The 71364-nt window shown below is 47.1% G+C and overlaps 3 protein-coding genes across 13 annotated transcripts; 2 read left to right on the forward strand and 1 right to left on the reverse strand.

Annotated features, from left to right (window-relative positions):
- Nucleotides 1-12986: 12986 nt before the first annotated feature.
- Nucleotides 12987-14456, reverse strand: LOC100193136 (uncharacterized). Its single transcript, NM_001138295.1, is given in 1 exon segment — nucleotides 12987-14456. A coding segment is annotated over 1 exon segment (552 nt). The 5' UTR covers nucleotides 14240-14456; the 3' UTR covers nucleotides 12987-13687.
- On the forward strand, nucleotides 14431-46916 carry LOC103639150 (uncharacterized). Of its 11 annotated transcripts, XR_004852794.1 has the most exons (29): nucleotides 14713-15072; nucleotides 15155-15317; nucleotides 15403-15590; nucleotides 16210-16326; nucleotides 16392-16523; nucleotides 16809-16992; nucleotides 17182-17356; nucleotides 18230-18351; nucleotides 18450-18541; nucleotides 18831-18867; nucleotides 19133-19181; nucleotides 20125-20273; nucleotides 20414-20484; nucleotides 20571-20741; nucleotides 20846-20914; nucleotides 22528-22629; nucleotides 22717-22806; nucleotides 23571-23646; nucleotides 23715-23817; nucleotides 23908-23983; nucleotides 24111-24290; nucleotides 24707-24829; nucleotides 24905-24988; nucleotides 39040-39199; nucleotides 44281-44465; nucleotides 44550-44688; nucleotides 44782-44841; nucleotides 45021-45125; nucleotides 45546-46916. XR_004852794.1 is itself a non-coding variant. In XM_008661941.2 (28 exons), the coding sequence occupies exons 1-28, from the start codon at nucleotides 14908-14910 to the stop codon at nucleotides 45657-45659; spliced, it is 3297 nt and encodes a 1098-aa protein (XP_008660163.1). In that variant the 5' UTR covers nucleotides 14431-14907; the 3' UTR covers nucleotides 45660-46916. The 11 variants fall into 11 exon arrangements, 7 of the variants coding, with proteins under 7 accessions (XP_008660163.1, XP_020399534.1, XP_020399535.1 ...); XM_008661941.2 differs by lacking the exon at nucleotides 39040-39199 and having other exon boundaries at nucleotides 14431-15072; nucleotides 16809-16968; XM_020543945.2 differs by lacking the exon at nucleotides 39040-39199 and having other exon boundaries at nucleotides 14568-15072.
- Nucleotides 46917-52385: 5469 nt separating this feature from the next.
- LOC100280087 (putative cytochrome P450 superfamily protein) lies at nucleotides 52386-55036 on the forward strand. The gene is made up of 3 exons (NM_001153025.1): nucleotides 52386-52947; nucleotides 53634-54080; nucleotides 54169-55036. Exons 1-3 carry the CDS (start codon nucleotides 52492-52494, stop codon nucleotides 54787-54789), a joined length of 1524 nt encoding a protein of 507 aa, NP_001146497.1. The 5' UTR covers nucleotides 52386-52491; the 3' UTR covers nucleotides 54790-55036.
- The last annotated feature ends 16328 nt before the right edge of the window (nucleotides 55037-71364 follow it).

Below are 71364 nucleotides of genomic sequence, written 5' to 3' on the forward strand. Positions count from 1 at the left end.
CTCATATGAGAAAAATGATGATCCCCAAAGAGTTATCACATTCGGGATGGAAATCAAGGTTTGGTCACAGGTTTGGGTAAAATTGCTATATCCCCTGACTATTCCGTTTCTAATGTTTTCTTGTAGATTCCTTAGACTACAATTTGATTTCTGTTTCTCAATTATGTAAAATGGGCTACAACTATCTTTTTACTGATATTGGTGTTACTGTCTTTAGAAGAAGTGATGATTCAATAGCATTTAAGGGAGTGTTAGATGGTCAACTATATTTAGTTGATTTTAATGATAACAAAGCTGAACTAGACACTTGCTTAATTGCTAATACTAATATGGGCTGGCTCTGGCATCGCCGACTTGCCCATGTTGGGATGAAGAATCTTCACAAGCTTCTAAAGGGAGAACACATTTTAGGACTAACAAATGTTCATTTTGAGAAAGACATGATTTGTAGCGCATGTCAAGCAGGGAAGCAAGTTGGAGTTCATCATCCACACAAGAACATCATGATGACCGACAGGCCGCTTGAGCTACTCCACATGGATCTATTCCACCTCGATCGCTTATATAAGCATCAACAGGAGTAAGTATTGTCTTGTGATTGTGGATGATCATTCTCGCTTAACTTGGGTATTCTTTTTGCAGGAAAAATCTCAAACCCAAAAGACCTTAAAGAGATTCTTAAGACGGGCTCAAAATGAGTTCGGATTGAGGATCAAAAAGATTAGAAGCGATAATGGAACGGAGTTCAAGAACTCTCAAATTGAAGGATTTCTTGAGGAGGAGGCATCAAGCATGAGTTCTCTTCTCCCTACACACCTCAACAAAATGGTGTAGTAGAGAGGAAGAATAGAACTCTTTTGGACATGGCAAGGACCATGCTTGATGAGCACAAGACACCGCACCGGTTTTGGGCGGAGGCGATTAACACCGCCTGCTACTCCATCAACCGGTTATATCTTCATCGAATCCTCAAGAAAACATCATATGAACTCCTCACTAGTAAAAAGCCTAATGTTTCTTATTTTAGAGTTTTTCGGAGCAAACGCTTTATTCTCATTAAAAGAGGTAGAAATTCTAATTTTGCTCCTAAAGCAGTAGAAGGCTTTTTACTTGGTTATGACTCAAACACAAGGGCATATATAGTCTTCAACAAGTCCACTATATTAGTTGAAGTTTCTTGTGGCATTGTGTTTGATGAGACGCTCCCAAGTGGAGCAAGTTGATCTTGATGAACTAGATGATGAAGAGGCTCCATGTGTCGTGCTAAGGAACATGTCGATTGGGGATGTGTGTCCAAAAGAATCCAAAGAGCCTCCACAAGCACAAGATCTACCATCATCTTCCATACAAGCATCTCTACCTACTCAAGATGAGGATAAGGCTCAAGAAGAAGAGGATGAAGACCAAGATGATGAGCCACCTCAAGAGGAGGACATTGATCAAGGGGGAGATGAAGATGATCAAGACAAGGAAGATGATCAAGAAATTTGGGATCAAAGACCGCCACGCCCAAGAGTCCACCAGGCAATTCAAAGAGATCACCCCGTCAGCTCTATACTTGGTGACATCCACAAGGGGGTAACCACTAGATCTCAAGTTACTCATTTTTGTGAACATTACTCTTTTGTGTCTTCTATTGAGCCATACAGGATAGAGGATGCACTTAGAGATCCGGATTGGGTGGTGGCAATGCAAGAGGAGCTCAACAACTTCACAAGGAATGAGGTATGACCTTTAGTTCCACACCCTAACCAAAATGGTGTAGGTACCAAGTGGGTATTCCGCAACAAACAAGATGAGCATGGTGTGGTGACAAGGAACAAAGCATGACATGTTGCAAAAGGTTATTCACAAGTCGAAGGTCTGGATTTCGATGAAACCTATGCACCCGTAGCTAGGCTCGAGTCGATTCGTATATTACTTGCCTATGCTACTTACCATGGCTTTAAGCTATATCAAATGGACGTGAAGAGTGCTTTCCTTAATGGCCCTATCAATGAAGAGGTCTATGTTGAGCAACCTCCTGGCTTTAAAAATAGTGAGTATCCTAACCATGTTTATAAGCTCTCAAAGGCGCTTTATGGGCTCAAGCAAGCCCCGAGAGCATGGTATGAATGCCTAAGAGACTTTCTTATCACTAATGGCTTCAAAGTTGGAAAAGTTGATCCTACCCTCTTCACTAAAACAATTGCTAAAGACTTGTTTATATGCCAAATTTATGTTGATGATATTATATTTGGGTATACTAACAAGTCAATTTGTTAAGAATTTAGTAGGATCATGATACAGAAATTCGAGATGTTTATGATGGGGGAGTTAAAGTATTTCCTTGGATTTCAAGTCAAGCAACTCCAAGATGGCACCTTCATCAGCCAAACTAAATACATTTAAGATATACTCAAGAAGTTTGGAATGAAGAATGCCAAACCCATCAAGACACCCGTGGGAACAAATGGGCATCTCGACCTCAACACGAGAGGTAAATCTGTAGATCAAAAAGTATATCGGTCGATGATAGGATCTTTACTCTATTTATGTGCTTCACGACCGGATATTATGCTTTCCGTATGCATGTGTTCAAGGTCCTAGACAAATCCTAAGGAAGTTCACCTTAGGGCCATGAAAAGAATCATGAGATATTTAGTTTACACTCCTAAGTTTGGGCTATGGTACCCCAAGGGATGTACCTTTGATTTAATTGGGTATTCCGATGCTGATTATGCTGGATGTAAAATTGACAGGAAGAGCACATTAGGGACTTGTCAGTTTCTGGGAAGATCCCTGGTGTCTTGGGCTTCAAAGAAACAAAACTCAGTAGCTCTTTCCACCACTGAAGCCGAGTACATTGCCACAAACCATTGCTGTCTGAGAGATCTGGTATGTTAATACCCACAACCAATTGGCATATCGAAATTGCTTATAGACATCCGGTATCACTTTCTGAGAGATCACCAACAAAAGGGGGATATCGAAATTGTTTATGTTAATACCCACAACCAATTGGTCGATATCTTTACCAAGCCTCTAGATGAAAAGACCTTTAGCAAACTTAGGAATGAGCTAAATATACTTGATTCTCGGAACTTCGATTGAAACATTGCACACATTGCTCATTTATATATACCTTTGACCACGTCTCTTTCATTTGGTACAAATGTATATTTCTTATTCTTATTGTGCCAAGGCTAAGACTAATGTGCTCTCAAGTTTATCTCTATGATTAGTCTTAGATTGAAAGGGAAATGGAGTATTCGACAAAGACAAGGCTTCCACTCCAACTCTGACGATATCATTTATCCTTTGCCGTTACTCAGAAAACTCTCATTTGGTATAAACCTTCACACATATTGTTTTTACAAAAAAGGGGAGAATTCTAAAAAGGGCTCTTAAGTTCTCCGTTTTTGGCGATTAATGCCAAAGGGGGACAAAGTATTAAGCCTAAAGCAAAAGGACCGCACCACCATTTTAATTTTTTCAAAAACTAAAGGAAGAAATTATTTCAATTGATATTTCAGTTAATCTCAAAATTTTCAATTTGTATCTCATTTGGTTTCAAATTTTCAAGTAGTATAAAAATTTCAATTGGTACAATTTCATTTGGTATATGTTTCAAAAAAATGAAAATCATTTCAAAAACCCTCTTGAAAGCTAAGGAGAGAATTTCTTCAGGGGGAGCTTTTATTTAGTCAAAGGAATAGCATTTGAAATAGGGGGAGGAATTTCAAATCTTAAAAATGCTTCTAGAAATCATATTCCTATACCTTTGGTTATTTGCAAAAGATTTTGAAAAGATTTTTCCAAAAGATTTGCAAAAACAAGCAAGTGGTGCAAATGTGGTCCAAAATGGTATTGGAAGAAAGCAATCATGTTTATTCTTAGACATATGTATAAACTCTTTCAATTGGTTTAAATCTAAGTAACCTATGCACATCAATCATAATTGCAAACTAGTGACATTTCTACACTTTATATTTGTTTTGTGTTGGCATCAATCACCAAAAAGGGGAGATTGAAAGGGAAATGGGCTTAATCATTTCCTATAATCGATTTTGGTGGTTGACGTCCATCACAAACCACGTGGACTAACTAGTTTGCTTAGATGTCATTTATCGCAGGTGCATAAGGTTCAAACACAAACTATGAAAGAAATTAAGTTGGGGGCTCAAATAAATTTGGAGCAAAGACTTGAGAGTGTGATGCAAGTGGCGCACCGGACAATGTCCGGTGCCCCAGGCCGAGCTCCACTCGAACTGACCACTCTCGGGTTTTCCCAGGGCGCGCTTCGCTATAATTCACCAGACTGTTCGGTGTGCATCGGACATGTCCGGTGAGCTAACAGAGCAACGGTAACCTAGCGCCAACGGTCAACTGCCAAAGTGAACAGTGCGCGACATAAGTCAGAATAGAAAAGTCAGAGCACACCAGACATGTCCGGTGTGGCACCAGACTGTTCGGTGCAACTACAGGACAAAGGACTCCAACGGTCAATCGCTCCAAACTCCAACGGCGTGCTGACGTGGCGCACACCGGACAATGAACAGTATATTGTCTGATGCACCACCGGACTGTCCAGTGTGCCCATCGACAACAAACTTAGCCAACGACTAGGAAGTGGTTGGAGGCTATAAATACCCCCAACCACCCCTATTCAATAGCATCCAAGTTTTCTGAAGTTCACATTCAATACAAGAGAAATAGCATTCACTTCAAGACACATTCCAAATATCAAATCCTCTCCAAGCCTCAAAATTAACTCAAGTGCTTAGTGACTTGTGAGAGGGTGTTTTGTGTTCTTTTGTTGCTCTTTTCGCTTGGATTGCTTTCTCCTTCTCTATTCTTATTCTTATAAGTGCTTTGTAAAGCTAGCAAGAGACACCTAAGTGTGTGGTGATCCTTGCGGGGTCTTAGTGACCCAAGTGATTAAGGAGAAGCCTCGACCGGTCCGTGTGACCGATTGAGAGAGGGAAAGGGTTGGAATAGACCCGGCCTTTGTGGCCTCCTCAACAGGGACTAGGTTCTTTGGAACCAAACCTCGGTAAACAAGTCACCATGTTCACTTGTTGATCTTCACTTGATTTGTTTCCCCTCTTTCCTCTCTCTAAAAGTTCACTTGCTCATATTAATTTGAGTTTACTCCCAAATGTTATCCGCATTGATTTAGCAACTCTAAGCAAGAAGAACAATCTTCTGAACTTCGATTTAATTCTAACGCTAATCCCAGCCTTAGTGTGTGTTTAAATATTGTAAATTTCAGGTTTCGCCTATTCACCCCCTTCTAGGCGACTTTGAGTGCCAGAATGGAATTCCAACATAGGTGTGCTACCAGGGAAAAAGGTCCCTAGGACTCAGCTACGCGGTTTTGAGTTGGATTTATGTGTGCTATGATGATGGTCTTTGGATTCTGTGTTGTGCTTGTGTGCTGCTATGTCACGACATTTAGCGAAGAAGCTCACTCTCCTCTTTTATTTTTATATCGCTATAGTTGTATTCGATGCATGATGAAATGACTTGGTTGTTTGCCATGATATTGTTGACGTCATGATTGGATAGTAGAAGTGTTGTTTGATGTGAAGTTTAGGTTTGAGTTGTTATTTATGCGTAAAGTGTTTGTAGAGACGCCTCATCTCAAGTAGTGTTATGTTGGGTGCTCAAATGTGAAGTCATCACATCATTGGTAATTAGAGTTGAGGTGTAGATTATGTGAGGAGTGCTTTGGACGAATATATAAGTTAAGTGTGATTGAATAGGTTCTATGTTTGCGGAGTATGATTCATTAGTGACACAATTTATGTTACTAGTATGGTCTTCTTAGTCCGCTTGCATTTAGCGTTTAGGCACTTTAAGTCTCTTGCTTCTAAAGTTGTAGTCGATTAGAGTTTTGTAATGTTTGATGATACTCTACTTACTAAATCAAGGAGTGTGATCTCCCATCTAGTTGGTGTGTTGCTAGACTTATGAGAGGTATGATTGAATTAGTAATGCCAATAATAGATTTAGTGTTCCACCCGTCTGACTGATAATATTGTCGTTGTTAATTGTGCAAGTGTGTTTTGTTTGATGAAGTTCATGCCCTGTCGTAATAGTCATTGCATTCTCTATGTTTATTAGTCAACTAAATGTCGTATACAAATAATTGTTGTTACCCAAGGTAAGTTGGTTTCAATAAAAAAATCAAGAACATTTAGACCTCATTTGGATTGAGGAAAATTTCCTGTTTCCTATGTTTTTCTTGTGAAAATGAACTGAATCCTGTGAAATTCCTGCGTTCCAAAGGAGGAATGCACATAAGTATTATAGGCATTAGTGGTTGTAAATGCAAGTTTGTGGAACTTCGTGCTATTTGATAAAGCTTTATCCATTAAATATAAGAAGATTATAGAGATTATGTTTGGTTTGTTGTTTTGATATTTGAGTTGGGTCCACTTCAGAAGAATTCTGAAAGTTGTATAGTGGGTATTGCACCTTAGTGTTTTAAGCCTTTAGGATTTAAATTATGATGTTGTGAAAACTCTATGTTGTTTGATAAGGCTCTACTTATTAGAACGAGTGGTGTGGTGCTTGATTTAGTTGATGTGCTATGCATAATAGTCTAAATTAGTAGCTCTCAAAGTTAGTTGAAGTACTTCTATTCATTATCCTAAGTTATAGGTATCCGAGGTTGGTGTGTCTAAGTATCATTAACCTTCGGTGTTATGCTTTAGCTAAGTAGAGCATAGAACATGTGATAGTTTATTGTTGCTTGATGTCTGAATTGGATCCAATTAAGCTAGAGGAACGTGAATGTTGTATTTAGTGCTATATCAACATCTACGGTTAGCTTATGAGTGTTGTAATGTGCCTCGCTCTTAAGTGTTAATTCTTTACATTGTAACATTATTTATTCTTGTGCTAGTTCTTCTTATGTTCATACAAGCGCAATATGCATTTCATTTAGGTACGTTAATTGATCGTGTAATGCAAAGGATAAGGACCGAGTTGACCCCAAGGTGATGCAAAATGGTGGTCTACTCCACAAGACGATGTCGGCAAGTGGACCAACATGAAAGTGGATGAATCAAGCGAGTGCCGGGATGGGAGATGCTCGCCAAGAGAGTACCATCTAACAACACTAACCTAATGTTTTATTCCAAGCAAGCTCTGATGCATTCACCCTTTTCCTTGTTGTTCACAAAATGTTTATCGCCTTATATGATGCACTAGGTGATATGAGTTGTGTGATGAAACAAATGATGCATTACCATCTTGTATTGTGCCTTTAGGCATGGTGCTAGTCTGTCACACAAACCATGACAGATACTGGTTGTGGCACATTGTATAAGGTTTAAATAGTTGTGTTAGAATAAGCCAAGAAAAGTTTTTTTGAATGAGCTAAAATCATCATCACTTGCGTTTTTGTAGTTTTTAGTGTCACTGTTCGATCATGTGTTGATAGACCCTTGTCAAATTATAGTAGAATCATTTTAGAATGTGCAAAGATTGGTGAAACAATAGGAATACACATATATGGTATATGATTATGAGCCCAACTATATCTGGAATACAATACCAAAAGTTTGTATCATCGCACAAGGAATAGATTTAGACCCTAAAAGTTGTTTATATCTACGAAAAAAGTTACACTGGTAGCATTGCAGCTCCAGATCACATGACCTCATCTTAAAGGTTTTACAATAGGCTTATGTGGCTCTATCAAACAATGGTTGGTCAATTTTTTATCCACTAGAAATGTTGAATTACCACATACTACCAGTACCAGTCATCAATGACAAAGATGTCCAATGAATAGCCATCACTCGTCGAATATGCATGTGCTTCTTGGATATTAAGACCAAGCTTCACAAAGAGAGAGGTAGTTGCCAATACCTCATTTTATCATCAACTTCTTCCTTACTGTTCTGCAGTAGGAAGTGATCAATCCATAGTGTTACAAGAATGTTCAGAACAGAGAAAACATAGAGCTAATTTACTTCTGGAAGAAAAAGAATCACCATCACTAGGAAGTACAAGCACAACAATTCATCAAATCATATAGAAAGCCCTATTCCTCTATTCAAATTCATTCAAAACATGGAAAAAATTCAAAGCTTTACATAAGAATAGAAAAATCTATACAAGTTTCTTACTTTAAATATCTGCAGCTCTGCCATAATCAAGAGCTATGTAACAATGCTCCTTCCGCACTTCAACCTTTTCTCATGTAATACTTGTCCTATTCAATATAAAACTGTATTGTTACATGGTAGGAGAAACAAACATAATGGAGTACGCTATCACCTACGTGTGATAGGGATATTTTAGAGAGATAAGTTGTCTCATGAGATCATTAATATGAAATCCACCAACATTGGTTCTGTAGCATGCCCCTGACACATGTTGCCATTCCAAAACTAAAAAATAGATCAAACGAGTTTTTTATTTCAGAAAACAACAATTTAATTAGAAGTACACAGGTGGAAAAAGGCAGTTTTGAGGAGATTTTATTGCACAAAATGCTTTAATGATTCTAGTAGAGTTATGGTGGATGGTGTCTGTACAACAGGACCCCTCCGTCGACGCCTTTTTTTGTTATTCATATGTTTATGTGGAACAATTTTTAGCAAAACTACAGTAGGCAATTGACGGCCTAAACTTTATATATAAATCATATGCCAAGGTCAGAGCATCTAAAATTTTGTGTTAGTCTGAATGTTACCTAAAAATTGCCGCTACTGCAGCACCGATATTGGCACTTTCGGAAGTCACTTCAAACTCAAGTTCTCTAAACTGGCAGGAGCAAAGGACGAGACTTAAACCATGTTCACAGTTCACATAAGGTTCATTAAAGTGTTTAGAAGCAATTACCTTAAGTCTCCTTTTTTCATTCATGGTCTGAACATCTGACTGAACCACCAAACATTTTGATAGTAGCTTACTATTCTTGATCATTGTTTCAGCAACCTACATATATATTACGATAGAAACCATACGAATTTCTTTTGACAATCATATCAAAGGATGTTGCCATTTAACTTGTCTCTTCTATCAAAATAGAAAGATTTATAAATTCTTGGCATATTTACTAAATCAAAGGATGTGCATTATCAAAATATAAGGGAGACAACAGATCACTCACTGGGCTTCTCCTGCTCGTCGTCCGCCCACTTGGAGATGGAGAAATGGACCTTCTCGCGGGATGCGGCCTTGGACTTGAAGGGCTCCTTGAGACAGTCAGGTTCCAACACAATGCAGACGTTGGAGTAGCCTATGTAGGTCATATTCGTCGCCCACTAGAAGGGCGTCCCAGCCGTGGTCGCCGACACCGAGTTGCGCCGCGAGGACTCCTCGCTCTATCGCGTCGAGGGGTTGCAGCTCTCGGAGCGAGGGCGGACTGTTGCAGCATGGATACGTTGAGGGAGAAATTTGGGCGGCGCGAGGGACATGGACAGGCCCGGCCCTGAGGGTAGGCAGGGTATGCCGCCGCTCAGGGCCCCCAAAGTCAGTAGGCTCCCGATCCGGCCCAAAAAGATATATACTCTTATATATATATATGATATACATTTATTCTATTCACAAAATCTCTAGCCGTTGCTCGCTGGTAACCATTGCTAAAGATATTGCAAATGATATTGGTGTAAATGCATCATTTCCAGTAAAGCGTAAAGCGGTGAGAAAAAAACAATTTGATGAAAGTAGTTGCCATAAAGAAATTCTAGAAAATGAGAGAGCTTTTGAAGTCAACTATTTTTTGGTATTAGTTGACATGGCGAGCACTTCTTTGAGGACCAGATATGAAGAACTCTCCATGTTTAAAGGTATATTCAGGTTTTTATTGAGCTCAAGCAAACTAAGGTCACTAAATGATAGAGAACTTAAAAGTGTTGCACTAAATTTGCAAACACTTTCTCTCATGATGGTTCATGTGATGTTGAGTTAAATGATTTGATTTCTGAATTGAATATTCTAAAGTTTACTTTGCCTAACAGTTCATTGTCTGCTATATATGGAGATTTTTGAGCATATCAGAGATGTGGATTGTTATCCTAATGCCTCTGTTGCTTATAGAATATTATTATTTTTTTGTTACTGTTGTATTTGTTGAAAGAAGCTTCTCAAAATTAAAGTTACTGAAGAATTATTTAAGATCATCAATGAGTCAAGAAAGGTTGAATGGTTTGATGACTTTATGCATCGAGAAGAAGCTATTGGATGACATCGATATCAATAGTATAATCGATGATTTTGTATCAAAAAAAGTTAGAAGAAATTTTATAAGATGAGAAGTGGCAAGTAAGTTTTTATTATTTCAGCCAATGTTATTTTATAAACAATAATGTGTAATATTCTATATTACAGGAAGTTATATGTAATTTCTGTACTGATATATGTTTAGTAGATATGTAGATTATATATATATATAGTTATACAGGGCCTCTATATATTTTTTTGCTTAGGGCCCCCGAAATGTCAGGACCGGCCTTGGACATGGATGGCGGGCGAGCGGTTGGACGAGTGAGAAGTCGTGCTCCCCGTGCGCGCGACATTCCAGCGTGGAGGAGCGACAGTGCCTCACCACCTATGCTACAGCCAACCGCGCGACCGAGGCCTGGCGTCGGTAGAGGTGAGGGATGGGAGGGATGAACTCGGGGCGACATGGTAAGGTTTGTAGGGCGGACCTAGGGTGGGGGAGATATGAGAAGATTGCCATGCAGTGTAAATAGATGGACGTAGGGTTGGGGAGATGATCATACAGTTAGAGGGAGCGAGGGGTGTAGTCGTGGTAGCGCTAGACGCCCACGGTACATTCTTAGGTTGTGTTTGGTTGGACGTACAAGAAACGATGGAAGTAGGCAGCCATATTATCTATAGTGTTTGGATGCGAGTCACACGAGGCGAGCCGAGCCGAGGTGAACACTGAATAATTTTTCATAACAAATATATTTTCATCTCATTCTACTTTAAGTTTAAAAGAACCTCCCAAGTTATTGGGCCCACATGCACCTGTCCTTGTCTCAAAGACCTCAGACAACTATACATGTGCACCAGATAACTTAACAGGATCCGTCCGAGTGTCCCAAGGACCTCGGATAAACCACTTACAACCAAGATCGCAAGATTAAGTAACACAAATCACACACTAACATTTTTTTGCAGCGGAAATCTTATTACCAAATTTTACAAGTTACATCAAGTTTACATTATATATGATCGGAGTGGTTACAAAAGTGGTTCAAAGTGATAACTTTGAAATGTTATAAATTATTTATAAGTTTGAAATATATGCTAGCTCAGGGACAATCCTCAATAAGAAGTTTAGAAGGGTTACTTAGACTTATAAGAAGGCCGAGCCCACCGACACTTAACACCATCATCAGCAGCACAAAACTACAACCTGAAAAACAACAGGGAATAAAACCCTGAGTACGGAATTACTCAGCAAGACTTACCCGACTAAGAAAAGACTCTCAAGGGTATGCTGGCTAGAGGGAGTCAAGGTATGACTTATCAATAATCAAAGACTCTGTTTTGCAGAACAACTTACTATAAGTGGATCCTTAAGCCAAAAATTTACATCACAAGTTAAGTACTTTTCCTGAATCTAGATTTGCCTAATGTAGAGCATTCACTTGTCCTACACTAGCTTTCTTTTAAAATCCAACTTTTGTTTTGCTTGTTATCTACGATGAGGGTCGAAGATCCAGTCTTCATATCCGAGAAGTTTGGCGATCCGAATCGATTAATACCCAGCTGGGGATCTCCAACCACACGACATATACTTCTCTTAACTCTTTTGCACATGTCTACTATTCCCACGGATCCTCCACCACATGAACAGGTCCACGCCACCCGAGAGCACACCACCCCTTTTAGGCGGTCCTTTGCCAGGAGGATACGTGCCACTCTCGCCATCTCTCAACTCCCAGTGCGCGATTGTCTCTTTATGTATGGAATAGCCGGGTTCAGACTTACCCATGACGAGGTATGTGGCCAGATAAAGGGTCCTAGATCAGCAGACCAACAATCGGTACGGTCCTTAATCGACACAGACGGGCAACCTTGTCTGCTCAGCGTTTGGTCTACATTTATTCAAACCATTTTCCCATTTTTGGTACCCGGCAGGGGTACTCTTTTCCGAATGATGAACCCACTCTGGCCGAAGTAGAATCATCACCATAAGTTTGCTTTGATTTTTGAAACGAAAGGCCCATAACCAATGTTCCACAATCATTCTTTTTGAAAACAAATGATTTTTGAGTTTCTAAGCAGGGCTACGCATTATCAGTTCTTTTTATAAAACCGGGATTAAGGAGTTTCCAAGGAATGGTAATGCATCAATTGTTTATCACGCAACTCCTATCACCTAATGCATCAGATAAGGTGAAAAAGCATTTAAAACACAAGGAAGGGACAAATGCACTGGGGCTTGTCTGGAGTAACACTAGGTTAGTGTTGTTAGACGATGTCCACTTGGCGATCATCTTCTGTCTTGACATTTGCCAGATTATCCATCTTCGGTTCCGTCCATCAACGTCATCCTACGGGTTAGCCCGCGCTTGGGGTCGACTTGGCTCGTCTTTCGCATCACGTGATTATTTATCGTACCTCATAAGATGCACGATGCACATATATGAACACAAGTATAACAAGTATAATATAGATAATCTACACTAAAAAAGGATGAAATACTTTAAAACCAATCATTAAGCACCATAGATATCATAGCTGAACATCGACTACATCCATTAACCAAATTGACATATTACACTAGAAAATCTATTTTTATTTCATAGCTTTTTATTAACTCTTTAACTATGTATCTCAATTACTTGATTTACCGATTTATCTAAATCGATCATCACAATATACGCAGGCTAAATTACTAACATTTATTGAGACCAATAATTCTATTTGATCTATCTTTCGCATTCCTAACTTCATCGTGCTTCACATATATTTAATCCTACCGCGACGCAACTGCTTCAAAATCATGAAAATAAGCATATCACATTCATCGAACTACTTTAATAATCAAGCTAACGGAAATTTTGAATCGGCTTACCATTCTAAATCTGACGCGCTATCCGCGAACACGGCAAGGATTCTGATTCAGCTCTGGTGTCGAGCACTTGGAGAATATCACGATATTGGACTCCGTCTTCACCCGACTCTTGGGATTCTTGATGACGCATGGATCAACGACAACCTTCGATTGAAGTCTCCGATCGAGCACTTGATAAGCGATGCACAGGGACCTCGCTTATTTTTGCCTAACGTCCGGGATTTGGGGTTCGACGAGATCGAGCAGGGAAGAACGAGGTTCGGCAAGCTCGACGACGATACGAGAGAGTAACATATATAAAGCTGTAGGTTTGGCGAGCTGACGCAAGTGACAGAGACAGCCGCGTATGGCAGCAGTACGTTGACAGTCTATAGATTTGAGTGTTTTATCGAATAAGCGGGATACGAGGAGCCAAACAATTACTTGAACATGGTCGATGACGAGGTCTGCCGGTAGAGAATATCGACAAAACCACACGAGCATGAGACCCAACTACTGTGCGATGCGCATTAGGAATAAGTGCACGCGGTAGCGAACACGGTCAACGAGCCTAACGACACAGGGCCAAACGACGAAAGCATTTGGCGAGGTCGACGACGCGACGGGAATTAAGACCAAGCGATAAAAATTCGCGCGCGCGACACAGGAAGGTCAGCTGGGCGCGCGCATCCAAAAGCTTCGACGACGGAACGAGCAGAGAGGATTGGGCGAGCTGCGCGCGGCAGAGAGAAACTCGACCGGCGCAGGGCACCATGGCCGGATGGGGAGCACGCCGGCGAGCTCACGCGGCGCGCAGGGAATCCGACCAGGGCGCGCGACCGGCCGGCGAGGGAATGGAGCAAGGTCTGAGCAGAACACAAAGAAACTCCAGGAGAGAGAAGCTGCTGGACAGAGGGAGCTACGGCGCTGGTGCAGGGATATGGCAGCACGCGCAGGAAGCTCAGCCATGGGGAGCGGATAGAGCTCGGCGAGCAGAGGGGCTGGGCGAACTGCGGCGCGCAGGGAAACTTGGCCGGGCGCAGGAGCTGTAGCCGCACGGCAGGGAGAGCTCCGGCGAGCACAGGAATTTGAGTGCGCCAGCAGGGAGAGAAGACGCGCAGAGGAACTCGGCAGCGAGAGCAGAGCAGGGGCTGAGCTCGCGGCCATGGAGGGATCTCGGCCGGTCGGACAGGGAGCCATGGGAGAGGGAACCGGACGCGCCATGACTGGAGCTGGGAGCTTCGGTCGGCTGGAAGGGGAAGCACGACGCGCGGTACTGGAAAAAAAAAACTGAGCCGGCTGACCGGACCTGAGACTAGGTGGCTTCGGCCAGGGAATAGGCGCGCCGGCAGGGGAAGGCCAGGAGCGAGCGAGCTGGGGAGATAAATACCACCGAACGACGGCGGGATATTTCTGAAGCTGAGCGGTGGCAACCGGCGAGCTGGGCCCATAGCAAATGTCCACGCGGGATGACGAGAGAAAAATCCTGAGCAGAGGAGCGGCGGGGATAAGGAAGAAGATGAGCTCAGGCGCCGCTCGAAGAACCTGCGTACGGCAAAAATATCGGATGGTAGCGATGAGTGGATGAGCACAAGCAAAAATATCTACCGCCGTCCGCCGTGCAAGGGAGAGTTTGATACGTGGAAAAGAAAAGGCTGAGAGAGAAACGGATTTTGTTTTCCCACAGAACATATTTTAGTATAGTTTACGACTGGACAACACAGTCTAACCTGTCGCGCCGCTGCCGTGCGATTGGCGGTCGCCTTATTCCGTCTCCCCTGCTAATGCATTACTAATCCAACGAATCCTTCGGTTTTGTATTCTTCGCTTCCTTTCGCCTTCCTCTTCGCCTCTCTCTCGTGTTCTGGCGTCGCCGTCGCCGCTGGCGCGAGATGGTGGAGACGCGGCGAAGCGCCGCGGCGAAGCGCTCGGCGGCGGTGGTGGAGGAGGAGAAGGGCTCGCTGGCATCGCCAGCGCTGGAGCCCGCGGAGGACGCGCCGGCGGGTCTTGGAGCGGGTGACGATGTCGCGTCGTCGCAGCCCCCGAAGCGCGCGAAGGTCCGGATCTTCTTCCATTCGCCATTCACGTGGGCACGTCGCGCTTTCATGTCTCTGGTTTTGATCTGGTTGCTGGTGGTAGGTTGGGTGCACGGAGTCGGATACCGCGAAGCCGTCGGTGGCGCCGGCTGCCGGCGCTGTTGCGGGTCCACTGCCCAACACGGCTGGGCTGCAGGCCAGGACCGGCGCCATGGACAAGCTGGAGGCCTTCTTGAAGTCCAAGGAGGCTCAGTCCAATCCGGCCGGTATGAGCCTTGTCCGATGTGCCTAAGGTGTTCTTTCGGTTTTGGTTGGGGCCTTAGGGTTTGATGAGTTCCCTTGTTGGTATAGGTCATAAGCAGGGGACTAATGATAAAGATTTATCGGCGAAGATGAAGAGAGTCATGGATTTGTCGGAGGATATATCGGAGAAGATAAAGAGAAGCAAGGATAGGTTGGCTGTGTTATTGAATAAGCCGGCTGCAGGCACCAGCAGGCGTCAGGAGCCCTGGTGCAGACTAATTTCACAACATTCCATGGTGGGACTTCTCTTATGTCCTTTAACTTCTCTTTCAATCAGTAGAACTCACCCATGATCTCTCGTGTTTTGGATGACACCTTAATCACCAAGAACTACATGGCACATGCTAATTGTTCTGTGTAATTACTATAGAAATACTATATAAAACGTCATATCATAAACCGGGAATATGCAATAGTACCTTGAACGTTACCTATTCTGTATCTGCCTGGACTCCTGTAACCATAAAGAAGAAAGCACCATCCGACCCCATTCCATTGCAATATAGCCTTTCTATTTACCTTCTATTCGTGGAAAAATAATTTATATATAGTTCCATCTCAATGCCAAGGTTATTAAGATGTGTTGTGTTTCATTTTTTCTTTATTTGATAGGCTGTATTTGATGCGACGTTTGGCTGCATTTGTTGGGACGTTTGGCTGCATTTGTTGGGAAACTTCAATGTTCCATACTTCCATTGTTATCGCTTTTATGCATATGCTACTGTATAAAAGTAGGATTTAAGGTGCCCTTCAGTGAGTTAACTAACTTCATTATTGCTCTTTGGAGCAACTAAAATGACTGGACATTTTATCATATACCAATGATTCATCATCTGCTGTACTGTTTTTCAACAGCACCCTACCCTTTCTATTTACGGTGCGATTTTCACAATTGGTCATGGAGCGCATCATGATTTCAGACTGGATGAATCATCCACTGCCTCATCTGTTTGTAGACTGAAGCAAGCTAAGGTACTTAAGTTATGTTTGCTTATTCCCTGCATTTGATCTTCTTTTATTCTTACGTTTTGTATTAGCGAGGTGCACTCCTTGAAATCTTTGAATCCAAAGTTGTTCGTGTAAACGGGAAATCTTTGGACAAGGCTGCCAAGGTTACCTTAAATGGAGGAGATGAAATTATCTTCTGTTCACCAGTGAGGCATGCTTATGTATCCTTTTCTATTGCCTATTGCTTTTATCTAATGATGAATACTCCCATGTTTTTGTTTTTAAATATATGACGTTATGACAGGTTAAATAATTAAAAAGGAACTAATTACCCTGTCCTAAACTTCATATTCTAAAATGAAGGGATCATCTTACTTTTATGTTTCGGCCTAACCGGCTAAACACAAATGAAACATGATTTTTATTAAATCTGTTTGTAATAAATATAATGTAACGATGGTCAGAGAAGTAACATTTGGCATTGAAGATCCTTAATGTGATTGTAGATATTTGAGCAACTTCATGAGGAGAAATCAAGCACTTCAGTGTTATCTTCCACTTGCACTTGCAGTAGTATCCAGCTGGGGCAACACTCACATTTCAATGATATTCAGGATCATGTGTCATCTAAAGGGCGCAAAGCCTCATCCTTTCTCTTTGGAAGAGGTCGGTGTTCATTGTTGTCTTGTGGTGAGACTTCATATTTGTCATCGTTGTTTCTTTGTAAACTATTGCTTCTTAGTTCCAGAGTTCTGAATTCACAGCTGTTTATATGATAGTACGGACATAACGTCTCCCCCCAAATATTCTTCAGTGCTTGATGCACAATATTTTTTGTTCGCAATTGGTTTACCATTTATTATGTACACACTGTTGCAGGTCTATCAGCAGACCCACTTAATATATGTAAAACGACGGAGGGCCGGAGCCAGTTTATCTCTGAAGATAATATATCATCTGGTCGGTGTCAGCTACTAAAGGAGGATTTGATTAATGCAACGGTTGATGTGAGTGACATCTCTGAGTCATTTGATAGTTGCCCATATTATCTAAGGTACACGTACATTCTGCTGTCTCATTAGATTATGTTATTTGTGATTTACTGAAACTTGTTTGGCCAGGAGACATGATACTATTTCTTCCACATAGGTGCATTAAGTTGAACCATGTGTCATCTATACACCATAATTTAAGCTCTTGACACAATGCTTGCTCATTCAGCACTCATGTTTTAATCTTGCATACATTTGTATGTCTGTACCTCAAGATTGCATGATCTATAAGATTTCTAAAAAAGTCTAATGATAATCTGTTTGGGACTATGAAATGCAGTGAGTAGATAGTAGTTTTTTTTGCTTTTCTCTTCAGGATATTGATCATTTGTTATTGGCTGTTGAACAAATATCTTACACAACTCATGGTTGGAGTCAATTTTACACAATTGGCTTTCCCTATCCTGTATTCCAATTCTTGAAACATTTTGTAAACTATTATTTCATTGTGCACAGAGCTTATTTGAATTCCTCTAGTCTTCAGAAAAATGCAAGTGTAATGCTCAAAATAATAGTTGTACTAAACAACATTCTGATACTGCTTAATTGCTTATCATTTAATCATTGCAGTAGACAAGTAGTCGTTTACTGTCTTTGGCCTGATTTACTTTGTTATTTAGGATTTAAGATGTAGACGAAGTCTTCTAGCACCTGCTAAATTACATATGATTGAAAATTGTCAAAATCACAGCAATGTCGAATTATTTTTATGATAAATCTATGATATTGTCCTTATGCTAGAAATCTAAATACTTTGGTATATGGTCGAAATTTTTAAACTTTACTGCTCACATTCTAGGACTGTTTTCCAGTATTTAAGTTCGATTGATGAATCTGCGCTTGTTAATAATTGTTTTCTATTATTATCCCTACAGTGAGCATACCAAACATGCTCTAATGTCAGCAGCATTTGTACATTTACATTGCAAGAACTACTTCAAGTTTACAAAAGATATATCTTCTCTTAGTCAACGAGTGCTGCTATCTGGCCCAACAGGTATACATGTGTAAACCTGTACTTTATTTAGCTTTATTTGAAACTCGCAATAATTGTTTCTGTTTTTTTATTAAGCGGTGGTAATTTATCTTTTCCAGGAACTGATATGTATCAAGAATATCTGGTGAAGGCCCTTGCAAAGTATTTTGGTGCTAGATTGCTCACTATAGATTCTTCCATGCTGTTTGGTGTAAGATCATGAGCTATTATGTTTATTCTTCTTCGTTCTAATTGTGACAATCATAACTACGATGTTTCCAAATCTATGGCTTAACATCATGAGTTCGTGACATGACTGTACTCTCTTTATCTTATCATTCTGTACCTGCTTTTCATCTTATTATTCTATCTATACTGATGGTCTTGTCATCTTACTCTGTACTATGTTGGAAAAGAAAAAACCCTGCTTTGACTGTGCACTTTATGAGTTCTCTGTTTATTTGCTGGTACTTGGTACTCATTTATATTTTGTTGTTCAGGGGCAAACTTCCAAGGAATCAGAATCATACAAAAAGGGTATGAATGTGGAAACTATGTGATTTTCATGTTTAGTTGAATTTTAGTTCAGAATTTTGGTCATCTTCTTTTCCGTTTTAATGCATTCCTAGTGGGCTTGCATTTATCCACAACACTGACCATTACCAGGGGCAAATGTAGGAAAGAGCAGATCAAACTCATTCATGTGTTTGCCCACAAACTAGCCTAGCAGGGCGCATGGATAAGGTTCTAATATTCTGTAATGTTGTCTAAATAAATTGTTTTATTGTTATTATCTATTCAGGTGATAGAGTGAGGTATATTGGCTCAGGCATTATCCTTGATGGACAGAGGTACAACTTGCATTTTAGACTGAATTTAATAAGTCATCTTTTTTAATGATATTGCCTGAATTTAAATTTTATTGTCAAGCAAAAGAAAAACGTTTGGCATTTTATCCGATTTAAGCCTTGTTTGGCACAGTTTTTTTCCTAGCAGCGTGGAGAAGCCGTTTTTAGAAAGTTGCTGCACAAAAAAACTAGGTTTTGGGGCTTCCACCTTTGTGCAATAGTTCTTTGTAAGTGGGCTCGTCTTGTCATCCCATCCATTCAGATTCCAGACCCATCTTCTACAACCACAAATCCCTGCAAGCTACTGTGCTTGCAGGGATATTTGACTCGTAGAGCCGGGCCTTGCGGAATGCAGCTTGGTGATTGGGGGAATCTTGGCGGGGCTCAACCGGCAGGGGGCTGGCCAGCTGGTGGCGAGGGAGTGGATGCCAATGGTGGTGTGCAACATGTGAGGAGGAGAGGCTTAGTGCGAAGGGACACATCTCCCTCGAGCATTGGAGCTCATTTTCTCTGGTGGTAGCCTAACAGTGAAGTGGGAGAGGAGGGAGAAGTGAGCTGGACAGATGAAGGAAAAGGCAACAGGAGGGTAGCACTTGTGGGCGAAGGGGAAAAGCCTTGTGAAGTTGTGTGTTGGGGGTGGGTGGGTGGGGTGGCTAGCTTCTCAGCTTAATCTGGTTTCACAATAAAACGAGAGAAGCGCTGGTTCTGAATGTGCTCGAGGAGTGTGGTGTTTGGGATGTCTTGCGGCTTTAAAAAAAGTAAAAGCTCAGAAGCCGGGCAGCCAAGCGGCCGAATAGAGCTGTAGTAGTCCGACCTATGACTTGTGTTTGTCTTGTTGGCAAAGATATGTGTTATTTTGTTACTGAAATCAAATAGAGATTGTTGTTCATCTTACAACTATGTTGATGTATTAATATCTGCTTTTGTTAAATTGTTCAACCTGCAGCCCTCCAGATTTTGGTTCACAGGGTGAAATATTTCTTCCTTTTGAAGAAAACAGATCATCAAAGGTTGGTGTAAGGTTTGATAAAAAAATTCTGGGAGGAAACAATCTTGGAGGCAATTGTGAAGTTGATCATGGTTTGTTCTGTTCTGGTTAGTACATTCTGATGTCTAGCAAGTTCTCATGAAAACAAATTACATGATGCTACTTATGATGCACTGCGCTCAATTATTTCATGGCGATGGTCACACTTCAATTGTTTGGGTAATGTTCCTACCTGTTGCTGTTTCAGTTGATTCTTTATGCCCCGACATTCCAGGATGGGAGGTTACGTTCAAACATCCATTTGATGTGATAGTTGAGGTAATTAACAGTTGTATTTTATTTTTTCTAGGATTTGGAAATATGCTATTTTGCTTTCCTTACACTTACTGTGCTGTGCTATACAGTTTATCTCTGAAGAAATTCGGCATGGCCCTTTAATCCTTTTTCTGAAGGACACAGAGAAAATTTGTGGGAATAATGATTCCTATCATGGTCTGAAGAGCAAGCTAAAACATTTTCCAGCTGGCGCTTTTATAATTGGATCTCAAATCCAGCCTGACAATCGCAAAGAGAAGGTACCGTTTTGCAAATTAGATGACACTAGACTAAAGATGTTCCATACAATATTGTCTTGTTTACTTATCACTTTTACCTAATAAAGTTTTATTTCTACGTGCAGGCAAATGTTAGTTCTCCTTTTCTTTCGAAGTTCCGGTACAGCCAAGCTATACTTGGCCTCACATTACAGGTATCCTTAATTATATTGAATATGAAGCTTATACATTGTATTCCCTTTGGTAAAAAAAATACTTGGATGTTTGGGACAGGGCATGTTGTTTCAAATATTTATAAAATCCAGCACGCCCCAATAAATTTGTGACATTATACAAGTATTTACAATTTTCATACTTACATGTCCAAAAAAGTTTAGATAGTCAAAATTTCAAAAACTTTGACCAGATTTTATTCAAAAATTAAATACTTGTTACCAGAGGAGTATTTCATTAGTTTTGTTATTATGCACCGTTTGATGTGGTTTCAAACGGCTGAGTCAGGCGCTGGTGGCTCCTTGCTGTAATGCACGGAGGAGCTGGAGCCGCTGAAGCAAAAAATAATTGGTTTGCCCGTTTGCCAGCTCTTTGTTCATTTTGAAAGATCATCTCTACAGTGTGCGAAGAAGCCAAAGCTGGAGCCAGCTGAAGCTCTAGCAAACAGAGCCTTATACTCCCTCCGTACCAATTTATATTTTGTTTGACTTTTTTCTACCAATTTCGACTGGCTCGTCTTATTCATTTTTTTGCGAGAAATGAAAAATTCAAAGTTATACTTAAAGTATATTATATGCTAAACAATATCACAGTAAAAATTGATAACAATTATGATTTTTTTTTTGAATAAGATGAGCCGGTCAAACCTGGGGTTAAAAAGTCAAACGAATTATAAATTAGAACGGAGGGAGTATTTTGCAAGGTTTCTGATGGACTGTGTACTCCTACCAATTTGGTTAATGATTTTGTTATGAGCGGCACTGCGGCAGATGGCTGCGAGGGCCGAGGGTTAGTGGGCGACAGCTAGGGTTATGGGCGCTGCCGCGCTGGGGAGGCCGGTCGCGCAGGACTTTGCCCACGGCCGACAAGAGAGAAGGGATTTCCTTCTAATCTCTTGCTTATCTTCAATTGATACAATCCCTCTCCTTATGTAGAGAGAGTTACTTGACCCCTAAGCACTAGATCTAATCTTATCTCTAATTCTAATCTTATCCCAAACTAGTCTATCCTTATCTAAACAACATGAGGGCGTGCTACAGTGCCACCGTTACAGATCTTATGAGCAATTATAGCTTGTATATGCAGTATTGTGTGGTCAAATTTTTTTCTCGAACGCGCAGGAGAGGTGCACATCATTATATTAAGAAGGTAAGAAAGTGTCCAAAATGGTCCAATACAAGAAAAACATGAGACCACCTTATGGTGGCCAAAAACGAAAGTAAAGAAAGGAGTCCAATACAACTCCAAAGAAACTACCACCAAAAAAGGGCCTACAGCCCAGGAATTGGTCGCTGGGGCTGAGATCGTTGCCTGGCCGGCAAGCTGGCTGCCAGGGAATGGTCCAAATGCCCCTAAGTGCTAGCTTATACACGCAGAAAACTACATACAATTTCTTTAATGTCATGCCCAGATATCTATTTTTGCATTCCTAGCTTAGGGTTTACATTCTTGTGTCTCAATTTGTCTTCCACTGTGACTTACATTATTATACTACTGAAGGTCGTGTGCAGTCTTGTTATTTGCACTAATATGTTGTCTAATTCCTACTTTATTGGTGCTTTTTCATGTTGTAACCTATTGCATGGAAATGCAGGACATTGATGGGGGAAATGATAATAATAAAGAAACATCAAAGGCAATAATGAAGCATTTGATCAAACTTTTCCCGAATAAAGTGACACTTGAGGCACCACAAGTATGTTGTTTGGAGTAGTTCCAAGATGATTATTTTAGAGTAGCTCCTCTGACATTCAATTTAATATACCTGGGACAAATGTTGCAGGCTGAAATGGAGCTTTCACGGTGGAACCAGATGTTAAACCGAGATATTGAAGTCCTTAAAGGAAATGCAAACATTTCAAAAATACGCTCTGTAAGTATTAGCGCGAAAAGCCTAAAACACACTGCTTATATTTACTATGTATGAATTATCTGTTATTATTAGTGAATTCGAGTAAGTACTTACATGACTGTTCTAGTCGATGCATAACTCTTTCTTCTAGTTAATATTGTGTACTGTGATATGGTGAATCTGTGAGCTTTACTCTCTTTGGTCACAAATACTTTGATTTTTTTCGGATAAGGTTGGGTCCAAACTTACTAAATTTGGACATTCAGTAACCTCCAAAATATTTTGTTGCAAACATGAATCATGTGTAGATCTGTTTTGAATAGTACTTCAATCACCTGATCAATTTATTATAGATATACTTCTGTAACCTCATCATTTTATTAGATTTTGCAGATATATTCTAAAAGTAAATAGTCAAAATCACACCCTGAAGACAGCAAATAACGATAGTCAAGTTTATTATTGACTGGAAGGAATACTTTGATTAGTTAAATGCATTACATTTATTTTTATTTCTTAATTTGTGAGTCATGCATAACGGTTATCTTCTTGTTTTGTGAGTCAAATGCATACAACTTTTTTATTGGTTGATTTGTTGTACTTCTACAAGCTTTAGAAATTCCATTTAGAACTAGAGGAATTTGACTTAATGATATCTGAACTGAGAAATTTGCTATTGGAAGTGCATAATTGAAGGGTATTGTTGCATCTTAGCTTGATTATGGTTGCATGTTGCATCTTGGTCTTGTGACTGCATAGGATTTACATCTTCATTGTTTTTTCAGTTTCTAACAAGGCTTGGATTGGAATGCACTGACCCTGAAGCGATATTGGTCACGGATCGCATTCTTACAAATGAGTGTGAGTGCCATTCATATTCATTTTTTGTAAGATATCCAGTGTCATTGATACCATTTGTCATTTTTCAGGTATTGATAAAATAATTGGTTTTGCTTTGAGCCATCAACTTAAGAACTGTACAAATCCAGACCCCCCTTTGGGTAGTGTGCAGTTTGCTCTATCCAGCGGAAGGTTTCAGATCTAGTCTAGTGCTTCATCAATTTTTTCTGTAAGATTACTTCTCAACAGAAATGCTTATTGTTCCACTATTTACCATTGCAGTCTTAAGCATGGCGTTGACATGTTGAAAAGTATCCAGTCTGGCTCGAAGAGCAGCACCAAAAGGAAATCACTTAAGGTACTCATTTTATTTTGTTATATAATGACTCAAGCCTGTTAATCCAGCTCAGTCTATATGTTGATATTTTGGAGTTTTGGAAATTGTTTTACTGCATAGAGCTTACTGTTTTCTCTAATAATGTCAGGATATTGCTACTGAAAACGAATTTGAAAAGAGCCTTCTTGCTGATGTCACCCCTCCACATGAAATTGGTGTTACCTTTGAGGACATTGGAGCTTTAGAAAGTGTCAAAGATACTCTGAAGGAGTTGGTGATGCTTCCTTTGCAAAGACCCGAACTTTTCAACCGAGGACAACTTATGAAGGTAGGCATTCTTTATATTTCAACTGAGGACAACTTATGAATGTGTTTTTCTAATAATGCTTCCATATACTTCACTACTTTTTCATCTTGTTGGATTGAATTGTCCAATTCATGCTAAATGAGGTGAAACTGACCATGGCACACACACACTATTGTAGTATCTTGTGGAGGACAACCATTTTAGTATGCATCAGATGAGCCTAATAAAGTCTGCCTTATATGAAATTTGACTGAAAAAATAGCAAATGCATTTTTTAGCATGTTACTTACCACTGATTCTTTTCTGTTTTTGGATTACGGGGGGAATGTTCTTATGATAGCAATATTTTTGTTGTTTAAATGCTAGGCCAGCAATGGAACACTACCTTTAGCTGATAGAAAGCTAACTTCTATTGTTTGTATTCTATTCTATACCAGCCATGTAAAGGAATTTTACTTTTTGGCCCACCTGGTACGGGGAAGACAATGCTGGCTAAGGCTGTGGCAACTGAGGCTGGTGCTAATTTCATAAACATATCGATGTCAAGCATCTCTTCAAAGGTACTTATCGATTGGATAAGCCTCTGTTTTTTAGGCAGTATCTGCATTATAGCATCTAAATAACCTATTTTCCAGTGGCTTGGTGAAGGAGAAAAATTTGTGAAAGCTGTGTTTTCACTGGCAAGTAAAATTGCTCCAAGTGTAATTTTTGTGGACGAGGTAAGTTTTTTTTCTCGAAATGCACAGGAGAATTGCGCCTCATTATATTAAGAAGAAATAAGAACCAAGGTCTAAAGAAAGTCGCGATACAGAGAAACCACTTACAGCTATGTTTGGATACTTTAGTATTTGACTTGCACATTTGACTTGCACGTGTGCAGCCACCTGGATCCCATGAACGCCATCTAGACGAAAGGGGAGCACATGGACGGGCACCTGGAATAGGTCGTAACAATAACCAGCGGAGGCGCCCTCGTGGCGGCCGGTAGCGGAATGTGGGCCCTTGCCGATGACGAGGGGAGTGCCTTCCTTACCGCCACTGTCGTAGAGTTGAAGTTCGTCACCCGCGGGACACGTACCTTGCTCGCACTTGGAGATAGCGGCCCGACGCCGCTGCTGATGGCCGTCCGACAGGGCGAGGTCGCGCCCCCGTGTGCCGAGGTCAACCGTCACCAAGGTTGCCTCGAGCATCTGCCGGTGCATCTCCCGCACTCTCCGTCGTGCAAGGAAGCCACGAGCAGCAACTTGTATGCCCACAACCGCCGACGTCTGGAGCCGTGCGGACAACACCAGCTGGTGTTGCTCATGTTGCACTGCTACCTTGATTTGCATCAGCCCTTGCTCAACCTTCTGGAGCGTGGCTTGCATCTTTGCGAGATCAACCCTTATGTTGGTCCACAAGTCCCCCATTGATGGAGCTCGTGATTGCTGAGCCGTGGCTGCCCCTAATGGCGTCGCCCATGGGGACGGAGACGCCGTCAACGAAGATGATGTGACGAAATTTGGCGTTGTCTCTGGAGATGGGCACGTCGGTGTCCTGGATGTGGTGACAAAATTGGCAGGCGATGCCCATGGAGATGGGGACGCCGGTTGCCAGGATGGCATGACGAAGGTGGCATACGGCGCAGCCCATGGAGATGGGGACGTCGGTTGCCAGGACGGCGTGACGAAGGTGACATGCGGCGCAGTCCATGGAGATGGGGACGCCGGTTGCCAGGATGACACCGCGAAATTGGCAGCAGAAGCCATGGGATCAGATTGAAACCCAAGCTAGCCGATACCAAATGTTATGGTCGCTAGATCGGTGAGGGATTAGAGAGGGGTATAGATGGGCAGGAACGTCGGCCGGGGGCCTCTGCCCACGGCCGAGCAAGAGGAGGGTTTCTCCCTTCTAATTCTTGCCTGCTTTATTTCTCATCCATTGATTACATAAATAGGCCGGATGACCGCCCTATCTAGCTAGAGATCCTTATCTCCTTAAAACTCTCCTAAAAACTCTCAACAAACTACTAACTGATAACCTTCCTAGATAATCTCAACTAATCTTCTAAATAATCTCAACTAATCATCTAATCTTATCTCTAACTATCCTTATTGTTAGACTACCCGTCTAGGGTTTGTGTTATTCCCCTTGTAATGACCGTTATACCCCTGTGTAATGGGCCTGGCCCAGTTACTCACTCTATTAATATCACTCCCAACCCCTGTTTAGGGTATGGGTTCCTATTCTAACATGGTATCTTCAGTCTAGGTTTAGTTCTCTGTTTCCTGCCAGCCGCCAGGGGCATCTTCTCCCCTGCGCAGCCGCCAGGGGGTTTTTCCCTCCACTGTAGCGCCGCCGGCCACCTCCCTCCCTTGGCCGCCGGCCCCTCCTCCCCGGCGCCCCTCCCGTCGCCCCTCTCCTGCGCGCCCGTCGCGCCCAGGGAGCGCCTCCCGTCGCCCCTCCCCTGCGCGCACGTCGCGCACTGGGCCTCTGCCCCTGCGCGGCCGCCGCCGCCGACCTCCAGCCCCCGCCGCCGGCGCCGCCGGCCTTCTCCCGGGGACCGGCGCCCGTCCTCACCGCACCTGGCACCGCCGCCAGGCCCTCAGGCCCGGCTGCGCCCCTCCTCCCTGCAACTCCCTCCTTCCGCCGCCGCCATGGACGCCAACACCACTGCCGCCACCGGCCCCATCGCCCCCGCTGCGATCGGCAGCGAGCCCGCCCATGGAGGGGCCCCTTACATCACCGGCCTCGGGCCGCTCCACGCCTCCTCCCCGCTGCCCCTGCGTCGCACCTCCCCGCCGGGCTTCCCCGCCTTCGCTTCACCCACCTGGAGCCATCGTGTCGCACCCTCCACACTCCCCACCACCGACCCCTCGCTCGTCGACACCCTCGCCACGATCCAGGCCGCTGTGACGGCCTCGCGGGAGCGCGAGCGCGCTGCCTCCCTCGCCCTGGAGCGTGAGCGTGCCCTGGGCGCTGCTCTGACCACCCAGATGGCCACCACGCAGCGTCTCCTCGGCCGCCCGAAACTCGCCGATGCGGAGCCCCCAGAGGACCCCCACACCTCTGACCTCGACGCCGACCTCATCGCCGCTCTCCACGCTCAAGCCGCCGGCCTGCACAACATCCGGGCCCTCGTGTCCGTGGTGTTGGATCCGGCGTCTCCCCACTACTCCCGGTGGCGAGGACAGGTTCTTCTCACGCTGCGGCGGTTCGTCCTCGACGATCATGTCCTCGTCGACCACGACGATCCACCGCCTCGCTCCTGGTGCCTCATGGACAGCGTTGTCCTCTCGTGGCTCCACGACACCATCACCGTTGAGCTGCAGGACATCATCCGCGATCAGGCGGACACTGCACGCCAGGCGTGGCTCGCTCTCGAGGACCAGTTCCTCGGGAATCGGGATGCACGGGCGCTCCACCTCGACGCCCAGTTCCACCTGTTCTCTCAGGGGGACCTCTCCGTGGGAGAATACTGCCGCTAGATGAAGGGCCTGGCTGACTCTCTCCGCGATCTCGGCGAGCCAGTTGCCGATCGTACCCTGGTGCTGAACCTCCTGCGTGGCCTCAGCCCCCGCTACGGCCACCTGAAGGCTCTCATTAAGAGGAGCGTGCCCTTCCCCACCTTCCACGCCGTGCGTAACGAGCTTCTCCTCGAGGAGCTCACCATGGCGAATGAGGCACCCACTCCTGGCTCGGCCCTCTACAGCGCTCCTACCAGTGGTCAGCCGCCTTCAGGGGGCCAGGACACCCGTCCTCCGTCGACTGGGGCTCCCACCCGCCCTCCACCTGCCGTCCCGGCGGCCCCTCGTCCGACTTCCACGACCGACGGGGGTCGTCGCTCCCGCAAGGGCGGCCGTGGGAGCGGCGGCTCCTCGTGGTGGTCCCTCCGGCCGGGGTGGCGGCCACGCGTGGCCGTCATTCTACAACCCCTGGACCGGGACCATCGCCATGTGGCCGGGCCAGGCACCGAGTACCCCTCGTCCTCCGGCGCCAGCCCTCCTGACTACACCTCACTACGGCGCACCTCCTTATGGTGTTCCCGTCGTGCCCCAGGCTCCGCCCGCGCTCCTGCCCCCGGGGACCCACACCTCGACGCCTTGGTCCCCGCCGGCCGGTGGTTGGGACAGCGCCTCCCTCGCTGCTGCATTCAGCACCATGGCGATGACCCCGCCCTCCTCCAACTGGGTGATCGACTCCGGTGCCTCGTACCACACCACTCCCACGGCAGGCACGCTCTCTCGCTCTCATCCCCCCCTCCCCTCACACCCATCCTCGATCGTCGTTGGAAACGGTTCCACTCTGCCAGTCACCTCAGTAGGTGCCTCGGTTCTCCCTGGGCCGTTTTACCTCAACGATGTTCTCGTAGCTCCCCACATCACTCACAACCTTCTTTCTGTTCGTCGATTCACCACTGACAACTCCTGTTCCATTGAGTTTGACCCCTCTGGTTTTTCTGTGAAGGATCTGGCCACCAGGACCCTTCTCGCCCGCTGTGACAGCTCGGGGCCACTCTACACGCTCCAGCCCTCCACCGCCGGCGTGTCTCCACCTCCTGCCCTGGTCTCCACCACCTCCTCCACCACATGGCATCGACGTCTCGGCCATCCTGGACCCGACGTCATGACCCAGATTACCAGCAGTCTAGATCTTTCATGTAGTAGGGGACATTTTGAGGGTCTCTGTCATGCTTGTCAGTTAGGCCGACATACTCGTCTCCCATTTACTACTTCTTCTTCTCGGGCTGAGCAGGCTTTTGACCTGGTTCATTGTGATCTTTGGACCTCCCCTGTACTCAGTCTTTCTAGCTATAAATATTATTTGGTGATTTTGGATGATTTTTCCCATTTTCTCTGGACCTTCCCGCTTCGATTGAAGTCGGACACATTCACCACCCTCACACACTTCTTCACCTGGGTATCCACTCAATTTCGTCGCCCGGTCCGTGCTCTGCAGTGTGACAATGGCCGCGAGTTTGATAACCACGCCTCTCGCTCCTTCTTCCTCACTCATGGCGTCCAGTTGCGTCTCTCGTGCCCCTACACTTCTGCACAGAACGGCCGAGCCGAACGCATGATCCGAACCACCACTAATATGCTCCGCTGCCTCCTCTTCCAGGCGTCTCTCCCTGCCAGCTACTGGGCAGAGGCCCTGCACACTGCCACCCACCTCCTCAACCGTCTTCCCTCGAAGGCGGTTCGCCACCCTACCCCCCACTTCGCCCTATACGGCACAACCCCTTCCTATGACCACCTTCGCGTGTTCGGCTGTGCCTGCTACCCTAACACTTCCGCTACCGCTCCACATAAGCTTTCTCCTCGCTCCACCCGCTGTCTATTCCTTGGCTACTCCCCTGACCACAAGGGATACCGGTGTCTGGACCTCACCTCCCACCGCATCATCATCTCTCGTCATGTCATCTTTGACGAAGATGTGTTTCCCCTTGCTGGCTCCACCCCACCCACCGACCTTGACTCCCTCCTCGAGTCCGATCCGATTCCTCCCCCACCTTCGGCTCCCCGTCTTGCGCCGTTACCTGCTCCTCGTGCGGCACCCACGACCTCTTCCGCGACATGCGCGACCCCGTCGACACCGCCTGCGCCACGCGCGGCCCCGTCGACCACGCCTGCGCCACGCGCGGCCCCGTCGGTCCTGCCTGCGCCACGCGCGGCCCCGTCGACCCCGCCTGCGCCACGCGCGGCCCCGACGATCCTGCCTGCGCCACGCGCGGCCCCGTCGACTCCGGCTCGATTCGCCAACCCCGCCCTCGTCTACCATCGCAGCGGCCACGCCACTACCTCGGCGCCCCCCCGACTCGGGCCCGTCGACGAGCGCGGCCCGATTCGCCGACCCCGCCGTCGTCTATCACCGCCGTGAGCCGGCCCCACCAGCCGCTCCCGACGTTCCGGCGGCTCACTCCGAGTCGTCCGTATACCACCCGGTCGCCATCCATCGCGACCCCGGGCACGTCCACCCGATGGTGACTCGGCGCGCTGCTGGCGTTCTCCGCCCCGTTGACCGGCTCATCCTGGCAGCCGCTACGACCAGCACTCCACCCGACGCTTCCCCGGTACCCTCCTCCGTTCGCACTGCCCTCGCCGACCCACATTGGCGTCGCGCTATGGAGGAGGAGTACGCGGCCCTCTTGGCCAACCACACCTGGGACCTGGTACCGCGTCCACCAGGCACCAACGTGGTCACCGGCAAGTGGCTATTTCGCCACAAGCTGACCTCGGACGGCTCCCTCGACCGCTACAAGGCCCGTTGGGTCCTTCGGGGCTTCACCCAGCGCCCCGGAGTGGACTACGACGAGATCTTCAGCCCTGTCGTCAAGTTCGCCACTGTTCGCGCCGTCCTCTCCCGCGACTGGGCGATCCATCAGCTCGATGTCAAGAATGCCTTCCTCCATGGCACTCTGACGGAGACTGTCTACTGCAGCCAGCCCACTGGCTTCGTCGACGCTGACCGTCCGGACCTGGTTTGCCGGCTGAACCGGTCCCTGTACGGCCTCAAGCAGGCGCCACGGGCTTGGTACAGTCGCTTCGCCTCCTACCTGGCCTCCGTCGGCTTCGTCGAGGCCAAGTCGGACACGTCCCTGTTCATCTACCGGCGCGGCGACGACACCGTCTACCTCCTGCTCTACGTCGACGACATTGTGCTCACGGCATCCACCGCCGACCTCCTTCACCGCACGATCGTCGCCCTTCAGCGGGAGTTCGCGATGATGGACCTGGGGCCCCTCCACCACTTCCTCGGCATCACCGCCGAACGTCGGCCTCAGGGTCTCTTCCTCCACCAGCGCCAGTACGCCATCGACATCCTGGAGCGGGCTGGCATGTCTGACTGCAAGCCCTGCTCCACGCCTGTCGACACTCAGGCGAAGCTCTCTGAGGACGACGGGCCTCCGGTCGCCGACGCGACGTCATACCGGAGCCTCACCGGCGCGCTCCAGTACCTCACGTTCTCCGGGCCCGACATCGCCTACGCCGTCCAGCAGGTGTGCCTGCATATGCACACTCCGCGGGAGCCCCATCTCACTGCGCTCAAGCGGATTCTACGCTACCTCCGCGGCTCCCTCGACTACGGCCTCCTACTCCGCCCATCCCCGACGTCGGAGCTCGTGGTCTACACCGACGCTGACTGGGCTGGCTGTCCCGACACGCGCCGGTCCACCTCCGGCTACGCCGTCTTCCTGGGCGCCAACCTCGTCTCTTGGGCCGCCAAGAGGCAGCCCGTCGTCTCTCGCTCCAGCGCTGAGGCCGAGTACCGTGCCGTGGCCAACGGCGTGGCCGAGGCCTCCTGGCTGCGCCAGCTCCTCCACGAGCTCCACAGTCCCCTCCAGCGCGCCACCCTCGTCTACTGCGACAACGTCAGCGCGGTCTACCTCTCCACCAACCCCGTGCAGCATCAACGCACGAAGCATGTGGAGATCGACCTGCACTTCGTCCGCGAGCGTGTCGCTGCCGGTGACGTCCGCGTTCTCAGCGTCCCCACCACGCTTCAGTTCGCCGACATCTTCACCAAGGGGTTACCGTCGAGTGTCTTTTTCGACTTCCGATCCAGTCTCAACATCTGTACAGGATAGAGTTGTGACTGCGGGGGGGTGTTAGACTACCCGTCTAGGGTTTGTGTTATTCCCCTTGTAATGACCGTTATACCCCTGTGTAATGGGCCTGGCCCAGTTACTCACTCTATTAATATCACTCCCAACCCCTGTTTAGGGTATGGGTTCCTATTCTAACACTTATCTAATCCCCCTTGGAGGGCCTATGACTGCTGCTACCACAGCCCCTCCGTGGGCCTCCTTAGGCCCTGACACACGCATACTACCAGGGAAAAAGGTCCCTAGGACTCAGCTAAGGGGGCTGCCAGATAAGAAAGGCCTTTTGCCCCCGCTATTTTCCACCGGTGCCTCTCCTCATTTGCCCAGCGAAGGGTTAAAGAAATATTGGAATTCCAACCATAAAAAACACATCTATTTCGGTGATTCCAAATCGCCCAAGCACCCAAAATGAGAGTTCATACCCTTTTTGATAGGTCCATTCACTGCTCCTGTAGCCTCTTCCCACCAGCCTAGGAAGGAGGAAGCAAGCCATCTGCGGGGCTAGAGAGTGTAACCCAAACTGTCTCAGCAAAAGATACCAGAATTCTCTTGCAAAGACACAGGTCACAAGGAGATGATCCATAGTTTCAGCCTCTTGGTCAGTGGTCACACAGAAGACATTTTTCTGGGTGATCCAACCCCCTTTTTGCAAGCCTATCCGCTGTCCAGCATCTTTTATGAGTAACTAGCCAAATGAAAAACCGACATTTGGGCGGGGCCCAAGATTTCCACACCTTATAATATGCAAAAGAGCTTGAGCCAAGGAAGAGGCCTCAGTAAGCAGATTTGGCCGAATATTTGCCATCTGAAGCTAGGCTGAAAAGATGTTTATCTTCAATGCTAGGCTGCAGTTCAAAACTTGATAGCAGCTCCCAGAGATGAAGATATTCCATGAGCACAGCAACTGAGAGAGCTCCCTTAATATCAGAGACCCATCTCCTACTTAGAATGACATCCTGAACCGTCCTGGTATTGACCAATCGCTTTGGGATTGCACCAAAAAGTCTAGGAACAAGATCTGCAATTTTTTCTCCATGCAACAATCTATCTTTCCAGAGATCAGAACTGCAAAAAAAAAGCTCGAGCCTTGCCTGGTACCTGGATTGGGAGATCTGCCCAAGGTCGTTTGAGTCAGTTTTTTTGTAGCCAAATCCATCGCATGCGGAGAGCCCAACAGAGCTCAGGGAGGCTAGAGATTCCCAAGCCACCCAGCTGCAGGGGACGGCAAACTTTGCCCCATGCCACCAGGCAGTGTCCACCTCTAGCATTTTTGCGACCTCTCCAAAGGAAACCTGATAGAAGTGAAACCCTAACCCTACACTAGGGTGGGCCTGTATATTAATAGACTGAGTTGGGCCTGGCCCATTACAGGCAGAAGGGTGAAACGGTAAATGTACCAGGGAGACCCCATAAACCCTAATACAGTTCTAACACCCCCCCGCAGTCGCAACTCTATCCTGTACAGATGTTGAGACTGGAGCGAAAGTCTAAAAATACACTCGACGGTAACCCCTTGGTGAAGATGTCGGCGAACTGCAGCGTGGTGGGGACGCTGAGAACCCGAACGTCACCGGCGGCGACACGCTCGCGGACGAAGTGCAGGTCGATCTCCACGTGCTTCGTGCGCTGATGCTGCACGGGATTGGTGGAGAGGTAGACTGCGCTGACGTTGTCGCAGTAGACGAGGGTGGCGCGCTGGAGGGGACTGTGGAGCTCGTGGAGGAGCTGTCGCAGCCAGGAGGCCTCTGCCACGCCGTTGGCCACGACGCGGTACTCTGCCTCAGCACTGGAGCGAGAGACGACGGGCTGCCGCTTAGCGGCCCAGGAGACGAGGTTGGCGCCCAGGAACACGGCGTAACCGGAGGTGGATCGGCGCGTGTCTGGACAGCCAGCCAGTCGGCATTGGTATAGACCACGAGTTCCGACGTCGGGGATGGTCGGAGTAGGAGGCCGTAGTCGAGGGAGCCGCGGAGGTAGCGCAGGATCCGCTTGAGAGCGGTGAGATGAGGCTCCCGCGGGGTGTGCATATGCAGGCACACCTGCTAGACGGCGTAGGCGATGTCAGGCCCGGAGAAGGTGAGGTACTGGAGCGCGCCGGTCAGGCTCCGGTAGGACGTCGCATCGGTGACCGGGGGCCCGTCGTCCTCTGAGAGCTTCGCCTGAGTGTCGACAGGCGTGGAGCAGGGCTTGCAGTCGGACACGCCAACCCGCTCCAGTGTGTCGATGGCGTACTGGCGCTGATGGAGGAAGAGACCCTGGGACCGGTGCTCGGCGGTGATGCCGAGGAAGTGGTGGAGGGGCCCCAGGTCCTTCATCGCGAACTTTCGCTGCAGGGCGAGGATCGTGCGTTGTAGGAGGTCGGTGGTGGATGCCATGAGCACAATGTCGTCGACGTAGAGCAGAAGGAAGACGGTGTTGTCGCCGCGGCGGTAGATGAAGAGGGACGTGTCCGACTTGGCCTCGACGAAGCCGATTGAGGCCAAGTAGGAAGCGAAGCGACTGTACCAGGCCTGCGGCGCCTGCTTGAGGCCGTAGAGGGAGCGGTTCAGCCGGCAGACCAGATCCGGACGGGCTTTGTCGACGAAGCCGGTGGGCTGGCTGCAGTAGACAGTCTCCGTCAGAGTGCCGTGGAGGAAGGCATTCTTGACGTCGAGCTGATGGATCACCCAGTCCCGAGAGAGGGCGAGTGAGAGGACGGTGCGAACAGTGGCGAACTTGACGACGGGGCTGAAGGTCTCGTCGTAGTCCACTCCGGGGCGTTGGGTGAAGCCCCGAAGGACCCAACGGGCCTTGTAGCGGTCGAGGGAGCCGTCCGAGGTGAGCTTGTGGCGAAATAGCCACTTGTCGGTGACCACGTTGGTGCCTGGTGGACACGGCACCAGGTCCCAGGTGTGATTGGCCAGGAGGGCCGCGTACTCCTCCTCCATAGCGCGTCGCCAGTGTGGGTCGGCGAGAGCGGTACGAACGGAGGAGGGGACCAGAGAGGCGTCCGGTGGAGTGGTAGTCATGTCAGCTGCCAAGATCAGTCGGTCGACAGGTCGAAGAACACCGGCGGCGCGCCGGGTCACCATCGGGTGGACGTGCCCGGGGTCGCGGTGGATGGCGACCGGGTGGTACACTGGTGGCTCGGGGCGGTCTGCCTGGACGTCGGAGGCCGCGGGCGTGGTCGACTCGCGGCGGTGATAGACGACGGCGGGGTCGGCGAAGCGCACCGGGCTCGTCGACGGGCCCGGGTCGGCAGGTGCCGAGGTAGTGACGTGGCGGCGGCGGCGGTAGACGAGCGCGGGGTCGGCGAAGCGAGCCGTGGGCGTCGACGGGGCCGCGCGTGGCGCAGGCGTGACCGACGGGGCCGCGCGTGGCGCGAGCCGCTGCGTCGAGGCCGCACGGGGTGCGGGTAACGGCGCCAAGCGGGGCGCCTGGGAGGAGGGGGAGACCGGATCAGACTCGAGGAGGAAGTCGAGATCGGTGGGTGGGGAGGTGCCAGCAAGGGGAAACACATCCTCGTCGAAGACGACGTGACGAGAGATGATGATGCGGTGGGAGGCGAGGTCCAGACACCGATACCCCTTGTGGTCAGAAGAGTAGCCAAGGAAGAAGCAGCGAGTGGAGCGAGGAGAAAGCTTATGAGGGGCAGTAGCAGAAGTGTTAGGGTAGCAGGCACAGCCGAACACGCGAAGGTGGTCGTAGGTGGGGGCTGTGCCGTAAAGTGCGAAGTAGGGAGTAGGGTGGCTCACCGCCTTGGAGGGAAGACGGTTGAGAAGGTGGGTGGCGGTGTGCAGGGCCTCTGCCCAGTAGCTGGCAGGGAGAGACGCCTGGAAGAGAAGACAACAGATCATATTGGTGGTGGTGCGAACCATGCGTTCGGCCCGACCGTTTTGGGCAGAGGTGTAAGGGAACGAGAGAGACAACTGGATGCCATGAGTGAGAAAGAAAGAGCGGGAGGCGTGATTGTCGAACTCGCGGCCGTTGTCACACTGCAGGGCACGGACTGGGCGGTGAAACTGGGTGGAGACCCAGGTGAAGAAGTGTGTGAGGGTAGTGAACGTGTCAGACTTCAATCTAAGAGGGAAAGTCCAAAGAAAATGAGAAAAATCATCCAAAATGACCAAATAGTATTTATAACCAGAAAGACTGAGTACAAGAGAGGTCCAGAGATCACAATGAACCAGGTCAAAAGCCTGCTCAGCCCAAGAATAGGAAGTGGTGAATGGGAGACGGGTATGCCGGCCTAACTGACAAGCATGACAGAGGCCCTCAAAATGTCCCCTACTACATGAAGAATCTAGGCTACTGGTAATCTTGGTCATGACGTCAGGTCCGGGATGTCCGAGACGACAATGCCAAGTGGTGGAGGAGGTGGTGGAGACCAGGGCAGAAGGCGAAGTCGCGCCGGAGGTGGATGGCCAGAGCGTGTAGAGGGGCCCCGAGCTGTCACAGCGGGCGAGGGGAGTCCTGGTGGCCAGATCCTTCACAGAGAAACCAGAGGGGTCAAATTCGATGGAACAAGAGTTGTCAGTGGTAAAACGACGAACATAAAGAAGATTATGAGTGATGTGGGGGGCTACGAGAACGTCGTTGAGGTAGAACGGTCCAGGGAGAACAGAGGTGACGGGCAGAGTGGAACCGTTCCCAACGACGATCGATGAAGGATGATAGGAATGAGGGGGATGGGAGCGGGAGAGCGTGCCTGTAGTGGGAGTGGTGTGGTAGGAGGCACCAGAATCGATCACCCAGTCGGAGGAAGGGGGGGGGTCATCTCCATGGTGCTGAAAGCGGCAGCGAGGGAGGCGTTGTCCCAGCCTCCAGACAGTGGGGACCAAGTCGTCGTGGGGGTCCCCGGGGGCAGGAGTAGGGGCGGAGCCGGATGCGATGCAGGCACGCCGTAGGGAGGCGTGGTCAGAAGGGCCGGCGCCGGGGGACGGGAGGCACGTGGGGCCTGACCCGGCCACATGGCGATGGTCCCGGTCCAGGGGTTATAGAGTGACGGCCACGCCTGGCCGCCACCCCGGCCGGGGGGCCACCACGAGAGGAGCCACCACCCCCACGGCCGCCCTTGCGGGAACGACGACTGCCGTCGGTGGCGGACGCCTGACGAGGGGCCGCAGGGACGGCAGGTGTGGGGCGGGTAGGGGCCCCGGTCGACGGAGGGCGAGGGACCTGGCCCCCTGAAGGTGCTTGACCACCGGGAGGAGCGCTGTAGAGCGCCGGAGCCGGAGCAGTGGCCTCAGACGCCATGGTGAGCTCCTCGAGGAGAAGCTCGTTCCTGACGGCATGGAATGTGGGAAAGGGAACGGTCCTCTTGATGAGAGCCTTCAGGTGGCCATAGCGGGGGCTGAGGCCACGCAGAAGGTTCAACACCAAGGTCCGGTCGGCGACAGGCTCGCCGAGGTCGTGGAGAGAGTCCGCCATGCCCTTCATCTGGCGGCAGTACTCATCCACAGAGAGGTCCCCCTGAGAGAACAGGTGGAACTGGGCGTCGAGGTGCAGGGCGCGAGCGTCCCGGTTCCCGAGGAACTGTTCTTCGAGGGCGAGCCACGCCTGACGACCCGTGTCCGCCTGGTCGCGGATGATGTCCTGGAGCTCGACGGTGATGGTTCCGTGGAGCCAGGAGAGGACCACGGAGTCCATCAGGGACCAGGCCCGGGACGGCGGGGTGGCGACGTCGTCGAGGACGTGGTCGTCAAGGGCGTAGCGCCGCAAGGTGAGAAGGACCTGCCCCCTCAAGCGAGGGTAGTGGGAGGACGCCGGGTCCAGAACGACGGACACGAGGGACCGGATGTTCTGTAGTCCGGTCGCCTGGGCGTGGAGAGCGACGATGTGGTCAGCATCGAGACCAGAGGCGGGGGGAGCCTCTGGGGTGGGCGAGGGTGTCTCCTGGTCGATCGGAGGAGGACCGATGACGAGACGCTACGTAGTGGCCATCTGAGTGGTCAGAGTGGCGGCCAGGGCGCGCTCCTGTTCCAGGGCGCGGGACGCGGCGCGCTCGCGCTCCTGCGAGGCGGCCAGGGCAGCCTGCATGGCGGCGATGGTGGATGCCAGCGTGGAGTCGGTGGAGGGTGGCGGGGAAGCCCAGGTGGCATCGGCGACGAGCGGCCGAGTGGTGGAGAACCCAGGGGGCCGGGAGTCTGGGGAGACGGGTCGGCGATAGGAGACCGGTGAGGACACCGGTGCACGCCGGGTAGCATGGTAGGCCCAGACCGGAGGTGATGAGGACGGCGGCGCGGGCGCTGGCTGCAGCAATGACGGCGGCGGCGCTGGGCGAGGAGAGGCTGGCGGTGTGGGGCGCAGCCAGGCGCGCGTCGGCGCCGGCGGCGGCCAGGGGCGCGGCTACGCTGGCGTCCGGCAGGACGGCGTGGAGGGGATCCATGGCCGTCGAGGGCGAGGGAGCGACGACTATGCTGTTGAGACGGGGAGCGTCGCAGGGCGGTGGACCAGCAGCCCAGCGGTCGTCAGCGATGAGGCGGCGATGCGGTCTGCGGCACAGCACGGGGTGGCGGAGGTGCCTGTGCACGTGCGGCTGCCGGTGCCTGGAGCTGCGGTGCACGGTGGCCGGCCACGGGAGGAGCAGTGCCCCGACGTGGCTGGGGTCGGACGCGACCAGCAGCCAAGCGCGCACGTGCACGAGGAGGAGACCGTCGACGAGAGATGAGCTGGGGTCGGAGAGGGGCTGAGGCGCGGCCGCCAACGGGAGGAAGCCGATCGTCCGTCCGTCAGTCAACGGATCCCACCGGCCGCCAGCGGGAGGAAGCCAACGGTCCGACCGACAGAGTGGAGATGGCTGGCCAGAGGAGCAGCCGCTCGGCCAGTGGAGGAGCCGCCGGCGGCGGCTGGCAGTGAAGAGAGAGGGAGAGGAAAGGAGAGGGCCGGCCAGAGGAGAAGCCGCTCGGCCAGGAGCCGCCGGCGGCGACTGGCACGCAGGGGAGAGACCAGGAGCCGGTGGCGGTGGTTGGCAAGGCAGAAACTAACCTAACGCTGATACCATGATAGAAGTGAAACCCTAACCCTACACTAGGGTGGGCCTGTATATTAATAGACTGAGTTGGGCCTGGCCCATTACAGGCAGAAGGGTGAAACGGTAAATGTACCAGGGAGACCACATAAACCCTAATACAGTTCTAACAAAACCTTTTCTTATTTTCTCAATAGCATCTAAAACCCATTGAGGAATGTCAATTGCCATTGCAGGATAGATAATCATGCTTGTAAGGATATGTTGCACTTGAACTTTCCTTCCTGCCCTTGTCATTAAGTCAGCCTTTCAACTTGGGAGTTGATCTGCAATCTTATCAACAAGGGGCTGGTGCTGCTGTCTAGTCAACTTGTGAAGAGATAAAGGGAGCCCCAGGTAACGACATGGAAAGTCAGATATCTCACATGGTAGGATGTTCTGAACCGCTAGCAAGGATTCCTCTGAACACCGGATAGGGTAGACATTTGATTTGTTCACATTATTATGAAGGACGGAAGCGTCTCCAAAGAGATGTAAGATATCCAGGGTGAGAGAAATATCAGCTGCAGTTGTATCATTGGATGAAGGAAAAGAGCCACATCGTCAGCATACATAGAGATCCGATTGAGCTTTTTTTTACTGATAGCTGCTGTAACAAACCCACCTCCTCAGCCTTAGTGAACAGAACACCAAGAACGTCCATAACAAGAATGAAAAGCATCGGCGAGAGGGGGTCTCCCTGACACAGCCCTCTTTGATGCTTAATAGGCATAGGCTGTCCCGAGAAACCATAAAGCAGCACTTGTGTGGAGGAGTCCAACAACCCGCAAACTATATCCTTCCAGGTTTGCCCAAAACCCAGCTGTGTCATTACCTCAATTAGAAAAGGCCAGGAGACCAAGTCAAAGGCTATGGTGATGTCTAGTTTGAGAAGGATCTGGGCTTTATTTTGTTGGTATAGAAGTCTTGAAGTTTGCTGCACCAACATGAAATTGTCCTGGATGAATCTCCCTTGAATAAATGTGCTCTGATTTGGTGACACCAACTCCTTCAGAGTTTTAGCCAACCTATTGGCTAGGAGGGTAATCAGTTTAGCAAAGTTGCGCACAAGACTGATCGGTCGAAAATCCTTTACTTCATCCGCTCCCTCCTTTTTTGGGATCATGGCGATATAGGCTGTGTTAAGGTGACCAAGATTACTTTATTTTCTGCCCCATACCGCTGAAACCGCAGCCATAACGTCAGTTTTAATAGCAGACCAGCAAGCTTTATAGAAGAGACCTGTGAAACCATTAGGCCCAGGGTCCTTATTTGGAGGTAATTCTTTGATAGTTTCCCACACCTCTTGATCAGAGACAGGAGCATCCAAAACAGATAAATTATGTCTGTGCAATCCAAGCGCTTCTAGATCAATGCCCGTCTCTGTCCATACATTTCCCAATGAGATTAGAATAAAACCGGTCCACAACAGTCGCCTTGTCCTCATGACTTGTTAGAATAGAATATGGTCTCCGCCTACCAATTTTGCAACAATTTTTTTTTCTTTTTCTATGGCGAGCATACAGATGAAAAAAAGTTTGTGTTAGCATCTCCGTCTTTGAGCCATGAAATTCTTTGATCTCAACCTTGCCATGGTACGCTTGAAGGATGACAACAACAGAGTGTTTCTTCAGTCGGGTTTTTAGCCATAATTCAGCCAGGTTTAGAGCTCTATCATCCTGTGCAATCTCCAACCTGTGCAAAGGTTCCTTGGCCAAAGCTAATTGAGTTCTCACATGACTCACCTCCTTTTCACTCCATGCCTGCAGCCTTGGTGCAGTCTCTTTTAGCTTCATATCAAGAGTTAGGAAGGGGCATGGCATACAACAGCTTGAACAGAATCCCATGCAGTTTGGACCGTTTCTTGGAAGCCATCTAATTTAGTCCAAAAGGATTCAAAATTGAAGCGCCTTCTGCCAGACTTATTATCCTTAAGGCCCAAAACCAAAGGACAATGATCAGAGTCTTGGGGTGCAGCGCTCTGGAGAAGAACATTGGGGAAAAGATTTTCCCAGTCCACCAAGCAGAAAACATGATCCAGCTTGACCAGGACAGGCTCATCTTGTTGATTGGACCACGCGAATTTGCGTCCATGTAAAGTAATCTCTTTGAGAGCCAGATCATCAATCAGTCTTCTAAAACGAGCCAATGCCCAGGACATGCAGCTTGGATATTTCTGAGTTCTTGAAGGAACATGATTTTTCCATTGTCGCCTTGGGGACCATACACACAAGTCAGCCACCAATCACATCCCCATCCTTACAGAACTGATTGGAGATGCTATGATTAGCAATCCTGTTTTGTCCTGAATATCTCAGGTGTTGCTTCCATGCCACAAGGATGCCTCCACTTGCACCAGCCGATGGAAGAAAAACTGATTCACTGAACTCTGAACCAAGCATAGAGAGGATAGTGCTTCTGGGGACAATTTGCATTTTGGTCTCCTGAAGACAAACCACTTCAGCCCGAGAAGAATCAACTAAAGCTCTAACGGAGCTTGTCGAACAGAGGAATTCAGCCCTCTCACATTCTAGAACAATATTTTTGACGGATCCATTAAAACATAATACACGGTGGTTACCAGAATAGGGGGGAGGGGAAGGAGCTCTACTGGGCACTAAGTCTGCTGGAGTATTCCAGCCAAACAGGGCAGAGAGAGCATCCACATGGCATTGAGACAGAGGGTGTTTAAGCAGATTCACATAATACTCCAAAGCCTCTTGACTAACCCCCTCCGAATCCGAGATAATCCGAAGTGCTTTCATGGCCTTTCTGGTGGCCCTACTGCTCATGTCATGCATATTGAATAACTCCTATTCCAGCAACTCGTCGTCTCTTCCTTGGCGCAGTCATAGTGGGGCAAGATGGTGAGTTTTTAGACTGCTTACTGGTGGCCAGCTTATTGGTCTTTGGAACAGGCAGCAGTCCAGTTGGTCTTGTACTGATCTTGCTGAAGAAAGCATCCTTTGTTGACTCATTTTGTGAGGATAGTTCCACTTGGGTGTTCAGGTGTTGAATGGGCACTTCTTCCTCAGTCTCCAGGTGGTCTGGAAACAGAATGGCATCAACAGACACAGGCGGAACAGCCAAGGCTGCTACTACGTCTCGTGTATGTTCAGGTGTTGGATAGGCACTTCGTTATCAGTCCCCTGGTGTCCTGAAATCAGAGAAGCATCAATAGGCTTCGGCGGTACAGTCAAGGCTGCTACAACGCCAGAGCCCAAGATGGGGGAGGAAGGAGCTGAATTATGTTGGTCCATAGATGCCAATTCGTCATCCGTAGCTAGACCATCATCTTGATCATCTTGTTGCTGTTGAAAACCTAATGAACGTTTTCTTGAGTAAACTTTCAGTGCTGGCATTTGAACTGGTGGTTTTGTCGGTCTTCAATCTCACTTCATCATGCATAGATGTGGAGGTGATCCCCATCTCAGATGGCCCAGTGGGGGGCTGGGGCGAGACATGCATTTAGGGAGTCATGATGAGGCGAGCTCAGCCCCCAGGGAATGACGGCGGCCCAGCAGTTGAGTTACGCTGGGGCAAGGTCAGCCTGATTGAGCCCCGGCGGTCCATCATGGAGAGACAATGCCCTAGCAGGGTCATTAATATCACATGCGCCTGTAGCTGCCTTCATAATATTACTCTGGTGGATGTCCACACCTTCCTCGGGAATACACGAAATCTGTGCATCAGCCACAAGATACTCCACGCGCTCTGAGGAATAAGCCGTCGGGTGACATGAATGCGCCAAGCGCTCCCCACAGTTCTCGTCTACCGTGACGCACTTAGGCGTCGAGTCCAGAGCCCTAGGCGCATGCTTAGCCCGCGCCCCCTCGGACCCTGTGGACCCAGGCGGAGATGAACAGGTCGCCGCGGATCCTGGGAGCCTCCTGGACGTCGAGGCTGCTGGTCAGGCTTATTGCGATCTTCATTAGCATCAGGCCCTCCGTCAGAAGCCGGAGGGAGGGGAGGTTGAGAAACCATGGATGATGACTGCAAATTCGCCGGGAAAAACCTGATGGAAATCTTGTATGTTAGGCATCTCTTTTGTTGCATGTCAAGATCTGGCTCAATAATATGAAGGTCCATGTCACTATGCAGCCTTTCTGGATCAAAACACCATGCCCGCACCTTGAAGGATGAGAAATCCCTCACACTCTCAGTGTCCGGATGCAAGTCAGAAATCCAGCAAGATTCATGCAAGATGTGCTCTGCCGTTGAACGGAACCAAGCATGCTCAGGAATACCTCTAATTTCAACATCTCAGTGTCCGGATGTGTGAACCTCGACTAACGTTTGAATAGAAGATTAAAATGAGGTCCTCTGAGCATCTTTCCATCATTGAAAACCCTTGTAGCTGAATCTTCATCAGGTAAAATCAAAAGGAAATCTTCTGGTTTGGTTTGGTGGATCGTCAATGAGTCCAAATGAAGGTAAAAAACTCGCACCACTTCTTCCATTACCAACATACCAGGAATCAACGGTCTAGTCCCAACCAATGTGACAAACAGAGCTCGTCGAAATGCCACCTCTTCTCTTGCCATAGCAGTAGAAGTCCAAAACGCATGAGTGGTTCACAGGCCGGCTGGACGCAGCATCTCCACAACGAACCTGCAAATCCGGGGAGGGGCAGCATCAACAGAAGGGTCCAGGGAAGCCTGTCTTGAGCTAGAGCAAGGCTCCCCTACGCCTCTTCCCCGCATGGATCGCTTCCTCTTCCTCTTGAAGCGAAACCCCCCATGATTATCATCTTCGGGGTTCCGCAATGGGGGTCTCTCCAGTAACAACCTCCTGAGGAGATATCCTTCACCACACCGATCCTTTGGAATGGGGACCGGAACTAGCACCCACCGGGGGGAGGGCTTCCTTCTTCATAGAGAGACGCTGCCACACCGAAACTCTCCCTTCCCTTCTTCCCAGACGCTGCCACACGTCCTCCTTTTGATCTTCAAGGAAGGAAAGGCAGCTGGCAGCCTGAGACACTTGAAACACCTGGTGGAGCGACGACAGGCTGCAGCAAGATGGGAGGAGAAACAGTTGTAGCACTTCCCTCAGAGATCCACAGGGGACCCTCAACGAGGAAAATTCAACACTGCGAAACTTCCTCCTACGTTCAACCACCTGCCAACCGTCCTTGTCCAGTCGCGACATCGCCGGGCTGCTCGAACCTGTGAAGGTGCGTGGGGGCCAACCTTCACCGCACTTGAGGCTCTTGCACTCGATGCCGAGGGAGAGGAGATGCGGGTAGAAGAGATGCCACGCAGAGAACTGGATGTCAAAGCTTCTTTATAGGAAAGAGGAGCTAGACTGGACCCGCCCGACGAAGAGACATGGCCAGACTTACTCCACCTCTGGGACTTTGAACGTCCAATGTGGAGAGCCTGGCAGCCGAGGAGGTGGGAGGCTTTCCTGCTCATTTATCCTGCCCTTGTTTTTAGGTTGATGGCATGTTGGGAAGGCGGGAGAACCCTGGAGAACATGAAGCCATGCGGAAGATGAAAAATGAGTTTATGGTGAACTGGGATGGTCTGAGAACAAGGGAGAAAGAACGTGTATTAGTACTTGCTGCAACTAACAGGCCATTTGATCTTGATGAGGCTGTTGTTAGGCGGCTTCCAAGGAGGTGATTTATCGTTTGTTTATAGCCTAATACAACATCTGTCAATGGTTTTTTGACCTCAGTCTTATGGGGCAATGATTTCTTTAGGTTGATGGTGAATTTGCCAGATGCATCAAATAGGAGAAAAATTCTTAGTGTAATACTAGCCAAGGAAGATTTGGCAGACGACGTTGATCTAGAAACTATAGCTAACCTGACAGAAGGGTACTCAGGCAGTGATCTCAAGGTATGATACTACCGATGCTAGAATTTTTTATGGTACTTGTTTTTACAATCAAATAATGATTGTTGTTAACCTCTTGGCTGTGATTATTTTCAGAATCTGTGTGTTACTGCTGCACACCGTCCTATTAGGGAGATTCTTGAAAAGGAAAAGAAGGTTTGTTTTAATCTCTTGAGTGTTTCCCCTGTGGGCTGTACTCCTTGGGGTTCTAATATCATCAGTTCTTGAAAATGGAACAGAATTATTTTGATACTGGTTACATTTGATATACATGGATGTATTCTTTGTTTAATAGGAATTGCAATTGAGTTTCAAGTGGATTTGCTCACATGCAGGAGAGAGCTTCAGCAGAAGCAGAAAATAGATCATTGCCTCCGTCACACACTAGCAATGATGTCCGTGCATTAAGAACAAGTGATTTCATACATGCGCATGAACAGGTATGATCTTGTATAAGTATTAACTTTGTCTTTTATTTCGACACACTAGTTTGTGCTTCTTATATCTGTTGAAATTCTTTATTATGATGTAAACTTTACATGTTAATTGTACCTAATCTAGAATGATATTATGTATTTGTGGAGAAAAGTATTTAGTTTCCTGAAGTTGTGCGGAGGGATGGACCACATGATCGTTTTTTTTATATAAAAATAGAATTACTGCTATAGTTTTTTTTAAGGAACGCATAACCTAACTAACCACATTAAAGATTTAAACCTCCTTTTATTCCTGCTACCAATGTTCAAATGGTTCATTGTTTACATTTGAGGCGAATGGGATATGGAATTTTGTACAGTGTTTGTAATTTGCCCATTTGAGCTGGTAAATTGCTCACACAATATGGGGTGACTTTCTTGTAGGTGTGTGCAAGTGTTCCCTCGGATTCCAGTAACATGAGCGAGCTTGTGCAATGGAATGATCTCTATGGAGAAGGCGGATCAAGGAAAAAGACAACGCTAAGCTACTTCATGTAGCTTAGGTTATAAATATATTGGGAGAAGTGCCCTGGCACAAAGCAGCAATAGTTGGAGGCGGTGCAGTTGGAAAAAAAAAGCTATGCTCATCTGCCAGACATCCATATCAAAGAGAATTGATGGTTCAGGTGGAGCGGAATAGAATGGAATGGAATAGTATACATACACATGGTTGCTGCCTCTGCTCTGGGCCATGCATCATGCATCTGGACAGGACGGCTATCCTGGCTTGCAGTTGCCCTATGCAGTTTTGAGTGCAATGGTCACCATCTGTGAAGCACGGATACCACAGAGATCCTGGCCCCAACCACTCTTTTCACAAATGGAGCTGAGGACCTTTGGAGTTCTACCAAAAGTGATCTTAAATCTTTGTTCTTTGACTTTCCGTTTTGTGAACGGAAGGCCCCACTCTGCTAGTATGGATTGTTGATCCTCCGTTTCTCTGGTACTGACTGAACTGCTCATACAAAACTCGTTCAACAGGCAGAAATGCTGCCTGGTGGCCTTCTAGAGTGCTTCTTTGACGCCGCAGAGAGCACATCAAAAAATGTGTTTGTTTCGAACGATTTGTGCTGCATTCCATTCACGGCGATATCAGGTGCCGTTGTTTGTGTTTGGTTCCGCAATCAAGGGAGTGAAAGCCATTAGCACATCCAATCAAACAAATAGCGATATCTCTTTCACTGTACCAGTTAGCGCTGGTCTCGGATGCTATTAACATTGCTGTTGTCTGTCTCGGAACCAAACACCGCCTAACTCGTCGGCTGTTAAATATTTCTGAACTGAATTACTGCACTTGGTTGGGGTTTCATGCTTATCAAGTTGGCTTATATAGCCAACAATACTTTGTGCAGTTCTGCATCCTCTGCCTGCTTATGCGCGATCTCATTGGCTGAGCGGTACGAAGATAAAACGGTAGCTAATCCGAAGCGATGGCTTCTCTTTTTCTTTCTACGGTATTTTGTCTCTATGAATTACAGTTACAGCAGTCAGAACAGCTGATTTAAAACCGCAGCGAAAAGGCTGATTGCCTTGCCCATTTTTGGGTGGGTGGAGGTTAATACAGATTTCTGTAATTTTTTTACTTTAATATTGTTTGACATATTGTGCAAGGCAAATGATTTCCTAATGATTTGTTCTACTTGATATTGTAATCCATATTGACCTATATGCTATGCTCAGTTCCTTAGAGCATCTCCAGTACTTGATATTGTAATCCATATTGACCTAGGGGAAAAAAAGGAGAATTTAACCTGATGACACTGGTGGACTATGCTATGCTCAGTTCCTTGGAACATCTCTAGTAGTTTTGTAAAAAAATCTCTCTAAAGACAGATGTAAGGAGTTGCTACATAATAATAGGGAGTAAAAATATCTGTACTCTCATGTAGTCTTTATTTTTAGTTACCAAATATTATAAATTATGCCTGCTGAAACTCCTCTCCCTCACGTTATAGAAAGTTTTATGTTTTTCCAATCAAACTTGATGTTGTTCTTGCAATGGTTTTGAAACCTGCGCATATATTTATGAAATCTGCATATAGAGTTCTAAAATATGCGTACAAAACAGACACATCTCTATGATTCATCGATTTCAAATATGATCTAAATTGTTTGATTGGACGCTTTCTAGGAAATGTTGCAAACTGTAGAAATAAAAAAAGTCTAACACGAGCAAGATTCTTTTCCACATAGTAACCCAGAGCTTATTAATAAAAATAATACTTTGGGGAAACCCTCTTGACTTGCTAAATATGGGGACAAAAAATGATAAAATAGTAACTTATTAAATTTAGCAATATTGTTTAGTGTACCATTGGATACTTGTTTTTCTTCTTCTAATAACTCTTTAAATTAAAATTTAAGAACCTTTTTACATAATAGTTGTTGGAGATGCTTATACGTTAGTACGCCCATATATTGAGAATTGGCACAACACTTGGAATCTCATATATAACCCAAATGTTTGAAATTGAAGTCTGGGTCTACGCTGAAGCCTGGCTCCGCCGATGCGACCAATCTGCTCATATCTGGTGAGCCTGACCCAGAGTGCTTTAAGGATCGTGCAAGCCTGGATCCAAATATGCATGCAGCAAACCAAACACAGAACTCACACGCGCATAGCCTGGCTCACAGCAACCAAACAGTAGCTAAGCACGCGCAGATACAGGCAACCAAACGCACCATTTGTGATCGATGGAGGGCAGCTGATACTGATAGATGAAGCACCTTGTCGACAAAATGTGTGTGGAGCAGAAGACGCATGCTGCATGCCTGCATGCATAGGTGGGCACGTTTGCATGCACCCGATATATCTTCTCCGCCCCTAACCAATCGGGCGTCGACATACCGAATCCTATCGTTGTTTTGTCAGCCATATGCCCATACAGCTATTGCACTGTTAGAATCAAATAATTAGAGCTACGACCGGCGGCGTGATTAGTCGTCGGACTCGGCTGTAATTTGAGATGTTTGATTTGAGTAATCATTTTATTCAAGATGGGGTGGTGTATTATTAGAGTTTGGTTTAAAGTATAAACTAGTCTATCATCTTCTTACTCCTTACTTTTTTGTTTGATTCGTGAAATTGGAATGAGTTGATTCGTCACCACTCCATTCCTCATAGTCAATTAGCTAGTACCAACTTGATAAATGTAGTCATCTCACCAAATTTAAGAAATAGACTCTTACCACCCCATCTTGGATGAAGTGATTACTTAAACCAAACACCCCCTATGAGCCCATTCCTCAAATTTGACTGAATGTTATTATTTCTCATGTTAGTACTAACTAACTATGATAAATAAAGTGGTGATAGATCGTTCCATTCCATTATATTCCATTCCATTATATAAAAAAATAAAACAAGACATGGACTAACTTAATACTCAAATCAAACACCCTATTATTTTCAGCCGGTTGAGAGGATGGACGGATAAGAAGCTAGCAGCAAGCGCGTAGAGCCAATGTGTTAACGTTACTACCTCACAAATTATTATTATTATTATTATCAGAAGCTAGCGCGTAGTGCCACGTCACTATCTCACAATTATGACTATTATTATCAGAAGCTAGCGCGTTGCGGCGGAAGCAGCACAAATATGCTGATATGCAGCGAACGTTATCCCCTACAAGCTAGTTCACAACTGTATATCGTCATACAATCTAGGTCATCAAACCATGCCCTAGACTAGAATATCAGGATGTCTCCAACATTAGTATGAGCACTACTGGAACATACTGTTTTGCTGAGTGCCGAAGCATTCGATAAAACCTAAAAATTGCCGAGTGTGACATTTAGAAAGAGGACGCAGTAAACTGTACATCAACAACGATTTCTTTGTTGAGAGCACTATGTCGGGGCCAAGTACCACCTGGTGCTCGGCAAAGAAAATTCGCCGTGACGACGGCAAACGACAGTGACAAAGACTTTGCCGAGTTCCTCGATAGCACTTGACAAAGAGGGAGATTTGTCGAGTGTCCGCTGGCCTAGCACTTGGCAAAGAAGGCTTCAATGGGCCCCCACGACAGCCTCTGTACCGAGACCCGCAAGCTGGCACTCGGCAAAGGGAGCTTCTTTGCCGAGTGCCTGACTGCCTTGCACTCGACAAAGGGATCACCAGTGGGCCCCTTTGCCAGCCTCTTTGTCAAGTGCGCTGGGAGGCACTCGACAAAAGGGAGTTTTTTTTGTCGAGTGCCAGAACTGCAACACTCGGTAAAGAAGCTTTACCAGTTTCCAGGTGTGTTTTCTTTGCCGAGTGCTATGGTCATTGCACTCAACCAAGACTCTCTTTGTCAAGTGTAATACTCGGCAAAGTGACCAGAAACCCCTCCTTTTATTTGTTTTTATTATTCCATCCAAACAAACAAAACATATATCACATAATCATCATATATACATCACAGAATTCATAGAATCATCACATACATCATACAGACCACATCTCACAAAAACCACAAATCTCATAAGTTTTTTCAGAAACATAAGTACTACCACAAACATAAGTATCACAAAGACTACAAATCTCACAAGTTCAGACCAAGTTTCACAAACATAAGTATTATCGGACCCACACAAACATAAGTATCACAAGTTTGAAACTGCATAAGTCTCGCAATCACCACTAAGTGATCATCAGCGAGGTGGGCGGTTGGACTGGTACGACGATGGGCTAGACGATCCATGAGTATTATTTGATGCTGTCGATTGTCTTGCATAGTGAAGAGATTGCATTTGTGGGACCAGATGAATATATATCATAAAGGACTAAAATTTTGATACTCACAAGAGTAGGGTAGAGAGCATGGTCAGCTGGAGGGAACAAAGGAGGTGGTGGAGCAAAACCCAATGCGGTGCCAAGATTCTGCATGTACTGAAACATCCTCGCCTCCAACACCTCACGTTGCCTCCTCTCTTCTTCTAGCTAAGTCTATAATATTTTGCCCTAATGTTAAGATAATGCAAAGAGAAGATATATAATAATCAATGAACGACGAAAACGTAAGGAATGATCTAGAGTGTCTGGATGCAATGTTGTGAACTGTCCTACCGAGGTTGTATGGTTGGGCTCGCGCTCGTGCTCCTTGCTCGCACCTGAGAGAGTGGGAGTGGAGGACGAGTAGATTGCCCCATCAGTAATCCAGTACCACCCATGCCTCTTGCCCCTCAATCCTTGGATCATAATCTAGCCCATGGACCTCCTTTGCTATAGCGGTGTACTCAGTGAGGCGGCTGTGGACGGCAGAGTTGCTGCATGACTTGGGCTCGTACTCCGGGTCGTAGGTGACGTCGGACGTCGCCTTGCCCTTGTGGCCATAGCATACGCGGAGAAGATGGAGAAAAGCTGGCCACCATGTGACGCCAACTGCGAGAAAACCAATGAGATGATTAGAAATCATGACTAATCGAAAGTTAGAATAAATTAAAGAGAGCGTGTACCTATGCTTCTGCGTATTTGTTGAGTCTGAGGCTGCCTTGGTGGGAGGGATCTTGCATTAGCAAACGTCGTTCCCGGTTAGCGTTGTGCGCCTCGTCCCACTCGTTCGAACACCACCTATTCACCATATGCTCCAAACATTTAGGATGCGCGACACACCAATATGAGACCATCTACAAAAAATCAAGTACATGACATATCAGAAGATTAAATTAAGCATATTTAATACCAATATTAAAGATCGATGGTGTTCGGTACAGATTGGTCAATAGCAGACATGACAGTATATATAGCCTAGAAAAGTTGAAATCAACCTAAGACCAGTGGCAATGGTGGGTGAGACGGACCACTGGTTTGGCTACCTAGGCAGCCAATACTAATCCGATCGGGCGCAGCAGGAGGTAGCACAGCCGACAGGTCGCCTAGGTGCCGACTGGTTGGCTTGGGGGATACCACCCATGTTGGAGAGGATGCGGTCGGTACCGATCGACGCATTAGGACCACGACCATTACCGACCGAACGCGATTGGTACCGACCGCCTTGTGGCCATGTGACAACCTGCGATTTGTCCATTTATTTTCCAACCATTTGAATTTGGAAAAAAATAAAAACAAAAAAAATCCAAAAATACTAAATTCACCTTATAAATTGAGGAGGGACCTTCGCTTCATTCACACACTTTTATATCTAATTCTCAAGTCTTCTCCTTTGTTCACACTTTCATTCTTCGAGTATGGTTTAGGGTTTTAAGGTACCTCCGTTTTCATATGGATTCGAGGTGGAATCTCAACTACTAAACTTTCACATCCATCCAAGAACTAGTTTGTATTTCAGCCACTTTAATAAGACCATGTGGTACAAAGGATGAAAGAGGATATCCAAATTGTTTGAATAAATGTAATCATTTAAAATAGATATGTATGAAATTTGATGCTGTTACTTTTTTATGTTATCAAGCAAATTTTGCATTAATTATTTTATGCATCATTTGCTCTCTACAACAAAAAAGGTAAATAAATATCTGAATATGTATCCCAATTTTATATCCATCGTTAAAAAAATATATGATAGATTTGAGGTTTACTTTTTATGAATCTTTGCAAGCTAAATGCTAAAAACAAGAATACAAATTTGTATAACAGATTCTATATCCTATTGATTGACAGCCAAAGAAAATGATCAAAAAATGATATCTGAAATAAGTATATGTTTTTGACAATTTTCATCCCATACAATAGAAACCGTTCTTGGATACGGTCGTAGTCGGCTATAAGAATTTTGCACTTTTGTGCAATTTATGTAGTGTAATTTTTGTAACGACATGTGTATTTTTAAAATGTTTTACCTTATTTTTTATTCTTTATTTGAATTAAAAATTGTGTTTTGTTGTATATATATATATATGAGTCTGTGGTACATAAAGATTGATGCTGGTAGATATAAACCGATCGACGAGGGTAGACCTGATACATTGGATTCAACCTATTGAATCTTGGTTTTGCAAGGGAGACAAATCTACATAGATCCGAGTGAGGGTTTAGGCCCTCGCTTATTTCTCTTTTGAAAGTAGTAGAGTCTAAATTTTTATCATGAAATTTCTCGTTCAGCGTCGCTTAGATGTCTCTGCTCTAGTATTTTGGTGCCTATCCCTTTAAATATGCTCCTACTCTTATTTTATCCTGGGTCCGCCCCTGGAAATATGATGGGCCCTTGCCCCCTCTCGTTGGTGCTATATATCCCGCCATCACAAGTGATTGAACTCACGAAGCAAGCAAGACTACTGCTACAGAAAGCAGCAGCAAAGGTCTAGCCGGCTGCGTGGCCTAGGCGCCTAACTATATAGTTAAGGTCTATCTTTGAGCAGTTAACGTGCAGGAGGAATAACACGATAGCCATGGACGTGTACATCTACCAGGCGCTCCTCCTCTCGGTCCTTGCTGTGGCACTGCTGCAGCTGGTGAAGATGGCCCTCAAGCCGAGGCCACGGCTGCCGCCAGGGCCTTGGAAGCTGCCCGTCATCGGCAGCATGCACCACCTCGTGAACGTGCTTCCACACCGGGCGCTGCGGGATCTGGCGGACGTCCACGGCCCGCTCATGATGCTGCAGCTCGGCCAGACGCCGCTCGTCGTCGCCTCTTCCAAGGAGACGGCGCGCGCCGTGCTCAAGACGCACGACACCAACTTCGCCACACGCCCCAAGCTCCTCGCCGGCGAGATCGTCGGCTATGAGTGGGTCGACATCCTCTTTGCCCCCTCCGGCGACTACTGGCGCAAGCTCCGCCAGCTCTGCGCCGCCGAGATCCTGAGCCCCAAGCGCGTGCTCTCGTTTCGTCACATCCGGGAGGAGGAGGTGAGCATAGACGACAAGTCAGATCACGATTCCGGGCCTCCGGCCCTCGACAATCACGAGATGCTATTGCTACGAGACCAAACGCGGCTACACTCTAAACAAAAAACAATGCAAGCAAAAATCTAAAAATAATGAAACAGGAGAGACGTACGGGTGAAAAGAGCAGAACAATGATGGTACCTGATGATGTTTTCTCCGGCATGATATAGATGTCCAATAAGCACGAGGCCCGCGAGCCCGGCACGAAGCCTGCTTTTTGGGCCCGGTCCGAGCCTGGCACGGCCCGCTTATATACGGGCCCGGACCGGCCCGGCACGAATAAGCGGGCCGGGCTCGGACAGGAAATTAGGCACGGTGGGCTAGCCCGGCACGGTCCGTTTAGCTCTAAGCCCGTTAAGCCCGCTTTTTTTTACACTAAAACACACTTTTCGGCCCGCATAGCCCGCTTTTCGGCCCGCTTTTTTCGTGCTAAACGGGCCGGACCGGCCCGTTTAGGCCCGTTGCGGGCCGGACTCGGACAAGAAATTGTGTCCGCGTGCTTAGCCGGCCCAGCCCGGTTTTTTAATCGTGCCTAGCGGACCGGGCCCAAAACGGGCCGGGCTTCACCGGGCCCGGGCCGGACCGGGCCGGGCGGCCCGTTTGGACATCTCTAGGCATGACGTTCAAACATGCATGCATGTACGCAGGTGATGCTGCGGGTGGAGGAGATCCGCGCGGCGGGCCCGTCGACGCCGGTGAACCTGAGCGTGATGTTCCACAGCATCACAAACAGCGTCGTGTCGCGGGCCGCATTCGGGAAGAAGCGGAAGAACGCGGCGGAGTTCCTGGCGGCTACCAAGGCCGTCGTCGGCCTGTCGAGCGGCTTCAACATCCCGGACTTGTTCCCGGCGTGGACCACAGTCCTGGCCAAGCTCACCGGCATGACGCGCAGCCTCAAGGAGATCCACAAGACGGTGGACACCATCCTCGAGGAAATTATCGAGGAGCGCAAGCGCATCCGCGACGAAAAGATCATGGGCGGCGCCGCCGCCGAGGACGTCGACGAGAACCTCGTCGACGTACTCATCGGCCTGCAGGAGAAAGGCGGCTTCGGCTTCCAACTTACCAACAGCATCATCAAGGCCATCATACTGGTAATATATAGTATATTATTCAGTCCTACACGATCTCCATTAATTATATTCAATGGCAACACGTACGCACGTGTGCATATATGCGCAGGACATGTTCGCGGGCGGGACGGGGACGTCGGGGTCGGCCATGGAGTGGGGGATGTCGGAGCTGATGCGGAACCCACCAGTGATGAAGAAGATGCAGGCGCTGATCAGGGAGGCGTTCCGTGGGAAGACGGTGGTGACAGAGGGCGACCTACAGGCGAGCAACCTCCAGTACATGAAGCTGGTGATCAAAGAGGCCCTGCGGCTGCATCCGCCGGCACCGCTGCTGGTGCCCCGGGAGAGCATCGAGGAGTGCGAGCTGGACGGGTACACGATTCCAGCCAAGTCACGGGTCATCATCAACGCGTGGGCCATCGGCCGTGACCCCAAGTACTGGAATGACGCCGACGAGTTCAAGCCGGAGCGGTTCGAGGACGGCTCCCGAGACTTCACGGGCAGCAGCTACGAGTTCTTGCCCTTCGGCTCCGGCCGAAGGATGTGCCCCGACTTCAACTACGGCCTCGCCAGCATGGAGCTCGCCTTTGTCGGCCTGCTCTACCACTTCGACTCGTCGCTGCCCGATGGCGTCAAGGAGGTCAACATGGGGGAGGTGCCTGGACTCGGCGTCTGCCGCCGCACGCCACTAATGCTTTGCGCAACCCCGTTCGTCCCGGTCCCCGCCTAGCTAGCCAACGTACATCGTCATGCCAGCCGCGAGCTGAGGGACCTATTGTATCTCTGTCTCAGTATCTCTATGTGCTTGCTGGCTAAATAAACACGTCATCTGTACGTCTCGTTATGGGTGCTGCCCATTGTAGTGTGCTGTGCGTACGTGTAGTAGTACAGTGAAGAGTGTACTATAATCATGTACCTAAAGTTTCAACTTCCAAAGTAAAGTGCGTCCCAAGGGTAATAAATCTATACTTACACTCTGGACCCGCCCCACGTGCGCCAAGTTACACCAAACTACACATAACTTAGTATCACTAGTACAATTTGGCTCTATACAAACGGTAGACTTTTTACATCACAGGCGGTTCGGTTAGAAAACCGTCTGTGATGTCCCAGGCGGTTCAGTACGCCTGTGATGTAATAGTATCATAAACGGTTTTTGTTTAGGACCGCCTGTGGTGCTCTATCCTTTTCACAAACGGACCCTAAGAAAAAACCGCCTGTGATTGTAAAAATATGAAAATACAATTTAAATATGAAAATAATTTTAATTTTTAACAGAAATATGCAAATACAATTTAAATGAATTAATATTTAATTTTTAACAATAATATGCAAATACAATTTAAATGAATTATAATAGCACACATAGATAACTAGAGAGATTTTAAATTAATTGGCAACCACAATTCATAGTCGATCATACATGATAACAAATACAATTTGATTCATACAATTTTTCATGAACTACCATTTTTCCGCATGTATGGCTTTAAGTTCTTATCAATTTTCTTTTCCACACGCTTGATTCTCTCTGGACCGTTAAAGACGAACATCTCTTCATACTTATTGTATTCCTCATCTTGGTCTCCCACATTCTCAACTCCAACAATTTTTTGCTTTCCAGAAATAACTACATGCATCTTCTCATCTGCTGGATCGAGTACATAGAACACTTGTGCAACACATTCAGCGAGAACCCATGGGTCATCTTTATATCCTACTTTCTTTAAGTCTACCAGTGTGAGTCCGTAGTTATCCACTATCACCCCCACGGGATGTTGTACCCATTGGCACTTAAATAAGGGTATTTTCATGCTTGGGCCATAATCAAGTTCCCATATTTCCTCTATGAATCCAAAATATGTGGTCTTCTGTCCTTGTAGGTCAAAAGCATCGATACGAACACCGCTATTTTGTGCAACACTTTTCATGTCTTTTGATTTAGTGTAGAATGTGTACCCATTGATGTCATATGCTTGCCATGATGTCACAAAACACGATGGCCCAGAAGCCAAATTCTTCATTGTTTTCTCTTCCAAAGAGTCTCCGAATGGGATGTTTTTGTCCATTAACCATTCGCTGAAACGATGTTTGTGCTCCCTCATGATCCAGTCCTCCGTGCGGTTCTGATTTTCTTTACGAAGCTCATCCAGGTGTTCCTCTATGTAAGGCTCGGCTATCGTGAGATGTTGTAGTACACTACCATGAGCACAATGTACTAGCTTGTAATCCTCAACGCGAAAAGTTTTCTTGCCCATTCTCCCTCTCCCACATAGTTTACCCTCATGTTTAGGTACAGGCACACCTATCATTTTTCCGTCACTGATGTAATCTATACAGCTCTCAATCACTTCTTCTGTAGTGTATCCCTCCATGATTGAACCCTCTGGGTGAGCGCGATTTCGCACATAACCTTTTAATACTCCTAGGTATCGCTCCAACTGAAACATATGATGTAAATATAGTGGCCCTAATATTTTTATCTGATCCATGAGATGTATGATAGGTGTACTTGCATATCAAAAAATGATGGAGGAAAACACATTTCAAGCTTGCACATAGTCTCGATGATGTATGCCTTTAGATAGTCCAAGTCTTCTAAAGCTATTACTTTTTGTGAAACCGCATTGAAAAAGTAACACAAGCCTGTGATGACAACTTTGACATGCTCTGTTTCGAGGGCTCTTACCGCAATTGGGAGGAACACCGTCATCATCACATGGCAGTCATGAGAGTTGTAGCCAAATAGAGACAAGTCCTTCATCCTGACTAGTCTGCTGATATTGGATGAGAAACCTGTGGGCACTTTGACCCCACGCAAACATTTGCAAATCTTTGTTCTCTCCTCAACTGACAAGTTGTAGCTAGCTGGGGGGAGGTAAGGCTTCCTGGGGGGAGGTAAGGCTTCCCTTTGCCACTATCCACTGGATGAAGTTCCGGTCTGATTTGAAGATCTACTAGATCATTGCGTGATTTGAGTCCGTCTTTTGTCTTACTCGGCATGCTCAGCAAGGTTCCAATGATGTTGTCAAAAACATTTTTTGTTACATGCATCAAATCAATGCTGTGGCAAATTTCCATATCCTTCCAGTATGGGAGGTACTTGAAAAAAATTGATTGCTTCTTGAAAGTTGTGTAAGTTGAAGGGTCAGTTCTCTTTCTCTTTTCTCCTTTGTTTTTTCCCTTTCCGAATACAACATGAATGTTCTTTACAATTTCAAAAACAAGTTTCCCACTATAAGGCTTTGGTGCACCTTCACTTTCCAGTTGATTGTTAAATTCCGCTTTCATCTTTCGGTACTTATGCTGCTTCATCAAGAACCGTCTGTGTCCCATGAACATCAACTTCTTGGGTGATTTAAGGTACATGGAAGCAGTTCCATCGACGCACACTACACAACCATTCTTTCCTTTAGTCTTTTGCCCTGATAGTGTGGCGCCACCGGGAGAATCATGGATGGTAACAAATATAATTGCTCTTAAGTTGAAATACTCATGGCAATACTCATTGAAAGGGAATTAGGCTTACACCTAGTTCCTAAATAATTTTGGTAGTTGAATTGCCCAACACAAATCTTTGGACTAACTAGTTTGCCCAAGTGTATAGATTATACAAGTGTACAAAGTTCACACTCAGCCAATAAAAAGACCAAGTTTTGGATTCAATAAAGGAGCAAAGGGGCAACCGAAGGCACCCCTGGTCTGGCGCACCGGACTGTCCGGTGTGCCACCGGACAGTGAACAGTACCTGTCCGGTGCACCAGGGGACTCAGACTCAAACTCTTCACCTTCGGGAATTCCAGGGGCGACTCGGCTAAAATTCACCGGACTGTCCGGTGTACACCGGACAGTGTCCGGTGCGCCAAAGAAGCTCGGCCTCCTGAACTAGCCAGCCTCGGGCTCGCGCGGCAGCCGCTCCGCTATAATTCACCGGACTGTCCGGTGTGCACCGGACTGTCCGGTGTGCCAGCGGAGCAACGGCTCCCTGCGGCGCCAACGGCTCCCTGCGGTGCATTAAATGCGCGCGCAGCGCGCGCAGAAGTCAGAATCGCCCATACCGGTGCACCGGACATCAAACAGTACATGTCCGGTGTGCACCGGACACCCAGGCGGGCCCACAAGTCAGAAGCTCCAACGGCTAGAATCCAACGGCAGTGATGACGTGGCAGGGGCACCGGACTGTCCGGTGTGCACCGGACTGTCCGGTGCGCCATCGAGCAGAAGCCTCCAGCCAACGGTCAAGTTTGGTGGTTGGGGCTATAAATACCCCAACCACCCCACCATTCATGGCATCCAAGTTTTCCACTTCTCAACTACTACAAGAGCTCTAGGCATTCAATTCTAGACACATTCAAAGAGATCAAATCCTCTCCAATTCCACACAAAACCCTAGTGACTAGAGAGAGTGATTTGCCGTGTTCATTTGAGCTCTTGCGCTTGGATTGCTTCTTTTCTTTCTCACTTGTTCTTGAGATCACAACTCCATTGTAATCAAGGCAAGAGGCACCAATTGTGTGGTGGCCCTTGCGGGGAAGTTTTGTTCCCGGCTTTGATTAGAGAAGAGAAGCTCACTCGGTCCGTGGGACCGTTTGAGAGAGGGAAGGGTTGAAAGAAACCCGGCCTTTGTGGCCTCCTCAACGGGGAGTAGGTTTGCAAGAACCGAACCTCGGTAAAACAAATCTCCGTGTCTCACTTGCTTATTCGCTTGGGATTTGTTTTGCGCCCTCTCTCTCGCGGACTCGTTTATATTTCTAACGCTAACCCGGCTTGTAGTTGTGTTTATATTTGTAAATTTCAGTTTCGCCCTATTCACCCCCCCTCTAGGCGACTATCAATTGGTATCAGAGCCCGGTGCTTCATTAGAGCCTAACCGCTCGAAGTGATGTCGGGAGATCACGCCAAGAAGGAAATGGAGACCGGCGAAAAGCCCACTACAAGCCACGGGAGCACTTCATCGGAAGAATCCCGCACCAAAAGGAGGGAGAAGAAGAAGAGCTCCTCCAACAAAGGGAAGGAGAAGAAATCTTCTTCTCATCACAAAGAGAAGAAGGAAAAATCTTCTTCCCACAAGCCGCATCGGAAAGGCGACAAGCACAAGAGGATGAGGAAGGTGGTCTACTACGAGACCGACACTTCATCAACATCGACCTCCGACTCCGATGCGCCCTCCGTCACTTCTAAGCGCCAAGAGCGCAAGAAGTATAGTAAGATCCCCCTACGTTACCCTCGCATTTCCAAACATACACCTTTACTTTCCGTCCCATTAGGCAAACCACCAACATTTGATGGTGAAGATTACGCTAGGTGGAGCGATTTAATGCGATTTCATCTAACCTCGCTCCACAAAAGCATATGGGATGTTGTTGAGTTTGGCGCGCAGGTACCATCCGTAGGGGATGAGGACTATGATGAGGATGAAGTGGCCCAAATCGAGCACTTCAACTCTCAAGCAACAACAATACTCCTCGCCTCTCTAAGTAGAGAGGAGTATAACAAAGTACAAGGGTTAAAGAGCGCCAAGGAGATTTGGGATGTACTCAAAACCGCGCACGAGGGAGACGAGCTCACCAAGATCACCAAGCGGGAAACGATCGAGGGGGAGCTCGGTCGGTTCCGGCTTCACAAAGGAGAGGAGCCACAACACATGTACAACCGGCTCAAGACTTTGGTGAACCAAGTGCGCAACCTCGGGAGCAAGAAGTGGGACGATCACGAAGTGGTAAATGTTATTTTAAGATCTCTCATTTTTCTTAATCCCACTCAAGTTCAATTGATTCGTGGTAATCCTAGATATACTAAAATGACCCCCGAGGAAGTTATCGGGCATTTTGTAAGTTTTGAGTGCATGATAGAAGGCTCGAGGAAAATCAACGAGCTTGGCGACTCATCCGAAGCCCAACCTGTTGCATTCAAGGCAACGGAGGAGAAAAAGGAGGAGGCTACACCAAGTCGACAACCAATCGACGCCTCCAAGCTCGACAATGAGGAAATGGCGCTCGTCATCAAGAGCTTCCGCCAAATCCTCAAACAAAGGAGGGGGAAAGACTACAAGTCCCGCTCCAAGAAGGTTTGCTACAAGTGTGGTAAGCCCGGTCATTTTATTGCTAAATGTCCTATATCTAGTGACAGTGACCGAGGTGACGACAAGAAGGGGAGACGAAAGGAAAAGAAGAGGTATTACAAGAAGAAGGGCGGCGATGCCCATGTTTGTCGCGAGTGGGACTCCGACGAGAGCTCAAGCGACTCCTCCGACGACGAGGACGCCGCCAACATCGCCGTCACCAAGGGACTCCTCTTCCCCAACGTCGGCCACAAGTGCCTCATGGCAAAGGACGGCAAAAAGAAGGTTAAATCTAAATCCTCCACTAAATATGAATCCTCTAGTGATGACAATGCTAGTGATGAGGAAGATAATTTGCGTTCCCTTTTTGCCAACCTTAACATAGCTCAAAAAGAAAAATTGAATGAATTGGTTAGTGCTATTCATGAAAAGGACGACCTTTTGGATTCCCAAGAGGATTGTCTAATTAAAGAAAACAAAAAACATGTTAAGGTTAAAAAGGCTTATGCTCTAGAAGTAGAAAAATGTGAAAAATTATCTAGTGAGCTAAGCACTTGCCGTGAAATAATTGACAACCTTAGGAATGAAAATGATATTTTAAATGCTAAGGTTGATTCTCATGTTTGTGATGTTTCATTTTCCACTCCTAGAGATAATAATGATGATTTGCTTGCTAGGATTGAAGAATTGAACATTTCTCTTGCTAGCCTTAGAGTAGAAAATGAAAAGTTGATTACTAAGGCTAAAGAACTAGATGCTTGCAATGTTACAATTTCTGACCTTAGAACTAAAAATGATATGCTGCATGCTAAGGTTGTAGAATTAAAATCTTGCAAACCCTCTACATCTATTGTTGAGCATGTATCTATTTGTACTAGATGCAGAAATGTTGATATTGATGCTATTCATGATCACATGATTTTAATTAAGCAACAAAATGATCATATAGCTAAACTAGATGCTAAAATTGCCGAGCACAACTTAGAAAATGAGAAATTTAAATTTGCTCGTAGCATGCTTTATAATGGGAGACGCCCTGGCATCAAGGATGGCATTGGCTTCCAAAGGGGAGACAATGTCAAACTTAATGCCCCTCCTAAGAACTTGTCTAACTTTGTTAAGGGCAAAGCTCCCATGCCTCAGGATAACAAGGGTTACATTTTATACCCTGCCGGCTATCCTGAGAGCAAAATTAGGAAGATTCATTCTAGGAAGTCTCACTCTGGCCCTAATCATGCTTTTATGTATAAGGGTGAGACATCTAGTCCTAGGCAACCAACCCATGCTAAGTTGCCTAAGAAGAAAATTCCTAATGCATCAAATGATCATGCCATTTCATTTAAAACTTTTGATGCATCTTATGTGCTTACTAGCAAATCCGGCAAGGTAGTTGCCAAATTTGTTGGGGGCAAACACAAGGGCTCCAAGACTTGTGTTTGGGTACCCAAAGTTCTTGTTTCTAATGCCAAAGGACCCAAAACCGTTTGGGTACCTAAAGTCAAGAACTAAAATTGTTTTGCAGGTTTATGCATCCGGGGGCTCAAGTTGGATACTCGATAGCGGGTGCACAAACCACATGACAGGGGAGAAAAGGATGTTCTCCTCATATAAGAAAAACCAAGATCCCCAACGAGCTATCACATTCGGGGATGGAAATCAAGGTTTGGTCAAAGGTCTTGGTAAAATTGCTATATCTCCTGACCATTCTATTTCCAATGTTTTTCTTGTAGATTCTTTAGATTACAACTTGCTTTCTGTTTCACAATTATGTCAAATGGGCTACAACTGTCTTTTTACTGATGTAGGTGTCACTGTCTTTAGAAGAAGTGATGATTCAATAGCATTTAAGGGAGTGTTAGAGGGTCAGCTATACCTAGTAGATTTTGATAGAGCTGAACTCGACACATGCTTGATTGCTAAGACTAACATGGGTTGGCTCTGGCACCGCCGACTAGCCCATGTTGGGATGAAGAATCTTCATAAGCTTCTAAAGGGAGAGCACATTTTAGGATTAACAAATGTTCATTTTGAGAAAGACAGGATTTGTAGCGCATGCCAGGCGGGGAAGCAAGTTGGAGTCCATCATCCACACAAGAACATCATGACGACCGACAGGCCGCTTGAGCTACTCCACATGGATCTATTCGGCCCGATCGCTTACATAAGCATCGGCGGGAGTAAGTATTGTCTTGTAATAGTGGATGATTATTCTCGCTTCACTTGGGTATTCTTTTTACAGGAAAAATCTCAAACCCAAGAGACCTTAAAGGGATTCTTGAGACGGGCTCAAAATGAGTTCGGCTTGAGGATCAAGAAAATTAGAAGCGACAACGGGACGGAGTTCAAGAACTCTCAAATTGAAGGCTTCCTTGAGGAGGAGGGCATCAAGCATGAGTTCTCTTCTCCCTACACTCCACAACAAAATGGTGTAGTGGAGAGGAAGAATCGAACTCTATTGGACATGGCAAGAACCATGCTTGATGAATACAAGACACCGGACCGGTTTTGGGCCGAAGCGGTCAACACCGCCTGCTACGCCATCAACCGGTTATATCTTCACCGAATCCTCAAGAAGACATCATATGAACTCCTAACCGGTAAAAAGCCCAACATTTCATATTTTAGAGTTTTTGGTAGCAAATGCTTCATTCTTATTAAAAGAGGTAGAAAATCTAAATTTGCTCCTAAAACTGTAGAAGGCTTTTTACTTGGTTATGACTCAAACACAAGGGCATATAGGGTCTTTAACAAGTCCACTGGACTAGTTGAAGTCTCTTGTGACGTTGTGTTTGATGAAACTAACGGCTCTCAAGTAGAGCAAGTTGATCTTGATGAGATAGGTGAAGAACAGGCTCCATGCATCGCGCTAAGGAACATGTCCATCGGGGATGTGTGTCCTAAGGAATCCGAAGAGCCTCCAAGTACACAAGATCAACCATCCTCCTCCATGCAAGCATCTCCACCAACTCAAAATGAGGATGAGGCTCAAAATGATGAAGAGCAAAATCAAGAAGACGAGCCACCTCAAGATGATAGCAATGATCAAGGGGGAGATACAAATGATCAAGAAAAGGAGGATGAGGAAGAACCAAGACCGCCACACCCAAGAGTCCACCAAGCAATCCAACGAGATCACCCCGTCGACACCATCCTCGGCGACATTCATAAGGGGGTAACTACTCGATCTCGGGTTGCTCATTTTTGTGAACATTACTCTTTTGTTTCCTCTATTGAGCCACACAGGGTAGAGGAAGCTCTCCAAGATTCGGATTGGGTGGTGGCGATGCAAGAGGAGCTCAACAATTTCACGAGGAATGAGGTCTGGCATTTAGTTCCACGTCCTAACCAAAATGTTGTAGGAACCAAATGGGTCTTCCGCAACAAGCAAGATGAGCATGGTGTGGTGACAAGGAACAAAGCTCGACTCGTGGCCAAAGGGTATTCACAAGTCGAAGGTTTGGATTTTGGTGAAACCTATGCACCCGTAGCTAGGCTTGAGTCAATTCGCATATTATTAGCCTATGCTACTTACCATGGCTTTAAGCTCTATCAAATGGACGTGAAAAGTGCCTTCCTCAACGGACCAATCAAGGAAGAGGTCTATGTTGAGCAACCTCCCGGCTTTGAAGACAGTGAGTATCCTAACCATGTTTATAGGCTCTCTAAGGCGCTTTATGGGCTCAAGCAAGCCCCAAGAGCATGGTATGAATGCCTTAGAGATTTCCTTATTGCAAATGGCTTCAAAGTCGGCAAGGCCGATCCTACACTCTTTACTAAAACTCTTGAAAATGACTTGTTTGTATGCCAAATTTATGTTGATGATATTATATTTGGGTCTACTAACGAGTCTACATGTGAAGAGTTTAGTAGGATCATGACACAGAAATTCGAGATGTCGATGATGGGGGAGTTGAAGTATTTTCTAGGATTCCAAGTCAAGCAACTCCAAGAGGGCACCTTCATTTGCCAAACGAAGTACACTCAAGACATTCTAACCAAGTTTGGGATGAAGAATGCCAAACCCATCAAGACACCCATGGGAACTAATGGGCATCTCGACCTCGACACGGGAGGTAAGTCCGTGGATCAAAAGGTATACCGGTCGATGATTGGTTCATTGCTTTATTTATGTGCATCTCGACCGGACATTATGCTTTCCGTTTGCTGTGTGCAAGATTCCAATCCGACCCTAAGGAATCACACCTTACGGCCGTAAAACGAATCTTGAGATATTTGGCTTACACACCTAAGTTTGGGCTTTGGTACCCTCGGGGATCCACATTTGATTTGATTGGTTATTCGGATGCCGATTGGGCAGGGTGCAAAATTAATAGGAAGAGCACATCAGGGACTTGCCAGTTCTTGGGAAGATCCTTGGTGTCTTGGGCTTCAAAGAAGCAAAATTCGGTCGCTCTTTCCACCGCCGAAGCCGAGTACATTGCCGCAGGACATTGTTGCGCGCAATTGCTTTGGATGAGGCAAACCCTGCGGGACTACGGTTACAAATTAACCAAAGTCCCTTTGCTATGTGATAATGAGAGTGCAATTAAGATGGCCGACAATCCCGTCGAGCATAGCCGCACTAAGCACATAGCCATTCGGTATCATTTTCTTAGGGATCACCAACAAAAGGGGGATATCGAGATTTCTTACATTAATACTAAAGATCAATTAGCCGATATCTTTACCAAGCCACTTGATGAACAATCTTTTACCAGACTTAGGCATGAGCTCAATATTCTTGATTCTAGAAATTTCTTTTGCTAGCTTGCACACATAGCTCATTTAAATACCTTTGATCATATCTCTTTTATATGCTATGACTAATGTGTTTTCAAGTCTATTTCAAACCAAGTCATAGGTATATTGAAAGGGAATTGGAGTCTTCGGCGAAGAAAAAGGCTTCCACTCCGTAACTCATACTTCGCCACCACTCCGAGCAACTCTCTCTTCTTTGGGGGAGAAATGAGCATCAAGGAAAAGGACTTCATCCTTGGGGGAGAGAGTAAAAGCTCAAAAGCAAAAGGACCGGATTTCGTCTTTGGTATAATCTTAACTCATTTACTTATGACCAAAGGGGAAGAAATTACTCAGAAGGGCTCTAATGATTCCGTTTTTGGCGATTCATGCCAAAAAGGGGGAGAAATGAGCCCAAAGCAAAAGGACCGCACCACCACCACCAAATTCAAAAACTTAGCGCTTTCCAAAAGTCTTTATCATTTGATATCCTATTGTGTTCAAAAGGGGGAGAAAGTAGTATTTCAAAAATGGTATATCAAAACCCTCTTGAACACTAAGAGGTGGATCTCTTTTAGGGGGAGTTTTGTTTAGTCAAAGGAAAAGCATTTGAAATAGGGGGAGACAATTTCAAATCTTGAAAATGCTTTACAAACTCTCATTCATGTACCTTTGACTATTTGCAAAAGATCTTTGAAATAGATTTACAAAAAGAATTTGCAAAAACAAAACATGTGGTGCAAACGTGGTCCAAAATGTTATATAAGAAAGAAACATTCCTTGCATATCTTGTAAGTAGTTATATTGGCTCAATTCCAAGTAACCTTTGCACTTACATTATGCAAACTAGTTCAATTATGCACTTCTATATTTGCTTTGGTTTGTGTTGGCATCAATCACCAAAAAGGGGGAGATTGAAAGGGAATTAGGCTTACACCTAGTTCCTAAATAATTTTGGTAGTTGAATTGCCCAACACAAATCTTTGGACTAACTAGTTTGCCCAAGTGTATAGATTATACAAGTGTACAAAGTTCACACTCAGCCAATAAAAAGACCAAGTTTTGGATTCAATAAAGGAGCAAAGGGGCAACCGAAGGCACCCCTGGTCTGGCGCACCGGACTGTCCGGTGTGCCACCGGACAGTGAACAGTACCTGTCCGGTGCACCAGGGGACTCAGACTCAAACTCTTCACCTTCGGGAATTCCAGGGGCGACTCGGCTAAAATTCACCGGACTGTCCGGTGTACACCGGACAGTGTCCGGTGCGCCAAAGAAGCTCGGCCTCCTGAACTAGCCAGCCTCGGGCTCGCGCGGCAGCCGCTCCGCTATAATTCACCGGACTGTCCGGTGTGCACCGGACTGTCCGGTGTGCCAGCGGAGCAACGGCTCCCTGCGGCGCCAACGGCTCCCTGCGGTGCATTAAATGCGCGCGCAGCGCGCGCAGAAGTCAGAATCGCCCATACCGGTGCACCGGACATCAAACAGTACATGTCCGGTGTGCACCGGACACCCAGGCGGGCCCACAAGTCAGAAGCTCCAACGGCTAGAATCCAACGGCAGTGATGACGTGGCAGGGGCACCGGACTGTCCGGTGTGCACCGGACTGTCCGGTGCGCCATCGAGCAGAAGCCTCCAGCCAACGGTCAAGTTTGGTGGTTGGGGCTATAAATACCCCAACCACCCCACCATTCATGGCATCCAAGTTTTCCACTTCTCAACTACTACAAGAGCTCTAGGCATTCAATTCTAGACACATTCAAAGAGATCAAATCCTCTCCAATTCCACACAAAACCCTAGTGACTAGAGAGAGTGATTTGCCGTGTTCATTTGAGCTCTTGCGCTTGGATTGCTTCTTTTCTTTCTCACTTGTTCTTGAGATCACAACTCCATTGTAATCAAGGCAAGAGGCACCAATTGTGTGGTGGCCCTTGCGGGGAAGTTTTGTTCCCGGCTTTGATTAGAGAAGAGAAGCTCACTCGGTCCGTGGGACCGTTTGAGAGAGGGAAGGGTTGAAAGAAACCCGGCCTTTGTGGCCTCCTCAACGGGGAGTAGGTTTGCAAGAACCGAACCTCGGTAAAACAAATCTCCGTGTCTCACTTGCTTATTCGCTTGGGATTTGTTTTGCGCCCTCTCTCTCGCGGACTCGTTTATATTTCTAACGCTAACCCGGCTTGTAGTTGTGTTTATATTTGTAAATTTCAGTTTCGCCCTATTCACCCCCCCTCTAGGCGACTATCACTCATCCCATATTCTAACTCCTTCATTCCAGAGCTTTGTCATATCTTCCATAAGAGGTTCTAGGAACACATCAATATCAACACCAGTTGATTTCAGACCTTGAATAAGAATAGTCAACATAATGTACTTTCTTTTGTGACACAACCATGATGGAAGGTTGTACATCGTTAAAGTCACAGGCCAGGTGCTATGTACACTTCTTTTTTCACCAAATGGATTCATTCCGTATGTACCCAAAGCAAATCTTACATTTCTGGTTTCTTTGGCAAACTCAGGATACATAAGATCGAAATTTTTCCATTGTGATGCATCAGCAGGGTGTCGAATCTGTTTGTTATTCTGCTTGCGATTTTCAGCATGCCAACGCATAAGCTCAGCCTCCCTAGGATTTGAGAACAAACGTTTTAAGCGATCAATTACTGGAAGATACCACATCACCAAAGCTGGGTTCTTTGACTTCTTTTTCCCATCCATGTCATCAAAAGTGTCATCGTCACTTTCAGGTCCAATAGTGTATTTCTTATTTTTATTTTTCTTCGGGAATTTTTTTACACAGTCTTGATTGTAGCTCTTCTTGTATCGACTGACATTGCAAACTGGGCATCTTGATGCGTTCTCAAAATCGCCACGATACAGAATACAATGGTTCGGACATGCATGAATTTTTTGCACACCCAGAGCTATGGGAGATATAAGCTTCTTCGCTTTATAAGTGCTTGTTGGTAGTTTGTTGGGTTTTGGCAGTAATTGGGATAGAAAATTCAAAAGATCTGTGAAGCTAGTATCAGACCATCCGGCGCTAGCCTTCAACTTCAGAAGTTCTAGAACTGTACGCAGTGTAGTAAACTCTTTGTCACAACCCTTTGATTCATCATATAAAGGTTCTTTTGAAGCACTTTCCAGTCCCTCCATTTTAGATAGCCCTTCCTGCAATCCCACAGAACTCAACATTTCTGGTTCCATATGGCGCAACATCTCTTCGAAATCAAATTCTTCAAAATCTTGATTAGCATCCACATTATCCACTTTACCATCAACTTTAAGATCTAAAATTCCGACAACTCTCTCGTCATTACCAGGCACTTCACACGGATCCAACTCACCATGTTCTGACCATATCGTGTAATTGTTTTTAAACCCTCTTTTTAGCAGATGTGATTGGATTACTCCTGTATCTCTCCAAGCTATCTTATTATCACAGTCGATGCACGGACATAATATCTCCTTGCTCTTTCGCAAATTCGCGTGCTTTTTGGCCGCTTCAATAAAGCTTCTCAAATTTCGAATATACAACGGATGTGGTCTTGGCACATTGTACATCCAACCTCGGTCCATTACCTGTCCTTATTTTGATTAACATCAATAAAATCATTAATTAATTGAATTCATCCATAAAACATGAAACGAATTGATATGTATGAAAATAAAACAAACATTGCAACAATAGATACCTTGAGGTGAGACAATTGTGTTTTTAAAGAATCTTTAAACTAGATCAACTATTATAAGTCCAAATCTTGAATTCCAAAGCTTTTCTTCAAATCCGTTCTATATTACAAAATTGAGGCAAAAAATCACATCAAAATGAGAAAGAAAACAAATGGAGATCATATATATGCATAAACTATTGAAATCAATCAATAAACTCAAAAACAAAACCTTCTCCCTGTAGATCTAAAAAAAACCCGTCGCCGCTACAGTGCTGTGAATTAGGGTTCTGCGAGTTAGGGTTCTGGAACCCGTGGGGGGCTAGCCCTTTTATAGTGTACACACATCACAGGCGGATATTTAGCAGAAGGTAATGGCGACATACATTGGACGAGCCATGTATAATCATGTACAACATGGCAAGGACTTAATAATAGCTCCGCACCACTTTAAGTAAGTTATCAACATGGTTTAATTTTGAACTATAAATTATGGCAATCGTGATCTTAACATGTGTTTTCGTCTATGTCTATATAGTGACCACTACATTTGTATCATGATCTTTCCAAAGGATGGTAAAGTCTGGGTCTTCGACTCACTGAGAATGGAAAAGGCTACGTATAATGACTTCTTGAAGATTTTAGAGAAGTATGATTATTATTGCACACTTGTACTTATTACAACTTAACAAATGTATTCTTAATCTCACAATGCTATTCTTATATGCAGTGCATACCGTTTTTATTGGAAAGATCTTGGCGGCGAACATCCAGAGGACAAGCCTAATTTATCAATATCATTATTTCCATATGGTGACAAACAACCTCCGGGTACTGTCCTGTGCGGTTATTATGTATGCGAATGGTGTCGTGTCACCTTCCATTAGATGGTCAATCGTGAGGATGTAAGTTCGCTATCATTGTCTATGTTGCAATTTTTATGTTATATTGTTGCTCATCACATTACTCTTAGCACTGCTTGTTTTTTGCTTTCATTGCAGGTTCCTAAATCCAAGATCAATGCTGAATGGTTAGAAAGAGATATGGTTTCCGTCGGCGTGGCTAAGGTTGTAAGAGACTTGCTTTACTTTATGCGCCGTGAAGTTCTTCATCAACAAGGGCTATTCTACAATACAAATGGAAATTTGCAACAATTCCCAGAACTAAGTTTGTACACAATATCACACAGTGTTTAGGTCTTTAGTTAGGAACTTTAGATGTTTAGTTGTCTATGGAACTTTGAGATGTTTAGTTGTCTATGGAACTTGATATGTGTATAAATCTGTGTATGACGATGGAACTTGATATGTGGATGAATCTGTGTATTATGGAACTTGATATGTATAAATCTGTGTATGCAATCTGTGTGAATCTGTGTATGAAATCTGTGTATAATCTGTGTTTGAAAATTCTGTATATGAATCTGTATATTAAAAACCGTCTGTGATTTATATTGTATGCAGTCGGACTTATATTAAAAACCGCCTGTGATGTGTGGCTAACACAAGCGGCTAGGATAAGAAACCGCCTGTGATGTGTGGTCTATCATAGGCGGTTCCTTTGAACTGGACCGATTGTCGGCGTTTCGAGACCGGGGGGTCCCTAGGCCGACAAGTGAAATGTCGCCGCGTGCCCCAGCCCAGATGGGTCGGCGCGAGGCCGAGCGCAAAGGGGGGGAAGAAAGGCAGCCGGAGACGGGCGTGAGAGAGGTGGAAATCCCGCGGCCTTCGTGTTCGTCCCGCGCCCAGGTCGGGTGCGCTTGCAGTAGGGGGTTACAAGCGTCCACGCGGGAGGGGGAGCGAGCGGCCTCACGCGAGCGCCTGTCCCGTCCTCTTCCCCGCGCGGCCAACCCTCTGTAAGAGGGCCCTGGTCCTTCCTTTTATAGGCGTAAGGAGAGGATCCAGGTGTACAATGGGGGGTGTAGCAGAGTGCTACGTGTCTAGCGGAGGAGAGCTAGCGCCCTAAGTACATGCCGTCGTGGCAGCCGGAGAGGTTTTGGCACCCGGTTCGTGTGGTGTCGTGGCCGTCGGAGGAGCGCTGGAGCCTGGCGGAAGGACAGCTGTCGGGGCTGTCGAGTCCTTGCTGACGTCCTCTTGCTTCCGTAAGGGGGCTGAGAGCCGCCGTCGTCATAGAGCGTGCGGGGCGCCATCATTGCCTATCTGGCGGAGCGAGCCAGATGGGACGCCGGTCTTGTTCCCCGTAGCCTGAGTCAGCTTGGGGTAGGGTAATGATGGCTCCTCCTGTCGACGTGGTCGGTCCGCGCCCTAGGTTGGGCGATGTGGAGGCTCCTCTGAGGTCGAGGTCGAGTCTGTCTTCCGTGGCCGTGGTCGAGTCCGAGCCCCTGGGTCGGGCGAGGCGGAGATCGCCGGCTCAGGCCAGGGCTGAGTCCGAGCCCTGGGGTCGGGCGAAGCGGAGTTCGTCGTCTTCTGGGGCTGAGCCCAAGTCCGAGCCCTGGGTCGGGCGGAGCGGAGTTCGCCGTCTTCCGGGGCTGAGCCCGAGTCCGAGCCCTGGGTCAGGCAGAGCGGAGTTCGCCGTCTTCCGGGGCTGAGCCCAAGTCCGAGCCCTGGGTCGGGCGGAGCGGAGTTCGTCATCTTCTGGGGCTGAGCCCAAGTCCGAGCCCTGGGTCGGGCGGAGCGGAGTTCGCCGTCTTCCGGGGCTGAGCCCGAGTCCGAGCCCTGGGTCGGGCGGAGCGGAGTTCGTCGTCTTCCGGGGCTGAGCCTGAGTCCGAGCCCTGGGTCGGGCGGAGCGGAGTTCACCGTCTTCCGGGGCTGAGCCCGAGTCCGGGCCCTGGGTCGGGCGAAGCGGAGCTTCCTATGGTGCCTGAGGTCGGGCCTGACTGC

The sequence above is a fragment of the Zea mays genome, chromosome 9, assembly GCF_902167145.1.
Source record: "Zea mays cultivar B73 chromosome 9, Zm-B73-REFERENCE-NAM-5.0, whole genome shotgun sequence".
Lineage (NCBI taxonomy): Eukaryota > Viridiplantae > Streptophyta > Magnoliopsida > Poales > Poaceae > Zea > Zea mays.

Coding starts and splice junctions, on each gene's coding strand:
- LOC103639150 (XM_020543945.2), top strand. CDS start 14,908: ATGGTGGAGACGCGGCGAAGCGCCGCGGCGAAGCGCTCGGCGGCGGTG. Junction 18,542..18,830: donor ATTCTTCCATGCTGTTTGGT/GTAAGATCATGA, acceptor TTTGTTGTTCAG/GGGCAAACTTCCAAGGAATC. Junction 22,630..22,716: donor TGACACTTGAGGCACCACAA/GTATGTTGTTTG, acceptor CAAATGTTGCAG/GCTGAAATGGAGCTTTCACG.
- LOC100280087 (NM_001153025.1), top strand. CDS start 52,492: ATGGACGTGTACATCTACCAGGCGCTCCTCCTCTCGGTCCTTGCTGTG. Junction 52,948..53,633: donor GTCACATCCGGGAGGAGGAG/GTGAGCATAGAC, acceptor GCATGTACGCAG/GTGATGCTGCGGGTGGAGGA. Junction 54,081..54,168: donor TCATCAAGGCCATCATACTG/GTAATATATAGT, acceptor ATATATGCGCAG/GACATGTTCGCGGGCGGGAC.